At 39.1% G+C, this 72,089-nt stretch overlaps 1 pseudogene; it reads left to right on the plus strand.

Moving 5' to 3' along the window:
* Positions 1–18,758: 18,758 nt before the first annotated feature.
* On the plus strand, positions 18,759–30,721 carry LOC118930128 (dynein regulatory complex protein 9-like; annotated as a pseudogene).
* The last annotated feature ends 41,368 nt before the right edge of the window (positions 30,722–72,089 follow it).

Consider the following 72,089-nt stretch of genomic DNA (forward strand, 5'->3'; position numbering starts at 1 on the left):
CAGAGGTACACAGAACTCCCATGACAAGGGACCCAAGTAGGGCAACACCAAGACACATAATAATTAAATGGCAAAGATCAAAGGCAAGGACAGAGTATTAAAGGCAGCCAGAGAGAAAAAAGGTCACCTACAAAGGAAAACCCATCAGGCTATCATCAAACTTCTCAACAGAAACCTTACAGGCCAGAAGAGAATGGCATGATATATTTAATGCAATGAAACAGAAGGGCCTCGAACCAAGAATACTGTATCCAGCACGATTATCATTTAAATATGAAGGAGGGATTAAACAATTCCTAGACAAGCAAAAGTTGAGGGAATTTGCCTCCCACAAACCACCTTTACAGGGTATCTTAGAAGGACTGCTCTAGATGGGAGCACTTCTAAAAAGAGCACAGAACAAAACACCCAACATATGAAGAAGGGAGGAGGAGGAATAAAAAGGGAGAGAAATAAAGAATCATCAGACTGTGTTTATAATAGCTCAATAAGCGAGTTAAATTAGACAGCAAGGTAGTAAAGAAGTTAACCTTGAACCTTTGGTAACCACAAACGTAAAGCCTTCAATGGCAATAAGTACATATCTTTCAATAATCACCCTAAATGTAAATGGATTGAATGCACCAATCAAAAGACACAGAGTAATAGAATGGAAAAAAAAGCAAGACCCATCTATATGCTGCTTACAAGAGACTCACCTCAAACCCAAAGACATGCACAGATTAAAAGTCAAGGGGTGGAAAAATATTTCATGCAAACAACAGGGAGAAAAAAGCAGGTGTGGCAATACTAGAATCAGACAAAATAGACTTCAAAACAAAGAAAGTAACAAGAGATAAAGAAGAACATTACATAATGATAAACGGTTCAGTCCCACAAGAGGATATAACCATTATAAATATATATGCACCCAATACAGGAGCACCAACATATGTGAAACAAATACTAGCAGAACTAAAGGAGGAAATAGAAGGCAATGCATTCATTTTAGGAGATTCCAACACACCACTCACTCCAAAGGACAGATCGACCAGACAGAAAATAAGTAAGGACACAGAGGCACTGAACAACACACTAGAACAGATGGACCTAATAGACATCTGTAGAACTCTACATCCAAAAGCAACAGGATAAACATTCTTGTCAAGTGCACATGGAACATTCTCCAGAATAGACCACAAACAGGCCACAAAAAGAGCCTCAGTAAATATCAAAAGATTGAAATCCTACCAACCAACATTTCAGACCACAAAGGTACAAAACTAAAAAGAAATTGTACAAAGAAAGCAAAAAGGCTCACAAATACATGGAGGCTTAACAACATGCTCCTAAATAATCAATGGATCAATGACCAGAGTAATATGGAGATCCAGCAATATATGGAAACAAATGACAACAACCACACTAAGCCCCAACTACTGTGGCACGCAGAGAAAGCAGTCTTAAGAGGAAAGTATATAGCAATCCAGGCATACTTAAAGAAGGAAGAACAATCCCAAATGAATAGTATAATGTCACAATTATCGAAATTGGAAAAACAAGAACAAATGAGGACTAAGGTAACAGAAGGGGGGACATAATCAAGATCAGAGAAGAAATAAACACAATTCGGAAAAATAAAACAATAGAAAAAATCAATGAAACCAAGAGCTGGTTCTTCAAGAGAATAAACAAAATAGATAAGCCTCTAGCCAGATTTATTAAGAGAAAAAGAATCAACACATATGAACAGAATCAGAAACGAGAAAGGAAAAATCACGACAGATCCCCAAAAATACAAAGAATTATTAGAGAATACTATGAAAACCCATATGCTAACAAGCTGGAAAACCTAGGAGAAATAGACAACTTCTTAGAAAAATACAACCTTCCAAGACTGAGCCAGAAAGAAACAGAAAATATAAACAGATGAATTACCAGCAATGAAATTGAAGTGGTAATCAAAAAACTACCCAAGAACAAAACCCCCGGGCCAGATGGATTTACCTTGGAATTTTATCAGACATACAGAGAAGACATAAAACCCATTCTCCTTAAAGTTTTCCAAAACAAGAAGAGGAGGGAATATTCCCAAACTAAATCTATGAAGCCAACATTACCCTAGTACCAAAACCAGGCAAAGACCCTACCAATAAAGAAAATTACAGACCAATATCCCTGATAAACGTAAATGCAAAAATACTCAACAAAATATTAGCAAACCAAATTCAAAAATACATCAAAAGGATCATACACCACGACCAAGTGGGATTCATCCCAGGGATGTAAAGATGGTACAACATTCGAAAATCCATCAACATCATCCACCACATCAACAAAAAGAAGACAAAAACCACATGATCATCTCCACTGATACTGAAAAAGCATTTGACAAAATTCAACATCCATTCATGATAAAAACTCTCAACAAAGTGGGCATAGAGGGCAAGTACCTCAACATAATAAAGGCCATCTATGATAAACCCACAGCCAACATCATATGAACAGCGAGAGGCTGAAAGCTTTTCCTCTGAGATCGGGAACAAGACAGGGATGCCCACTCTCCCCACTGTTATTCAACATAGTACTGGAGGTCCTAGCCACGGCAATTAGACAAAACAAAGAAATACAAGGAATCCAGATTGGTAAAGAAGAAGTTAAATTGTCACTATTTGCAGATGACATTATATTGTACATAAAAAACCCCAAAGACTCCACTGCAAAACTACTAGAACTAATATCGGAATTCAGCAAAGTTGCAGGATACAAAATTAACACACAGAAATCTGTGGCTTCCCTATACACTAACAATGAACTAATAGAAAAAGAAATCAGGAAAACAATTCCATTCACAATAGCATCAAAAAGAATAAAGTACCTAGGAATACACCTAACCAAAGAAGTGAAAGACCTATACCCTTAAAACTACAAGACACTCTTAAGAGAAATTAAAGAGGTCACTAACAGATGGAAACTAATCCCATTCTCCAGGCTATGAAGAATTAATATTGTCAAAATGGCCATCCTGCCCAAAACAATATACAAATTCGATGCAATCCCTATCAAAGTACCAACAGCATTCTTCAATGAACTGGAACAAATAGTTCATAGATTCATATGGAAACACCAAAGACCCCAAATAGCCAAAGCAATCCTGAGAAGGAAGAATAAAGTGCGGGGTATCTCGCTCCCCAACTTCAAGCTCTACCACAAAGCCACAGTAATCAAGACAATTTTGTACTGGCACAAGAACAGAGCCACAGACCAATGGAGCAGAATAGAGACTCCAAACATTAACCCAAACATATGGTCAACTAATATTCGATAAAGGAACCATGGACATACAATGGGGAAATGACAGTCTCTTCAACAGATGGTGCTGGCAAAACTGGACAGCTACATGTAAGAGAATGAAACTGGGTCACTGTCTAACCCCATACACAAAAGTAAATTAGAAATGGATCAAAGACTTAAACGGAAGTCATGAAACCATAAAACTCTTAGAAATAAACATTGGCAAAAATCTCTTAGACATAAACGTGAGTGACCTCTTCTTGAACATATCTCCCTGGGCAAGGGAAACAAAGGCAAAAATGAACAAGTGGGACTATATCAAGCTGAAAAGCTTCTGTACAGCAAAGGACACCATCAATAGAACAAAAAGGTATCCTACAGTATGGGAGAATATACTCATAAATGACAGATCCAATAAAGGGTTGACATCCAAAATATATAAAGAGCTCACACACCTCAACAAACAAAAGACAAATAATCCAATTAAAAAATGGGCAGAGGAGCTGAATAGACAGTTCTCCAAAGAATTTCAGATGGCCAACAGACATATGAAAAGATGCTCCACATCACTTGTCATCAGAGAAATGCAAATTAAAACCACAATGAGATATCACCTCACACCAGTAAGGATGGCTACCATCAAAAGACAAACAACAACAAATGTTGGCGAGGTTGCGGAGAAAGGGGAACCCTCCTACACTGCTGGTGGGAATGTAAACTAGTTCAACCATTGTGGAAAGCAGTATGGAGGTCCCTCAAAATGCTCAAAATAGAAATACCATTTGACCCAGGAATTCCACTCCTAGAAATTTACCCTAAGAATGCAGCACTCCAGTTTGAAAATGACAGATGCACCCCTATGTTTATCACTGCACTATTTACAATAGCCAAGATATGGAAGCAACCTAAGTGTCCATCACTAGATGAATGGATAAAGAAGATGTGGTACATATGCACAATGGAATATTACTCAGCTATAAGAAACAAACTGATCCTACCATTTGCAACAACATGGATGGAGCTAGAGGGTATTATGCTCAGAGAAATAAGCCAGGCGGAGAAAGACAAGTACCAAATGATTTCACTCATATATGGAGTAAAAGAAAAAAGGAAAACTGAAGGAACAAAACAGCAGCAGAATCACAGAACCCAAGAATGGACTAACAGTTACTAAAGGGAAAGGGACTGGGGAGGATGGGTGGGAAGGGAGGGATAAGGGTGGGGAAAAAGAAGGGGGGCATTATGATAAGCATGTATAGTGTGTGGGGAGGCACACGGACGGCTGTGCAACAGAGAAGAGAAGTAGTGATTTTACAGCATCTTACTACACTGATGGACAGTGACTGTGAAGGGGTATGTGGGGGGGACTTGGTGAAGGGTGGAGCCTAGTAAACATAATGTCTTTCATGTAATTGTAGATTAATGATACCAAAATAAAATTTAAAAAAAAGAAAAAAAAAGTGTTCATACCTGGCTTTATTCTCCCAGCAGTATGTCAAGCACTAGAATCACGTCTGCATCCAGCAGTCTGCAGGTCCCTGATCCACCTTTGTCTCTGTCTCTGCCCAGAGCACTGGGCAGAGCTCTTTATATAGTGACTCAGTCAATAATAGCTTATATTGAAGAAATATGATAGGTCATAGAGTGTGAGGTAACTGTAGTAAACTGGGGGAAACTTAGCAAGGCCTTGAGATTCTTTTCAGGTCTCTTTGTTTTTGGAGAAAATAATGTTCTTTTTCTCTGGGTGTAGGGAAGACACCTCTCACATAAGGATTTTGTGACAAAATTATTTTTTCCACCCCCTTCAATACCTTTGGTTAATCCTATCCCACTGAGTATAGACAAGCTCTGTGGCTTGCTTTTAACCAACCCTATGTGGCAAAGGTGATGGGATGTAGGCAATCATGTTACCTCACACTCTATGACCTATCATATTTCTTTGCAACTGTCTACTCTTTATCAAACCTAGCATAAAAATACACAGCTCTGTTTCTTCAGGACTTCATTTCCTTATGAAGGCTCCATGTCATGCAAAACTTTTATTAAATAAACTTATATGCTTTTCTCTTATTAATCTGTCTTTATCAATTTAATTTTTAGACCCAAGGGATCCTAACAGCCAAGGAAAACTTTTTCCTCCCCTACACTGCCGTGAATTCTGTAGCCTCAAGGAAAATAATTCTGCCAACAACCTGAGAGAGCTTAGGAACTGGTCCTTCCCCAGTTGAGCCTCTGATGAGAACCCAGTCCTGATTGACACCTTGATTGCAGCTTTGTGAGACCCTAAACAGAGGACCCATCTAAGCTGTGCCCAGACTTATGACCCACAGACACTGTGAGATAATAAATGTGCATTGTTTGAGTTTGCTAAGTTTTTAGTATTTTGTTATATGGTAGAGGAAATTAACACAACAGAATTGTAATCTTGCTTTTAGGTCATAGAGAAAATGATCACTCTTTAAAATAAAATACTTCAAAATCATTTTTGGATAATTAGGTTCTATCTTCTGTGAAGGAATATTTTCAAAAGTATTGCATCATTGAGTCAAATAATTATTTTGTGTTAATATGTTTGTCACATAAGCCCTTGTGGCCTACACTAATCTGATGGAATGAGCCAACCACATAGGACCAGCATGTCTTCACTGAATGAACTAATTTATAAACAAACCCATGCTGGTCCTACTTCTGCTCCCCACTCAGTGAGCCAGGACAATGGGCCCATCTAAATAGCTTAAGTATAATTGCACTTACTGCGTACGGAACAGTTTATCTAGAGCTTTCACTAACCTCAACTCTCAGAGTCCTCATCTTAAATCAGTGAAAGAAGAATTTTCCTCCAGGTTTACAATGAGAAACCTGAAGCTGACAGAACTGATCAGCCAAAATCGTATGATTAATAAGTGGCAGAGGTGGGACTCAAGCCACCAAATGTCATCTGAAACATAATGCATTGCTCATTTCACTCTGCCAGAGTTACCTGGATTGGAAATTAACTGCTCTCTGCCTGTAGTATGCCTTGAGCCAATAGAACCTTTCAAAGTGGACTCTGAGCTGAGGCAGCTCCCTCCCTCCACATTCCTTCACAGGAAGCTTAAGCCAGCATTAAAATTCTCCTTTCAATTAGAAACAGCTACAAGCCATATGTGAACAAAAGGGAATGTCTCCTCCATATAGTGATTTAGTCAAAACCATTAGCTATGTTGCAAACACTGTGCTGGGTACTGGGAATAGAAAAATAAGTAAGAACCATTTTCCCCAAGCCTTCCCCCATACACCACTACTTTCACCACCAGGAGCTTTCAGTCTGGGAGACAGAGACTAATAATATTTCAGTTTGATGTGTTGAGTCCTAAGAGAGGGCCCTGAGTGCAAGGGTGCTATAAGAACACAGTGGACCAATGACTCTACCCGTGGTTTTCAGAAAAGTCTTATGACAGAAAAAGGAACCATAGTGGAGGTCTGCAAAGGCAAGGAAGGATTCAATTATTTGTTCCAGGCCACGGAAATCATTAAGCAAGTTATGGAAGCAGGAAGCAACTTGCAGTATATAGGAATGCACAGCAGGTGAGTGTTAATAATGAATGAAGTGGGGGGCACAAAGTAGTGCAGAATCAGCAAGAAAACTCAAAGCTTAAATTGCATGTGTGCCTGCCATATGCCAGGCTCCGTGGCAAGAATCTTACTTACAGACAATAATTCTAACAACTGAAGTAATTATCTCTGTTTTTTCAGGTGAGAAAACAGGCTCAGAAAGGTTGAGTAACCCACCCAAGTTCCTACAGCTAATAACTGGCAGCATTGGCATTTAAACCTATGTGATTCTGAACTCTTAACCAAATCCCACAGTGGTATTCTAGGTAGAAGACAGGTCTGAAGAACACTGTACTTCATCTTAGCCCATAGTAAGGGTCATAAACTTTTTTTTATAGAGGATCAGATCATAAATATATTAGGCTTTGTGAGCCATATGGTCTTTGTTGCAACTACTTAACTCTTCTGCTGCAGTGGGAAAGCAACCATAGATAATACATAAATGAATGATCATGGCTGTGTTCTAATAAAACTTTATTTACAAGAACAGGCTTTGGAATGGATTTGGCCCATGGTCCATAGTTTGCCAACTCCTGATGAATAGGAAACCATTAAAGGGTTTCAAGCAAGGAATGGACATGATCAGTTTTGGACAGTGCTGCTCTAAGAGTCTGGTTCATTCCAAAAACATCCTAGAAACCAGAAGCAGGCCATTCCAGTGTAGATGAAATGACTGCTTCTAGCAGATGTCAGCAACTGAGACTCTGTCTCCTCATACTTCCATTTCACATTCGATTTATCCCTTCACTTCACAAATATTTCCTGATGTCCCACCATGATCCAAGCACTGTGTAGGCTCTAGGGCTATAAGAACAAACAAAGAAGTTGCTTCTCTCATGATGCTATTGGGGAGGAAAACTTTTCTTCTATCCTTTCAGGTTCTTCTAGCTGGTCTGAGAATCAGATTGACATGAGACAGATTAACAGAAGAAAATCTAATTTAATCATGCATGAATGAGAAATCTATACAGATGTGAGGTTCTAAAGACAGTCTGGCAAGATGAGGTTCCTAAATTCCTTGCTGTCTACCACTCCTAGGTCATGTTATACCGTAGTTATCTATGGTGATAGCTCTCTTTCTGAATCAGGTCCTCTATCTAAATTCTTTTAGGCAGTTGGGGTGTCAAAGGTTCTTTCTGAGCCTTTTTGGTCATGTTTTCAACTTGACAATCTGCATGCTAAAGTGGCATATCTTGGAGTGGCCTGCCCTTGGCCCCAACAATGCTTACATTCTGGTGGGAGGAAGACATAAACACACATACATGCAAGCAAATAGATACAATATGTTAAGTCATTAGTTTTGTGTAGAAAAGCAAATCATAGATAGACAGCACTGAAGAGGCTAATTTTATAAGAAGTAGTTAGAAAAGTCACTCTGATAATGAGACACTTGAACAAAGACTTAGAATGAGAGAGTAAGTCATATAGATATATGCAGGGGAGAGCAAGTTTTAAACCCAGTAGCAGGACTACACCTGGACCACCTGAGAAACAGCAAGGGCATTTGTGGATAAAGTGAAGGTTCCTAAGGCCAGGATCCTCACCTGAACCTAAACTACTTGATGATGTAACTGGCCTGCTGCTAGGCTACTGCTTCCACGTCCATAGGCAATAAGCTATTATTGACTGAGTCACCATACAAGGAGCTCTGCCTAGTGCTCTGGGTGGAGGCAGAGACAAAGAGGGATTACAGACCTGCAGACTGTTGGATGCAGACATGATTCTAGTACTTGCCCTATTGCCAGGAGAATAAAGCTGGATAGTAAACCCTTTCACCCCAAGAACGTTCCATTGTCATTCCTCAGTCTGACTGAATCCACAGTGAACTTGCCCAGGGCTGAAACCTATTGGCAGGACAATTGGCAATAGTCGGCAGGATTCATTGTTAACATAATGTGCATGCTAAAGTGAACCTATGTGATTCTGAACTCTTAACCAAATCCCACAGTGGTATTCTAGGTAGAAGACAGGTCTGAAAAGAACAGCCTGCCCTCATGAGAGGAGTGTTTCATCAGACTGCACCTATGAATGGGGAGACATCCAAGTGTCCCTCAGTGGACATGTTGTCTAACATGGCTTGCCTCCTAGAGGACTGGGATCTACCCCAAATCTGGGAAGGGGTGGAGGCATCACCTGAAGCAGTAAAGTTGGCCCTCAGCAAAATAGGGAATTACTTAGAGAAACAGAGTGCCCATGAAGTGGTAGGAACAGTGGGGAGTTTTCTTCTCATAATATTTAGAAAAGCCATAAAGGAGAAAGACATCCACCTGCAGGAAGCACAAGAAGAGGCAGCATGAGATCATGAGCTGCAAGGTGCCACTGAGGAGGTAAAAAATTTTTTGATGACTGGAATGGCAACACTATGAGGTGCTGTGGAAATGGTAAAGTATGTTATGGTAACCTGAGAGGAAGCAGCATAAGAAGGAGCAGCAGCATGAGAAGCTGCGTGAGAGTGCAGGCTGCCAGGTGGCATGGGGCAGGTGAAGGATTGTAGTGGAGCCATTAGCACCAGAAATGGAGGAGTGGAGGTTTGACAAACAGGTGTGGGTAGAGATCCTGCCGGTGCCTGAGGCATCAGGCCCTCCTTGGTTGAAACCCCACCTGGTTGAAGGTTGGTGGAAATTCCAAAAGAAAATAAAAACTTGACAACTATGGGTTCCTCTGGGAGAGGTGCAGCCCCAAACCCAGGTCATGGAGCACTCTATGCTCTGCTCCTATCTTCAGGCTTAAGCAATGAAAGCACAAAAGTAAATATGGTCTACTACTCAAAGGAAGAATTTAAAGGTCCCTGTGAAGGTCATGAGGACCCAGATGTGAGTTGATTTGATAAACGCAGGAGCAGACAGAGAAAACAGTTACAGTATATCATGTGACAGGTCATTTGCCACTGGCATCCCCAGGAAATGATGAAGCAGATCAATTGTCCAGGTACATTGGCTAGAAGGAAAGACTGCCTCTGATGTAGCCCAATGGTTATAACAGCGTTCGTTGCCCATGGGGCAAAAGACATTGTGAGCTGTAGACCATTCGTGAGGCTTGTCATTGACCTTTGAAGAAGTTAGCAGAGCCCAGCAGGAGTGTGTCATATGCTCTAAAAGGGACTTACACTAACTTCCACAGCAACATGGGACAATAGCTAAGGGGATGATATCCCTTGTCAGGTGGCAAATAAGGCTATATTTGGCCTCTGCCCATGTCAGAAGGGTACCAGTATGGCATGACTTGTGTGGACACAGCTACTGGACTTCTGGTTGCTTTTCCTACATGTTGTGCAGATCAACAGATAACCAAAAGAAGCCTGGAGTGTCTATTTGCAGCCTATGGCTGACCACAGGCAATTGAGAGTGATCAAGGCACCAACTTTACTGGACATGCACTACAAGAATGGGTGCAACAGTTGGGAATCAAATGGAAGTTTCATGTGCCATACAATCCTACCGTGGCAGGCATGATAGAGAGGTACAATGGTTTGTTAAAATCTGGACTCAAGTCAGACACCAATAGTCTGTGGGGATGGTCAGTCCACATATGGGCAGTGCTATGGCATTTGAATGAGAAACCCCAAAAGGAGGCTCTGAGCCCTTAGACATGCTAATGCATATGGCTGCCTCCCCTATACAACTGCAAGTACAAACCAAGGAAGAATCACTGAAGCTGAGGTTTGGCCACCAGAATTATATCTTGCTGCCAGCACCAACTGCACTAAACCCTGGGAATTCCATTCAGTGGACGTGGCCTTGGACATTTCATCACATGGACCAATGAAGGCTGGCCCTCCTGGAACCTTGAGGACAAGGCCTGAAAGCTGGCCTCCTGTGTATTCCTGGAGTAACAGCAGAGTGAGCCCCAAAGATCACAGTAGTATATCCTGAAGGGCCAGAAGGTAGGAACTTCTTATTGGGAAGTTTTGTTTTATCATTATGGCCAGTGAGTGCACCTCCAGTAGCACTACATACAAACCCCTCAGTAACCCCCTCAGGGGGAGGGGTAAAGGTATGTTATACTAGACCTGGACAGGACCCCCTTCCTTCTTTCCTGCTACAGTCCTATAACAGGACCACTCTCTTGCATGCATCCTACCTGATGGACAAGATTTGCCAATGTTGGTGTCATTAAAGCATGTGTCTTATCTCCCTTAAGGTCTTTGTGGATTGGGCACACACCCTAGAAAAAAAAACAAAACTGCTACTTGCTGGGGTGCATGTAGCTCCCTATCAGTACCACTACTAAGTGTGAGTCATGAACTCATCTGAGTAGAACTAGTTTTGAATATAGTGGAAATAATGTCCTCAGGCTTGAGAATTATTAAAATTTTTGTTTTCCTGTAGCAAAATTTTGTTGTACCTTAATTTTTGTTATTACCTCTATGGTGGTATTGTCCTCTGTTGCTGTTGTGGAATCTGGTTAAAATGCTCCAGCTTTCTCACACAGGGACCATTGCAGAAGACTGATAGCATGTAGATTGTGAGGCGAGAATCCTGGAAGGGTGGAGTGTGGATGAAGTGAAGGTTCCTAAGGCCAGGATCTTCACCTGAACCTAAACTACTTGATGATGTAACTGACCTGCTGCTAGGCTACTGCTTCCACACCCATAGGCAATAAGCTATTATTGACTGAGTCACTATATAAAGAGCTTTGCCCAGTGCTCTGGGCAGAGGCAGAGATGAAGGAGGATTACAGACCTGCAGACTGCTGGATGCAGACGTAATTCTAGTGCTTGACCTATTGCCAGAACAAGCTGGGTAGTAAACCCTTTCACCCCAAAAATATTCCATTGTCATTCCTCAGTCTCATTGAATCCATAGTGAACTTGCCCGGGGCTGAAACCCATTGGCAAGACAGCATTGATGGGGCTAGAGCTGAGTGAAGTGAGTGGGGCATGATAGAAGACAAAGTTAGGTAGCCAAGTGCCAGATCAGAATAAGGACATCAAAAGAGGGATATTTAAAGAGTTTAGGACTACTTTAAGGTGTGAACTTTAGGTGGTGGTATAATTGGGACCAGGAAAAGTTTATAACATAATAGCTTAGTATTGGTAGGGTCTTGAAGCAAAGCTTGGTAACTACACTGTTCTCTGGTAAATTAATTGTTTTCTAGGAAAGCATACTCTTATCTCATGTGAATTGCAGGAATTTCCTGAAGCAGAGAGTGAAGAAGTTTATTGGTTTATAGACTTGTCTTTCCTGAGCAAGGTTTTCCTGGAACAAATAACTAAGGCATGTTGACATCTTAGTTCTTAGTCCCAATTGCTGTGTTCTCTTGATGTATGTGGACACAAGTCTCATGTGTTTAAAAACATATTGCATTATGATATGTGTAAATTACACTTCAAAGTGCAAGAAAGAGACCCCCAACACTAATATTACACAGAACACCTATGTTAGGTGTTTTTCATGTATCAAATCATCTGATTTAATCTGCACAAAAACCCTATGTCACAGGTACTGCTTTCCCAAATTATGAGAAAAGTGAGACCCAGAGAGTGAACATATCCACAGTTATATAACTAGAAAGTAACAGAGTCAGGATTAAAATCCAGGTCTTTTTCTTCTCCAAAATCCATATGCTGAATCACTGCAAAACATTGCTGTGAGAAATGCGCTCACTGGTCTGAACTTGGTCAAAGAGAACAGCAGGACTAGGTTTTAATGACAGTCTTGCAAGATGGGGTGTCTGGTAAGCAGGCATACTCAGGGCAGTTATAACAAGCAATTTATTCCTTAGCACATGAGTCCTTCCCCTGGTTCCTCATTGGATGAGTACTACTGGGTTTACATTCTTTTCTGGATGTTGCTTAAGCAAGTTACATCTATATTAGGCTTTTTTTACATTTGTCTTAATTTTATTGGCTGGTTTAAAACTTTTTCTGCATTTTTTCTGAAGTGACACGCAGCCCACTTGTGGATAAAGTGAAGGTTCCTGTGGCCAGGATTCTCACCTGGCCCTGGTCGGCTAGCTCACTGCACACGTGGGCAATATGTTGTTATTGACTCTATACATAGAGCTCTGCCCAGTGCTCTGGGTGACACAGAGGCACTGCTGCAGGAGAGCAGAGACTGGAGTGGTGGCAGTGCCGAGGACAGAGACTGAGGTGGCTATGGGGGCAGAGAGGCCCAGAGGCAGAGACCAGCTTGCTGCATGCAGACTCACTCTGAGTGGATGGGATTCTAGTGATTGACCTGCCACCGTGGGAATAAAGTTGGGCTCTTTCTCACTCTCCCACCCCCTCCCAGCCAGAGTGACTCCCTGGTACATGTTCTGACACGTTGGCTTCTTGTCAATATCCTTTTATTTAAACATTAATTCCTCTGGGAATAAATCACATTTTGTTTTATGCCATTTGTAACACTGCCTCCTAGAAAACAAAACAAAAAGCATGTGTTTCCACTTGTTAAATTAAACAAGGAGGCCATTAGCCTGAGATGGTCCTAATGCTGGGGTGGCCTTTGGCCTATGGTGAGCAAACTGAAACATAAGCCTGTAAATGCCTCAAGGTTACAAAATTGAAACCTAAGGACAACCAATCACAAACAGACACCTATGCTTTAAGCCATAGGCAGGAAATAATTTCCTTACTTAGCTTCTGCCTTTTCTCTGTAAAAGTCTCTCTCCAAGTTTCTGTCAGTAGAGTCCTCCTAACCACTTTTGGTTTTATGCTGCCTGCTTCAAAACAACTCTTGCTCAAATACACTCATAAAATGTTCAATGTTCCACAATTTATCTTTTAACAATATCTTTAAAGGAAACTAGACTGTGATTACATAAAACATCTCAGTTCTGGCTCTTGAAATACAAATTATTTATTAGAAATGGGAGAAGGTCTGAGAGGATACCAATAAAAACAGCTGGTCTTCCTCATAGAAAGAAACAAGTCATTGCTATTTGGAAACTGTAGGGGAGGAAACATACCTTTTCTCTCTACCCTTTTAAGTTCTTAACTGTAATACAAGATGGATTAACAAGAGAAAAGCATACACATTTATTTAATATGTTTTACATGATTCAGTAGCCCAAAGAAAGGAAGACCCAAAGAAATGTTTAAACTTGAGTGTTTTTTTTGCTAGGACTGATGAGGAATGGACCATCATGAAGAGATAGTAGGACAAAGGATATGATGTAAATGTAGTAAACAGGAAAACTTAGCAAGGACTGTTGTTTGGCTTACTCTCTGTGTCTCTCCATCCTTGGAGATAATGATACTCCTTTCCACTGGGCAACAAAGGGCACCTTTCACATAAGGGTTTCACAGCCTACTTCAGGGCAAGGTCAGAAAGTCCTTCCTACACCTGCCATTTCTCAAATTCCTTCAGCTTGAAATATTCAATATGCCAATGTGCCACGTGTGGGGCTAGTGTGTCTTGACTCCCATCCAAAGAAAATATAAGGGGATGTAAAGAAATCAAGAAAATAGTCTCTATTGTTTGTTTCTATAGATAATGGAGGGAAGGCTGGGGCCTAGCAGGCAAAGAAAACACAAGCTAGGTAGTTCTCTGTGGAGCTTAAGCAGAAGAGAGGACAATCAGAATGCAGTGTCAGATAACAGTAATAATAATTTTAAAAAATAATAGTAATATATAAAAAAGAATAATGCATAATAAAATAATACAACATCAATGATAATGCATCATTGCAGTGTGCTAAAAAGCTCATATACATTTCTCATTTAACCCTCACCACCCAGTGAGGTAGGAATTATTGTTAGCCCCACTTCTCAGATGAAGTTGAGGCACTGACCTTTTAGGTACCTCATCCTGGTCTAATAGCTACGAAAAAAAGACCTCAAATGGAGGCCTGCCTAAGCTCAGTGTTATGCCTTCCAGCCATTAGGCCACTTGTGTCTTGAGTCTAGACATGAGAGCTGAATAAACTCTTCAGAAATGGAGGCTCTTTCCAAGAACAGTCAACAAGTTCAAATATGCAGCTGCACATAGGCATTTTAACCTCCCAAAGCATCAACTGCCAGAGGGACCACAGGGGCAGTCAGCACCCTGCCTCACTAGTATAGTGGGACGGTGATTTCACCAGGGGCTTTTTAATCTATATCAACTAAAACAAAGAAGCTGGGATGAACCAGAAAACTTTATTTAGAAAAAGGGTCGCAAAAGGTGGCCTTCACATTCCCTGAGGGGGTTTGCTTGTGGGTGTCTGGAAATGGGGAAGAAGGAGACCAGGAAGGGAGCTGCGTGTGTCATGTGATGCAGCTCAGTGCTTAGGAAGACATCCTAAAGGGATGTATTTCCTCCTGCAGGGCCAAAGGGGATAAGAATAATAGCAAACATTAATTGAGGGCTTACTGCATGCCAGACCCCTTCAGGGCTCTAAGTATTAGTCTACATATGTTATCTGATCTGCTCTTCATAACAACTCCAAGAGGCACAAGTGGAGATATCAACCCTACTTTAGGCAGTCAGTGGAGAGATACAATGTAACTTAAAGAGAAACTAACCTGAGGACAATTGCTGCATTTATAGAAAATAAAATTAGGAAAATAAAGATAAATGTCTGTTGCCTGTAGATTTCTATAACTTTATATACATGCTGGGGAAAGGGATTTTGAAATCTACCCCAGTTGAATCTGTAGGGGAGAATATTTGCCACCCCAAAATGTGTCTCTGGATGTGGACTATTTTAGGCTGATTATTTTTAAGAAGCAGAAAACTCAAGAAGTTTTTCTTTTTTGCCTCCCCAACTGCCTAAAGAATTTAGCTATCACCATGGATAACTACAGTATAATGTGACTTAGGGGTGGTGAACAAGGAGGAACCTAGCAAGGCCTATTTCATCTAAGTCCTCTCTGCATCCCATCATTTCTTGATGGCCCAGCAAACGCTTGTTTACCAGCATTTATTCTTTCCATTCTTCTCGTGAATTGCCTTCCTTCTGTAGGAACCAAGGGCAGGCTGTCCCAAGATGTGCCACTTTTGACATGCAGGTTATTTCAAGCCAAAAACAATCAAGGCCCAAAAGACTAAGAAACTTTAATCTGTCTGATTTCATTTGACTTGATTTTTAGACCAGCCAGAAGAACCCTAAAGGGCAGAGGAAATGTTTTCCTCCCCAAAACAAATTCTACCTATTGTTTTTCAGTTATTTACTGAAATAACAGGCAACTATATCAAACCTTTCCCTGCTCAGTTGGATAGCATTTCTATCAGATAAATGGTTAAGGATTTTAAAGTAAAAAAACAAAGATGTGGGGGTGGGGGTAGGAGGAACTCTCAAAGTATCTTAATTGTTTCTGGATATTTTAATGTTCCTTAGAATATCCAAGCAAATACCAAATAAAATTCAAGCAGAGAGAGAGAAAGACAATATTCTTTTTATTATAACTAGAGAAATGATCACAGGTACATTGTGTATGTATAGAATGATCTCTTTATCTTATAGTGAAAAATTGAGCCAATGACATAGTTCTCCAATATGAAGTCAACCCTCACCCTCACCCAAAGGAAATGTAAAATGGAAGAAAATTCCATTTTAAATGAAATGAAGAAAAACCAAAACTAAAAGATTAGCAGCTGAAACAGGGGTAAATTGCCAAGATAGACCTAAAATTTTGCAAATATCATGGAGAGACTGGTGATAGTTATCAAGGATATACTATATGCCAAGAATTAGAGTTCTAAGTATTAACTAATTTAATCCCAACAATTATATGAGGTGGGTACTGTTATTATACCCATTTCTAAGCAATAAAACAGTGGCACAGAGAAGGTAATAACTCGACCAAGATCACATGGCTACTAATTAATCATAATTAGGGTATGACATCTGGAACTTGAGTAGCACATGAAGCTGTCCAAAAGTAAGAGGCACAATAATCCCCTGCTAAGCAGAGTAAACTATTAGGCAGAAAGATAAACATGAGCAACTGGGGAAGGAAAGATGAGGTTCAAGGGAAAAAATGCCCAGTTACGGGGTCCCACATGAAGAAGACAGAGGTTTTGCAGGGAGATAACATCCTTGCCTATCAGGACCAGGCCAAACTGGTCCCAGACAAATCACAATGTAGATAAAGCCAACAAAACTAAGAATCACCCAAAGCACACCTCATCATAATCTCATTAAAATAAAATTGCAGTTATGCTCCCCCCACGTCATGGGCTTTACAGTGTGCATTTTGGGAAAAGACATGTGCACCAAGAGGAATGTCAATCAAATGACCTTACCGTGTCAATCAAAGAGATGCCTCCCAGCTAGGACATGATAAATAGCCCCTCCCCTAAGATATAGGTGCCTTTGTCTACCTTGAGTCTGGCACACTCCTCCCTTGGAGTGTATTCAAATAAAACTTTCACTCTGCTTCACTATTGTGTCTCTGCCTTTCAATTCTTTGTTTCAGTGGGGGAAAAGAACAGAGGAGAACAAACTCGACCTGCAATATATATGGTGGCATGACTCGGATCGATACTCCCAGGAAGCTGCATGTGCCTCACCCCACGGCTGGAGGCACTACTTACTTATCCTCTGGGGATACTACCCCTCCTTCTCTGTCTATTGTAGACAAAAGTAGCTGCAACCTGTGGGCACAGGTTGAACACTTAAATGCCATTAGGTGCTAGCTGCAAGAAGACTCCCATCACAGGATAAGTTGGTGGTGGACTGGGGAAGATTGCATTAGGCACCCTGCTGACTGCAAGAAAACATCCATGCAACAGAGGCACACTGTAAAAATCACCCACTTCCAACCCCGTGGCAAACCCCCAAGCAGTATTTAGTATGTCCATTGTCCATGCAAGAGAATTCCATTTCTGTGATCTTGAATTTCTCTTACTCACCACATTTCTCTCTTTTTTGATTTCTGTGTTATCCATAGATTGGCTAATCAGAACCTTACCATTGCTGTCAAACATTCTGGCACAGGACAGCTATTTAGAAGTCAGTAGGATAGTCACTGATCTTAAGACTCCCTTGACAGGTTTCCCTCTGACCTGTCCAGGGCAATCCCCTGGAGACCTTCATCTCATGATCCACTGGGCCATGAGACATCCACCAGATCCCACCAGATATAGTACCTGCTTGGGCTTGCCTTGCAGGGAACCCTTCGCTAGGAGGCAGGTCATGATTGGGTCCTTGGGAATGTTGCACAGAGCAACCTGAGATTTCTCCTTTTACCCTCTTCTTCACCAACAGCTCCCTACAAGAGCTAAGAGCCTTCTGACTCACCCTGGTTCTATGACCAGTTGTCCCTTTGCACTCAGAGTTCTTTCCCCATTGGTCAAGTAAGCTCTGTTTTCCTTTTAAAGGGGAATGGAGATGTTTACTCTTGATGGGATTTGCAGGTCTGACTTAACCCCGACTTCCCATTGTGAACTCACCTCTCCTGCCTACATACGCATCTACAGGAGCAACACAGCCTATGGCCAAAATGATAGATTTCTGACCCAGTCAGCACCAGACATTAGGAGAAATCTCCAAAAGGTAGTTCAGGACTCAGAGGCCATGACAGATGACCCTTACCACAGCAACCTTGTTTTTGTTTTTTTTTTTAACAACCAAAAGCAGGTCATGGAGGCCAGGGTTCAGGAGAAGGAAAGGAAGAAAGAGGCAAGGCACCAGGAGGAAGAAAGGCAAAGAGAAGCTGGGCATGCCCAGATGATAGCAGCCTTACAGGGTTGAGGCAGCCCATTGGTACCCCCAAACCCACCTAAGGATGGCTCCACAAGGTGCTATATCTGCCACTAGGTGGGCCATTGGGCCAAAGAATGTCACTGCCTGCCCAAAATGTGGAAAGGCAGGACACTGGGCTGCCCTCTGGCCTTGAAATCATAAGGGATCAGGGGTCTGAGACAACACTAGACCTGCAGCTGCTCAACCAGGACTGATGCAGCCCCCTCCAGGTGACCCCACCACAAGAGATCACCATCACTGGACTGGTGCAAAGGGTATCAATGGATGAAGCAAGTAGGACAATAACTTTCCTTTTGGATACTGGGGCCACCTACTCTGTTCTGACTTATGGTCCAAACCCCTCACCACAAGAGCTTGCGCTGTCTTGGGACTTAGTGGTAAGCCTACTTCTCTGCCATTTACTCTCTCGTTGTGCTGTCTGTGGGAAGAGCATACCTTTTCCCACAGCTTCCTGGCAATGCCTGAATGTCCCAGCCCTTTGTTAGGCTGGGATAGTCTACAAAACCTGTGACCTTGAGTCTCTGTGAGAGAATGGCCTTCCCATCAGACTCCCCTACAAATATTATATTAAATTTGTGTTGACTGATAAGGATAACCCAGCACAGAGCCCAGAGACTTGGGAAAATGCTATCAACCCTAACATCTACGACCAAGGCATCCCCGGGACAGCCATTACAGCCTCCCTGTGAGAACTGAACTAAAGGATCCTACTAAGTTCCCACCTACCAGACTGGTTTTTGTAAAGGAGAGCCCACCGCCCACACATTTGTCAGTCTGCTCCTAAATCAGTCTCCATTCCTTCTTGTTCACACAAATAGGCCACCAGAACCCAGCCCAAAGCACCCTTTTCCAGACCCTTGGACCAACCTAATCAAGCCATACCCACCACCCAACTGCTTTTCCCCTCATAGCATCCAGTTTAGCTGCCCAGACTACTCAACTTGGTGGACAGAAATTTCCAAATGAACAGAGAAGCACCAGCACCATAACTGTCCTGTTCATTACCTCTTTCACCTCCTACCTATCGCCCTCTTTGGGACTATACTGGGTCTGTAGACACAGAGCCTATTTTAAGCTCCCTCCTGGGTGGATGGGACACTGCTCTTTGGGTTTTAGAGTAACAGAAATGTCCTTGGCTATTGCCAATATGTCCTTCCCTTATCCAGTGTAGTATCACCAAAGTTGACCAAACATGTGGGACCCCCTTCCCCCACTAAGAGTGGGTCTTGCAACTCTCCTGAGAACTGCGGGGGCAGCCACTGCAGGTACCACCCTAGGGATTCAATCCCAATTATCCCAGGAAATAGCTAAGAATTTCTGGCAAACAGTTGCTGCCTTGACAGGACTTCAGAGCCAATCAGATTCACTTGCTGGGGTGGTTCTTCAAAACCAAAGAGCATTAGACCTCCTCGCTATGAGCAAGGGAAGAACCTGCCCATATCTAAGGGAGGAATGCTTCTTCTACATCATTCAGGCGAAGTACAGGAGGACATACACAGGATCCTAGACTCCACAGATAAGATTGAAACTTTGGGCACAGCAGCCTCAAGCTAGAAATCATGGCTAACATCCTCCTTGTATTCTTGGAATTTCTTCCAGTTTTACTAGTCATAGACTTTGCCACTGGACCCCCCTTTCTTAATCTCTTTATTTGATTTCTCTTTTCCTGGCTTCAGACTCTATAACTACAAATGATGATTCAAGATGGCTACAAACCAGTTCAGATATCCTTAGCCTCCATTGGTATGGGACCCCTGGATGGACCAGAACCTTCATCTGGACATGGTCTCCCAGATCCTGGACCCCACAGGACTTACCAACCAGTCATAAACTCCAAACCCTGACTGACAGAGAGTAAGCATTGGGACCCAGTCCATGTACACCACTCCTCCATCAGCAGGAAGTGGCCAGAGTGGTAACTGTCCCAATGCTGAAAGAGTTGGGACCCAACTGAGGGAGGAATGTTAGGTAGAAGGACAGATATGAACAGCCAGGGAAGGGGAAGATAAGGTTCAAGGAAAAAATTGCCCAGTTAGAGGGTCCCACTTGAAGACAATAAAAGCTTTGCAGGGAGATAACTTTCTTGCCTATCAGGACCAGGCCAAACTGGTCCCAACCAGATTACAATGCAGGCAAAATCAAACAAAACTAAGAACCACCCAAACCATACCTCATCATAATCACATTAAAATAAAATTGTGGTTTTGCTCCCCTCCCCTCCTCCCTCTGTGGGCTTTTCTGTGTAAATTCTGGGAAAGGACATGTGCACCAAGAGGAATGGGTGTATAACTAGAACTATCAATCAAATGACCTCCCCCTGTCAATCAAAGAGGAGTCTCCCAGCTAGGACATGATAAATAGACCCTCCCCTAAAAGATCAGTGTCTTTGTCTATTTTGACTCTGGCCTGCTCCTTCCCTGGAGTGTACTCAAATAAATTTTCATTCTGGTTCACTATTGTGTCTCTGCCTTTCAATTCCTTATTTCAATAGGGAAAAGAACACAGGAGAATAAACTCAACAGGCAAAAAAGTTACTTATAGCTACTCTCCCTCTCTGACACAGAGTGGCAGGGGAGGCAGCCCTTAACAAAGCATCTTTCAGAAAGAAACAGGTAGTCTGTGTGGCAGCAAGTTGTGGGGAGGCAGCATAGAGGTGGACAAGTTTTCCTTCTTACCCTTCTAGGTTCTTTGGCTGCTCTAATAATTAAACTGACATAAGACAGATTAATTGGAGGGCATCAAACAGAAATTTAATATTATATCTACCTGCTATATACATGGAAGACACCGAGAAAAACTGAGTAACTTCCTGAAATGGCTGAAACCATCATGTTAAGTACCATCTCCAGCTACAGACAACAGATTTTGAGGGTGGAGAGCCTGTTATGGGAGGTGACCAAGAAAAGCAGAGTAATCAGAGTAAGGTTGTTATGAAGACTTAAGTTATTACCTTCTCCACTGAGAAGAGTTTCTAGAAATTGACAGTCATCCCCCCTCTTCCTGGTACAGCAGGGAGACACCCTTACAAATAGAGAGCTTCTTATACATGTTGTAAGTCCAGGGAAAGGAAATCCCAGGGCAAAATACTTCTAAAAACCAAAATCAGTCAAAGGGAGAAATAAAGTTTAAAACTCGTTTATTGCTTACAAACAGCAGTCCAGGGCCGTCTCTCTCCTCTGCTCCTGAAGAAGCAAGCAAGCAAGCAAGCCCCTCCCCTTAAACTCTCAGGTTCAGATAACCCCTCCATTGCCCAGGTAATTACCCATTGATATGGAGATGACCTTTCCACCCCTGAGGAGTGATGCAAATGCACTAAAGCCATACTTCTTTCCACCTCTGAAGGCCTACTGATATGCAGATGTACTAAAGCTAGGTGAGATATTCTGCAAATATTACAATTTTACCCACACATGCAAATGTCTCTTACAAAAAAAGACCTTCTTCTCAGACTTCAGAACTTCACCTGTGTTTCTCTTTCTTGAAATAAACAGCTTACAATAATCAATACACCAAAGAGGCCATGGGTAAAATTTCAGTATTTCCAGAATCTCTTGCCTGGCTTTAATACATCTCCATATCAATAGGTGTTTCCAAGGGGAAAGAAGTATCAATCTCCAAATCAACAGGTAAACAAGGGCCAGCAGGGCTTATCTGGACCAGAGAGGTTGGGTGGAGCTCTCTCTTCTTCCGCATCCAGGTCTGGAGAGAGGCAGGATGACTACTTGTAAGCAATAAATGGCTTTCTTCCACTTTATTTATCCCTTTGAAGGATTTCGGTTTCAAAAGTATTTTGCTCTGGGATTTTCCCCCCAGAGTTATGGAGGCATATTTTAGGCTGTTGTATTTTGCTCTTCTTCAGGAGAAAATCAACTTGTAACAGTCCAGAAGAAGAGCAAATGCCAAGTCATTGCTTAAGAAGCCTGTGGCACAGGGGGCTTTACTGCACGACTGTCAGGATAATCTTGTCAGCCTGAGGTTTTATATTTAAATCCGAGCAGGCTGAAGTCTCAAGTGCCCTTCACACACAATTCTTCAGCAAACAAATGGTCTATGACACATGTCTCCCAGCATATTGTGAAGATAGTTCTTATATTGTTGGGCCCAAGATCTATTATTCACAGCACATGGCCTTGGTTGGTCATTGAAAAATAAGGCAGGGAGGTAGTGCAGGGAGTCCTTCTTCACTCCTTTAGCCAAAATAGACTCCAAAGACATAAGATGTGTAAATGTAACAAAATGAAACTTGTAAACCCCAAGAAAAAATCATGATAAATTTTAAACAATAAATTTAGGGTGTTTGATCAAAAAAGTTTGGAGAACACTACGTCAGTTTAAAAAAAGCAAGAAAAGAGCATATAATCCTTGTTAATGTATCTCTGTTAGTTAAGAGAGAGAGACATGAGCAGTGGGGAAGGGGAAGATAAGGTTCAACAAAAGAACTGCCCAAGCCACACCTCAATAATTTCATTAAATAAAATTTACATTGATGCTTTGTCCCCTGCCCCCACCCATGGGCTTTTGCCTGTGTGCAATCTGGGAAAGGACATGCACACTGAGAGGATTGGCTACAAGAGGCATCTCCTAGCCAGAATGTAATAAAAAGGCCTCCCACCTAAATGATCAGGGCCTTTGTCTACCTAGACTCTGACCCAATCCTTGGAGTGTATTCAAATTAAACGTTTGCTCTGCTTTGCTATTGTGTCTGCCTTTCAATTCTGTTTTGGTGGGGACAAGAATCAAGAACAAATGTGATCTGCAATATCTCTATCTTTGTATATATTATACATTATATATATATAATTTATATTTTACATAATATATATAATTTATATTTTATATATGTAATAGACATATTTTATAATTACATATTTATAATACATATATAAAATATCATTTGTATATAAAACACGGATTTATATCTACAACTGTAAAAGCAACAGTTCACTGTATCATAACATTACATATTTCTATAAATCTTTTTAGACATAAATTTAATCCTTGCAACCACTCCATGAGGTACATGATCAGAAATCAGCCCTATGTTTAGAGAGTCAATGTGTAATAATAATGGTAAACAATGAAATCAGTGGTTCACTTCATCTTATATATGAAATCTGTGAGTGTTTATATATGTGTGTAGGGGCTACCAGTAGACCACCCCAAGATATGCCATTTTGGCAGGCAGATTATTTCAAGCTAAAAACAATCAAGGCCCAAAAGACTCAGAAACTTTGATTCCCCACCCCTCAACTGCATAAAAATAATTTAGATAGAGATGCTGCTCGACTCAGACCCCTCCCCACTTCTCCTTAGTTCAAAATTACACATATACCTCATTGTCCATGATTGTCTTTGGAATTTCATGTCTATGGATTCTTCAACGTACATAACTAAACTTTGCTTTTTTACCCCTATTAATTTGTCTCATGTTAATTTGATTCTTAGACCAGCTTGAAGAACCTTGATAGGTAGAGGAAAAGCCTTCCTTCCTGTAGAGAAAATGAAAATCTTATGACCAGGATCTCACCTGGCTTTAATATTGCCCATTGTATACATAAAAGATCCTGTTTGCATAACTATGGGCGTCAGGATGTTTATTGGCTTACCCAGCCCCCTAGAGTGAAACTGTCAGTCACAGAAGTACTGGCTCAGGGCAGGGATGGAGAGGAAATACACAAGCACCTGGACATAATTGGTCTGACATCTGCCTGTCACCATAGAGACCCGCCCACAGAGTTCTAGGGGCGGGGAAGAAGAAAGGAGAGACAGCAGCAGGAGCAGAGAAGCAGCGAGCTTAGGGGGTGGAGAGAGGAAGCAGAAGAGAGAAGCTGCACAGTCCCAGTGCTAGGAAGGAAGAGAGGCCCATGCTGGGAGCAGGAGGGAGAAGCGCTGGAGCCAGAAGAGATCGAGCTGTTTATGCATAGCTTGCTGGGTGACCACTGTTAGCATAACTTGGTGTGAGCCCTTTATAACTCCCAACTTTTTGTTGTCTTTAATCAATCTGACTGAATTCATTGTGAATTTGCACGATTTGGGGATCCCCCTCCTCCTGGAGCAACACTCCCCAACACTGTAATCTGAAAAACAGTCTCTCCTTGACCGGACTCTAATCAGGCTCCTCTGAACTCTTACCAACTAGTCGCTGATTACTGGGCTTCCATGTTCACCTCTGCATTGTTCAGTTTTAGCATGAATCCTTCTAAGTAAGTTTAGCTAGAAACCCCAGCTATTGATATCTGATCACTCTCAATATCGAATTAGATTCTTCATTCTTCACCATCCCCTAGGTCATGTCTGATCACCGTGGCCCGCCCTCAGCAAGAACCCTGTTAGATCACTTAAGCCAGAATACCCCCTTACCTTTGATGTTTCCCTTTAATACTTTTCTATCCACTGATCCTCAGATAAATTCCCCCTTTTCCTTTATGTATTCATAGTTGAGCACAATCACTCTTCCCACTATAAAACCCTACTGCAGTGGTCCCTACACCTGTAGTGATGGTCCTGAATAGTCTGTCTTACCATTCTCTAACAAGGGTCACAAATAATGTTTTCCTTTCTTTTTTATCATTTTTTAGTTGGAATATAGTTTATATTCAATATTATATGGGTTTCAGATGAACAACTTAGTGATTCATCAATTATATATATTATTAAATGGGTAACTTTTTCTTTAACAAATCTTAGTGTGAAGTAAACCACTACTTACAACTGTAGGCATAAATCCATGTTTTGAATAGTCTTCTTGGTAATTTTTAATATTTGGGCCCAACTTCTTTTCAGATCTGATGAGACTCTAAGTTTTTTTAAACCCCACAATACAGCTGACAAAGAGCTGAAATGAAGAGAGCATCAGAGGGCCAAGAACAGGAGAGCAACTCATTTGCTTGCGCGACACTGGTCAGCTTGTGCTACCCATGCAGTGGACATTGCTGTTGCTGGCCTGGCCTCGGTCACTGGGAAGATGCGTCACTGAGTTACTCTCTTCAATTTCAAAGTCCTGGGGTGGATGCATGACCCCATGATGGAATCTGGGTAACAGATCTACCCCTGGCTGCCCTGGGGCAGACAAAGAACAATTTCAGCTTCCCTAATGTGAGTCAAGGTTCTGCATGAAATGGGAGGTTCCCAATGAAGGGAACAGAATATGCCACCCTGAAATATGCCTCTTTGGTATAAGAATTATCTTGAACTAGCTATTTTTAAGGAACAGCAGACACAGAAGAAGCTCTGAAAAGTTTCTTTTGTAAGGAACATTTACATTTATAAGGGAACTCTCCATTTGTAAGGGTGTCTCCCTCTCTGTACCAGGAAGAAGAAGATGACTAATCCCCAGAAACTTATCGATGAAAAAGGCAATAGCTTAAATCTGCATAATAATCATACCCTGGTTTACTGTGCTTTTCCTGATAATCTCCCATAATGGGCCTTCCCCTAACATCTTTCTTTTGTCTTTACCTGAGGTGATGCTCGGGCCATTGTGGGGAGTTACTTGGTTTTCCTGGGCCTCTCCTGTGTATACAGGAGGCAGACATGTTAGTAAATTTCTGTTTTTCTCCTCTTATTCTGTCTTTTATTACAGGGAATCTTAGCCAAGAACCGAGAAGGGCAGAGGGAAAATTATTTTTCCTCCCCTGCACCAAAAATAGGAGGAGCTTGGATACTGGACAACCGTGACAATGAAAACTGTCCACTACAGCATGTCTTTGAAAATCATAGTGGCTGAGAGCGTGGGCACCAGAGTCACAAATGGCAATCAAATACCAGATCCAACATTTTCCACCCCTGTCGCTTGATTTCTCTTCTTCTTTATTTTTAATTTGAGATATAATTGACATAAATTATATGAGTTTTAAGTGTACAACATAAATGGTTCAGTGTTTGTATATGCTGTGAATTGATCATCACCATGTAACTTCTCTTGTTATGCAGGCAGGGGAGTTCCACCAGCGAATGAAGCCCTAATGCTCCAAAGCAGTCACTGGATACAATGCCTTATTTCTCTCCTCTGTACCTAGGATGGTGTTAGCTATGTGCCCTCCTTTGGAGAACTGAGACAACAGTCACTCAAAGCTCTTCTTTCCAGGGCTTAATTCCCTCACCGAACCCCTTATGACAGTTGCTGCAGGCTAAGTAAACCATTTACCTTTTCTATACCTGTTTTTTTTTTCATTTTCACTTCTAAAGTGTGGGTAGAAATTATACCTTGTTCATATTTTTTAAATAGAACTTAACGAGCTAAGACATGTAAAACATTTAAAACGGCACAAGGCACAATAATAGATGTCACTGGTATCAATATCACATCTGTATTTGTGTTTTCCACTTCCGGTAATACAGGTGCTCAGTAAATAGTTTAGGAATGAACAGGTATATGCATACATAAAGATGAACATTGGTAGTATGCAGAATAAATTAGGACAGACTGGCGGCACAAAGACTGTTTGGAACCTGCTGGAATAATAACAAAAAGATAAGTAAAGAGGTTTTGAAACAAGGGGACAGTAGTGAAAATGGAGATGATCGCAGGTTTCTGAAAGACTGCAGAGGTGGTTCCACAGGACTTGGAATTGACAGGGTGCAGGGAACGGAGATAAGTCAGAGTTGGGAGCTTGGGTAACTGAATGAACAAATAGTGAAGCCATTCATAGGGAAAAAACTCCAGGGAGGGAAGATGAGCTGTTTTAGGGACATTTGGGAAAATAATCTTGTGAGGAGGAATCTGAAAGAGTGTATATTTATTCAAAAAGATCTCTTGTTAAATCCAAGGAATCCTCCAAACAGTACTGCATCCAAAGCATTTCAAGAAGAATGCCATGTTTGGTGGCTTCGTTTGCAGGGTTGCAAGTCACAGAAACCATGGTAACTACCTTAAGGAGGAGCAGCAGTGGGATGCAGGAATTTATTGCTGTAATATGGGGAAAAACTGTTGATTTAATTGTGAAGAATTCAGCAGAGCCTCAGAAAGCAATCATAGTTGGAAAGAAAAGCCATCGGGCACCCAGGAAGGACTGAATCAGGATCTCCTTTCTTAGGATGGCTTTCTTACCCTCTCCCTGAAACCAGCCTTTTTGCTACTCAGGCTGCATGACGGGAGGTGGCCATGTCACCTATAGCAGATGTCAATGTTCCACTCAGACCTCCTTTTTGACCTTTTTGTGGCTATTTTAGTTGTGGAATACTTTCCCTTCCAACAGTCAGTACCTGCAACTCTGTTCAGAGGACTGCAAAACAGGTCCTGGAGTCTGGTTTGCTGAGAACTTACATTTCCCCACCCTAAGGACCACTGACAATAGCTGAAGGCATTTGAATGTCCTGCTTCCTTGCCTCTAATCAGGAAAACTGCAAGGCATAACTTATATGCCAAAGTTCTGCTGAGGGACAAGAATGAGTTTCCCTATACTCTGTGGGACTTCTGCTTCCTCCCTTTTCCTGTCTCGTTTCCATCAGTCCCTTACTGAGTTTCTCCTGTGAGCACTTACTTAATGATTTGTATTCTCATCTCAGGGTCTGCTGCAGGGCAACCCAACTATTACAGATAAAATTGCATCCCCCAAAAAGATATGTTGGAAATAAGGTCACTGCAGATATAATTAGTTAAGATGAGGTCATTATGGTGGACTCTAATCCAATATGACTGGTGTCCTTATAAACAGGAGAAATTTGGACGTAGACAGACATGCACAGAGGGAAGATACACAGGGAGAAGATGGCCATGTAACTGGAGTGATGCATCTACAAGCCAAGGAAGGCCAAGGATTGCCGGCAAACACCAGAAGCTAGAAGAGGCAAGAAAGGATTTTCCCCTAGGGTTCTCCAAAAGAGAACAAGCCCTTGATTTCAGACTCCTGGCCTCCAGGATGTACGGAACCTCCATTCGCTTTAAGCTACACAGTTTTTGGTACTTTGTTATGGCAGCCCTAAGCAACAAACTAATAAAAACACTGCTCCCCAATTTTTATAGCTCTTCTCTTCAAGAAATTAGCAGAGACTGACACTAGATTTTCTTAGCTCCTATTCCAAATTCTCAGGGTATAGATTGTGATTGGATTACCCATGTCCTTCACCTATATTTAGGGGATAGAATAATATTATATAAACATCAACGTTATTAGTTAGGGAGGAAACAGTTCTGATTGAAAAGGGGAGCATTGTTTGTGCCATAGAACGGAGAGAGTTCCCCAAAGTGGCCACTGCAAAATTTCTCAGAATGGAATTTTCTAGTCCTTTGTATGGTCCTAATGCCAAACTGGCATGTATCCAAGAACTGATGAAAGAGTTTTGTTACTTCTTCAGATTTAGACAATCCTCCAAATGTATAGGGTTTCAAAAACATGAGATTTGAAAAAGCCTTGAAGTTGATTTAGTGTTACCATTTTGATTTCTTGATTTGGCTTCTCAATGGCAACAATGCATGCTACAGAATCACATTACTTCAGAATGAACAACAAATTCTGCTGTGCACTGAAACATGAAGTCAATTTATGTCAAATGTTGTTTCACAGAGTTTGAAACATAATAAACAGAAATATTACTAGTATATCTATGAATTTATTAGCAAAACAGTATTTTATCTCTTAAGCCAACTCTAAAAGGGAGAACAAAAGATACAAAGTCAGAGGAAGTTTGTTTTTCTTTCTCATGACTCATATTGAAAGCAGAACATTTTGCACACTAGTGCAGAGGATGAGTTTCATTTCCACTATCTCAGCAGCAGCTAATTTGAACCTGATTCAAAGTCAATGGTTTTCAAGCAGTTACTAGTATGCATGTATTTATTAACAGACAGGGACCAAGTCACATTTTTCTCCTACTTCCTCTACTAATCTAGTTATGAAATGCGATTTTCAGCAACATATGTGCATATGTGCAATGAGATGAGATGCAATTTGCTTATTTCAATATCCATTCAACTTTTCTCTTTAAGTAACATTTATTTTCTCTTTCAGGGCAGAGGAATTTCAGAGAAAGAAACCTGGCTCCTTGAAGGTTTGCTGGCTAAACTCGGCTATCACCATTAGTTGCCCAGAAGTAGCCCCCACTATGAGAATTCTGATGTAAGTATTTTATAAAAGATGGGTTCCTAGGAAAGCCTGGCAAAAGAGGAAGGAACAAGGCAGGGGTGGGGAAGACAGCATGCATGGATGTGACTTTAGGCTACGTTGTGATCATCCTGAACCTGAGTAAGTTACACCTCAGAGTTTGTGCTGTTTCCAGTCCAACAGCTAGGCTTCCTTACTCCTGCACCAGCCATTGGATGTGGGTCATCCAGTATTCTGGTCAGAATGTTTGTTTCCCCCAAAACACGTATGTTGAAGACTAATCTCCAAGGCGATGGCATTAGGAGGCGTGGACTTTGGGAGATGGTGAGGCCATGAAGCTAGAGCCCTCGTGAACTGAATTAGTGCCCTAATAAATGAGACCCTGCAGAGCTCCCTTGCCCCTTTCTGCCATGTGAAGATATAAGAAGTCTGCAACCCAGATGAGGGTCACAACTTAATCATGCTGGTACTGTGATCTTGCACTTCCAGCCTCCAGATCAATGAGAAATAATTTTTGTGATTTATAAGCTACCCAGTCTGTAGTATTTTTGTATTTTGTTATATATATTACACAGGGATTAAAGTACAGTTGGAATGAATATATGGCTCACCTCAAGGATCACATGCAAGAGATGAAAGCAAAAATCAGCATGGAGAATTGTTATATGAAGAGAAATGATGAGCTGTAGATTTCTGAGACCCAGAGAAAAATGTAACAAAAAAGAGAAGTCTTGCTGCATGAGATTGAGAAAGTAAGGTTGAAAACTGAAGAAGAGAACCAGATTTGTATGGAGATTCAAATGTTCCTTAGAAAGGAGCCTCAGAAACTTGAGGAGAACTAGAGTTCTGGGAGGAGAAATTTGACAAGGACACAGAAATGAAATAGAATGAAATAAATTCTTGCAAAGCTGCAAAGGCCAGTGACTTATTCTACCTTCATGACCTCACAAAGACACCAGGGGAATATGAACAGGTCATCACTGAAGACTATAGAAAAGGAGACCAGGAAGAAGATACAACAGAATGACTTGGAATTAAACACCATCATCTAGCTCCAGGTCTGGTGGTGAGATACTGTGGTACAGAATGAAATTGGTGGTTTCAAAATGCCTAACGATAAGGACAACAGCAAGGATTCAAACAGTAAAAGGAAAGACAGGTGGAGGGGCAAGAAAAAGTGACCAAGGTACCTTTTGTCTTTTCCTCTGGTATTCAGGAGATGGGAAGGAGGACTTGAACAGAGTGAGAAACATCTTTTACCATCGCAGACAATTCACCTAGGGGTCATATCTTACTTGGACATTCCCAGGTGAGACCTGGGTAATTCATTTGGCCTGTTATATCAGTTTTCAAGTCCTAAATTAGGATTACGTAATTGAGTTAGGGTTTCCTCATGTTTTGAAATCATTTGGCTGGGCATAAATATTTCAAGGAACCTTGTAAAGATTCTTCTCCGTCTTGGGGCGGAAGATGTAAGAACTTGTTCATTATGCTTCAGAAGATTGGAGACTGACGAGAATTAGGCTTGGGGTGGATTAATGATTGTGTATTGAGCATTGACTCCCCTATACAGAATTCTATTGTTGTTAACAAACATTTGATCAATAAATATGAGAGATGCCCTCTAAAAAAAAAAAGAAGAAGAGCAAAATAGAAATTTTAGAACTTAGAACTATAAAAATTCAGTGGATAGGATCAAGAGCAGAGTGGAAGGTAAGGAGAGAGGAATTACTTAACTTGAAGAAAGAACAATAGAAATTACACAATCTAAACAACAGAGAGAAAACACAGTGAAAATATTGAATAGATTCTCAGAGACCTATTGGAAGATAAAAATAAGATCTAACATTTATGCCACTGAAGTCCCAAAAAGAGAGGAGAAATAGGGGCTGAAAAACTGCTTAATGAAATAATGCTTGAAAACATGACAAAGTATAAACCTACAGATTCAAGAAGCTGAGTGGAGGGAGCCAAGATGGCGGCGTGAGTAGAGCACCGGAAATCTCCTCCCAAAACCACATATATCTATGAAAATATAACAAAGACAACCCTTCCTAGAATAAAGACCAGAGGACACAGGACAATATCCAGACCACATCCGCACCTGAGAGAACCCAGCGCCTTGCGAAGGGGGTAAGATACAAGCCCCGGCCCGGTGGGAGTCGAGTGCCCATCCCCCCAACTCCCGGTGGGAGAAGAATAGGCAGAGCGGGAGGGAGATGGAGCACAGGACTGCCGAACACCCAGCCCCAGCCATCCGGGCCAGAGTGCTGGGCCCTGGATACTAGGAAAACAGGGCAGCAATAACAGTGAGCGGGCACATGAGGCCGGGCCCCGGAGGACATAAGAAAAGCAAGCGACCATTTTTTTTTTTTTTTTGCTGTTTTGTTTTGGTGAGCGATTTTTGGAAGTCTTAAAAGGATAGGGACCCCAATACTAGGGAAACAGGGCAGAAAGACCGGTGAGCAGAGGCCTGAGGCTGGCACCGGAGAATAAAGAAAAACAAGCGAACACATTTTTTTTTTTGTGGCCGTTGTATTGTTTTGGTGGGTGCTTTTTGGAAGTCTTAAAGGGGCAGGGCGGGACACTTAATCCAGAGGAAGGGAATCCGGGGATCTCTGGGCACCCTAACCCCTGGGCTGCAGGGAGCAGGGAGGCCCCTTACGGAGATAAATAGCCTCCAGGCCGCTCCCCTTCCAATGCCACTCCACCACTTTGGAGCAGAGGCCCGAACCAGGCCACGCCCACAGCAACAGCGGAGATAAACTCCATAGCAGCCGAGCAGGAAGCAGAAGCCCTGTCGGCGCGCAGCTGTGCAGCACAAGCCACTAGAGGTAGCTGTTCTCCCAGGAGAGGAGGGCCACAAACCAACAAGAAGGGAAGTTCTTCCAGGCGTCACTCGTCCCAGCTCTGCAAACCATTCCTATCACCATGAAAAGGCAAAGCTACAGGCAGACAAAGATCACAGAGACAACACCAGAGAAGGAGACAGACCTAACCAGTCTTCCTGAAAAAGAATTCAAAATAAGAATCATAAACATGCTGACAGAGATGCAGAGAAATACGCAAGAGAAATGGGATGAAGTCTGGACGGAGATCACAGATGCCAGAAAGGAGATCGCAGAAATGAAACAAACTCTGGAAGGGTTTATAAGCAGAATGGATAGGATGCAAGAGACCATTGATGGAATTGAAACCAGAGAACAGGAAAGCATAGAAGCTGACATATAGAGAGAAAAAAGGATCTCCAGGAATGAAACAATGTTAAGAGAACTGTGTGACCAATCCAAAAGGAACAATATCCGTATTATAGGGGTCCCAGAAGAAGAGAGAGGAAAAGAGATGGAAAGTATCTTAGAAGAAATAATTGCTGAAAACTTCCCCAAACAGGGGGAGGAAATAATCGAAAAGACCACGGAAATACACAGAACCCCCAACAGAAAGGATCCAAGGAGGACAACACCAAGACACATAATAATTAAAATGGCAAAGATCAAGGACAAGGAAAGAGTTTTAAAGGCAGCTAGAGAGAAAAAGGTCACCTATAAAGGAAAACCCATCAGGCTAACATCAGACGTCTCGACAGAAACCCTACAGGCCAGAAGAGAATGGCATGATATATTTAATACAATGAAACAGAAGGGCCTTGAACCAAGGATACTGTATCCAGCATGACTATCATTCAAATATGAAGGATGGATTAAACAATTCCCAGACAAACAAATGCTGAGGGAATTTGCTTCCCACAAACCACCTCTACAGAACATCTTACAGGGACTGGTCTAGATGGGAGCACTCCTAGAAAGAGCACAGCACAAAACACCCAACATATGAAGAATCGAGGAGGAGGAACAAGAAGGGAGAGAAGAAAAGAATCTCCAGACAGTGTATATAAGAGCTCAATAAGCGAGCTAAGTTAGGCAGTAAGATACTAAAGAGGCTCACCTTGAACCTTTGGTAACCACGAATTTAAAGCCTGCAATGGCAATAAGTACATATCTTTCAATAGTCACCCTAAATATTAATGGACTGAATGCACCAATCAAAAGACACAGAGTAACAGAATGGATAAAAAAGCAAGACCCATCTATATGCTGCGTACAAGAAACTCACCTCAAACCCAAAGACATGTACAGACTAAAAGTCAAGGGATGGAAAAACATATTCCAAGCAAACAACAGCGAGAAGAAAGCAGGGGTTGCAGTACTAATATGAGACAAAATAGACTTCAAAACAAAGAAAGTAACAAGAGATAAAGAAGGACACTACAGAATGATAAAGGGCTCAGTTCAACAAGAGGATATAACCATTCTAAATATATATACACCCAACACAGGAGCACCAGCATATGTGAAACAAATACTAACAGAACTAAAGGGGGAAATAGACTGCAATGCATTCATTCTAGGACACTTCAACACACCACTCACCCCAAAGGATAGATCCACTGGGCAGAAATTAAGTAAGGACACGGAAGCACTGAACAACACAGTAGAGCAGATGGACCTAATAGACATCTATATAAGTCTACATCCAAAGGCAACAGGATATACATTCTTCTCAAGTGCACATGGAACATTCTCCAGAATAGACCACATACTAGGCCACAAAAAGAAACTCAGAAAATTCCAAAAGATTGAAATCCTACCAACCAACTTTTCAGACCACAAAGGCATAAAACTAGAAATAAACTGTACAAACAAAGCAAAGAGGCTCACAAACACATGGAGGCTTAACAACATGCTCCTAAATAATCAACGGATCAATGACCAAATCAAAATGGAGATCCAGCAATATATGGAAACAAATGACAACAACAACACTAAGCCCCAACTTCTGTGGGACACAGCAAAAGCAGTCTTAAGAGGAAAGTATATAGCAATCCAAGCATATTTAAAAAAGGAAGAGCAATCCCAAATGAACGGTCTAATGTCACAATTATCGAAATTGGATAAAGAAGAACAAATGAGGCCTAAGGTCAGCAGAAGGAGGGACATAATAAAGATCAGAGAAGAAATAAATAAAATTGAGAAGAATAAAACAATAGCAAAAATCAATGAAATCAAGAGCTGGTTCTTCGAGAAAATAAACATAATAGATAAGCCTCTAGCCAGACTTATTAAGAAGAAAAGAGTCAACAAAAATCAACAGTATCAGAAACGAGAAAGGACAAATCACGACGGACCACACAGAAATACAAAGAATTATTAGAGAATACTATGAAAACCTATATGCTAACAAGCTGGGAAACCTAGGAGAAATGGACAACTTCCTAGAAAAATACAACCTTCCACGATCGACCCAGAAAGAAACAGAAAATGTAAACAGACCAATTACCAGCAACGAAATTGAAGCAGTAATCAAAAACCTACCAAAGAACAACACCCCCGGGCCAGATGGATTTACCTCGGAATTTTATCAGACATACAGGGAAGACATAATACCCATTATCCTTAGAGTTTTCCAAAAAATACAGGAGGAGGGGATACTCCCAACCTCATTCTACAAAGCTAATATAACCCTAATACCAAAACCAGGCAAAGACCCCAAAAAAAAAGAAAACTACGGACAATTATCCCTGATGAACGTAGATGCAAAAACACTGAACAAACTATTAACAAACCGATTTCAAAAATACATCAAAAGGATCATACACCACGACCAAGTGGGATTCATCCCAGGGATGCAAGGATGGTACAACATTCAAAAGTCCATCAACATCATCCACCACATCAACAAAAAGAAAGACAAAAACCACATGATCATCTCCATAGATGCTGAAAAAGCATTTGACAAAGTTCAACATCCATTCATGATAAAAACTCTTAGCAAAATGGGAATAGAGGGCAAGTACCTCAACATAATAAAGGCCATCTATGATAAACCCACAGACAACATTATATTGAACAGCGAGAACCTGAAAGCATTTCCTCTGAGATCAGGAACTAGACAGGGATGCCCACTCTCTCCACTGTTATTTAACATAGTACTGGAGGTCCTAGCCACGGCAATCAGACAAAACAAAGAAATACAAGGAATCCAGATTGGTAAAGAAGAAGTTAAACTGTCACTATTTGCAGATGACATGATACTGTACATAAAAAACCCTAAAGACTCCACCCCAAAACTACTAGAACTGATATCGGAATACAGCAAAGTTACAGGATGCAAAATCAACACACAGAAATCTGTGGCTTTCCTATACACTAACAATGAACCAACAGAAAGAGAAATCAGGAAAACAACTCCATTCACAATTGCATCAAAAAAAATAAAATACCTAGGAATAAACCTAAGCAAGGAAGTGAAAGGCTTATACTCTGAAAACTACAAGTCACTCTTAAGAGAAATTAAAGGGGACATGAACAGATGGAAACTCATCCAATGCTCGTGGCTAGGAAGAATTAATATTGTCAAAATGGCCATCCTGCCCAAAGCAATATACAGATTTGATGCAATCCCTATGAAACTACCAGCAACATTCTTCATTCTTCAATGAACTGGAACAAATAATTCAAAAATTCATACGGAAACACCAAAGACCCCAAATAGCCAAAGCAATCCCGAGAAGGAAGAATAAAGTAGGGGGGATCTCACTCCCCAACTTCAAGCTCTACTATAAAGCCATAGTAATAAAGACAATTTGGTACTGCCACAAGAGCAGAGCCACAGACCTATGGATCAGACTAGAGAATCCAGACATTAACCCAGACATATATGGTCAATTAATATTTGATAAAGGAGCCATGGACATAGAATGGCGAAATGACAGTCTCTTCAACAGATGGTGCTGGCAAAACTGGACAGCTACATGTAGGAGAATGAAACTGGACCATTGTCTAACCCCATATACAAAAGTAAACTCAAAATAGATCAAAGACCTGAATGTAAGTCATGAAACCATTAAACTCTTGGAAGAAAACATAGGCAAAAACCTCTTAGACATAAACAGGAGTGACCTCTTCTTGAACATATCTCCCCAGGCAAGGAAAACAACAGCAAAAATGAGTAAGTGGGAATATATTAAGCTGAAAAGCTTCTGTACAGCAAAAGACACCATCAATAGAACAAAAAGGAACCCTACAGTATGGGAGAATATATTTGAAAATGACACATCCGATAAAGGCTTGATGTCCAGAATATATAAGGAGCTCACACGCCTCAACAAACAAAAAACAAATAACCCAATTAAAAAATGGGCAGAGGAACTGAACAGACAGTTTTCCAAAAAAAGAAATACAGAAGGCCAACAGACACATGAAAAGATGCTCCACATCGCTAATTATCAGAGAAATGCAAATTAAAACTACAATGAGGTATCACCTCACACCAGTAAGGATGGCTGCCATTCAAAAGACAAACAACAACAAATGTTGGCGAGGCTGTGGAGAAAGGGGAACCCTCCTACACTGCTGGTGGGAATGTAAGTTAGTTCAACCATTGTGGAAAGCAGTATGGAGGTACATCAAAATGCTCAAAACAGATCTACCATTTGACCCAGGAATTGCACTCCTAGGAATTTACCCTAAGAATGCAGCAATCAAGTATGAGAAAGATCAGTGCACCCCTATGTTTATCACAGCACTATTTACAATAGCCAAGAATTGGAAGCAACTTAAATGTCCATCGATAGTTGAATGGATAAAGAAGATGTGGTACATATACACAATGGAATACTACTCAGCCATAAGAAAAGGGCAAATCCTACCATTTGCAGCAACATGGATGGAGCTGGAGGGTAGTATGCTCAGTGAAACAAGCCAAGCAGAGAAAGAGAAATACCAAATGATTTCACTTATCTGTGGAATATAAGAACAAAGGAAAAACTGAAGGAACAAAACAGGACCAGAATTACAGAACTCAAGAATGGACTAACAGGTACCAAAGGGAAAGGGACTGGGGAGGATGGGTGGGTAGGGAGGGATAACGGGGGGGAGAAGTAGGGGGTTATTAAGATTAGCATGCATGGGGGGTAGGAGAAAAGGGAGGGCTGTACAACACAGGGAAGGCAAGTAGTGATTCTACAACATTTTGCTATGCTGATGGACAGTGACTGTAAAGGGGTTTGTAGGGGGGACCTGGTATAGGGGAGAGCCGAGTAAACATAATATTCATCATGTAAGTGTAGATTAGTGATACCAAAAAAAAGAAAAAAAGGGCAGTTCCTGTGTGGTAACCTCCAATGAGTTCTACACAAGAGTATAAAGGGCATATAAAAGTGTAGGCAAAGGGTCTGTTTGTGTTTATACAGAGGATCAAAGCCTTATTGGGCTACCCCAAAAATCAACTAAGATATGATATGATAAAGAACTTCCAACATCAGCACTCTCTGGAAGACTCATGCCAGAAGATGATCATCAAAAAACCCCAACAAAGATCCACGCACTGCTACAGCTGTAGATGCACTCATCCCACCAGTTCCTGGACTTGCCATGGGAATGAGGAAGGAGATATCTAAGCTGGCCTGTGCATACAGTAAAACAACAAATTTGACTGGATCTATACTGTTGGAACTCAATCAAGAATTAGGAGAAGTGCAAATTGTAGTGCTCCAAAATCTTACAACTACAGACTATTTACTGTTAAAAGAACATAAGGGATGTGAACATTCCCCAGGAATGGGTTGTTTTAATTTGTCTGATTTCTCTCAGACTGTTCAAGTTCAGTTGGACAATATCCACCATATCATAGATAAGTTTTCACAATTGCCTAAGGTGCCTAACTGGTTTTCTTGGTTTCACTGGAGATGGCTGGTAATTACAGGATTGCTTTGGTTATGTAACTATGCTCCTATTATGTTAATGTGTGTGCGCAATTTAATTAGTAGTTTAAAACCTATACATGCTGAAGCTACTCTACAAGAAGATATGTCAAATAAATAATCAATCTTCCCATGTTTTCTTCCGCCTGCTACTTCTACAGCTTTTCTTCTTCCTTCCTAATTACAACCCTTAAATAGAATTCTTGCCTCATATCAAATTTACCGAGTATCATAATTCTTCGAAGTGGTAAAGATACCTCAAGACAAATGCTGGGCATAGAAGCCACAGTGCATAAATATGCAAAGAAGTAAAAACCTAACCTTTTCAAACAATAAGGCTTCTCTCTCACTTACCAACTTTACATTTCCCTGTATGGCCCCGGAAGATGACTGGTTAGCCAGAGACGGGTAAGATTCCTCAAGGGAGGAACAACCTAAGACAGGCACAGTCGCAGGGGGGTCATCAGGTGACAAATTGGGGATCAACAGAGGTGAGGCTTAGAACCTCACCTCCCCTGTTCTGAGAGAAATCTTCTGCATACGTGGATGTTTTATTGCCCTTGTCTAGCTTGGATTAACACATAGTCTACGGGCACACACCTGATCATCTACATATGCTCTCTTACAACACTAAACTATGTTTTCTACCTTTATCTTGTATCTACCTACCACTTCAGCATTTTATTAAAAATAATAATAATAAAGAGAGAAATGTGTTATCCACATATAAATCAAGTATAAATATCAAATGAGTATTCATATTTGAACTGACTGTTTATAGTTCATAATGCATGAGCAAAACCGAAGGTTTCTGTGATGGCTGCCCTTGTATTCTTCACCATGTAAGAACTTATTCACTATGTAAGAATATGTTCTCCATGTAAGAACTTGTTTGTTATGCCTCAGAAGATTGGAGACTGACAAAAATTAGGCTTGGGGTAAATTAATGATTGTGCATTGAGCATTGACTCCCCTATACAGAATTTTATTGTTGTTAACAACCATTTAATCAATAAATATGAGAGATGCCCTCACACACACACAAAAAAAAGTACAGACTTCCAATGGTAAAATAATAAGTAACCGGGATGTAATGAATATAGTCAAGATATTGTAACAGCTTGGTATGGTGATAGCTGGTACCTAGAATTGTCATGTATATAAATGTTGAATCACTATGTTGTACACCTGAAACTAATGTAATGTAATACTGTGTGTCAACTACCCTTCAATAAAAAAAATAAATAAATAAAAAATAAAAAATAAAAGATTTTTCTCACTCATTCTCACCAGAAAAAAAGAGTCCACAGGCTTAGCGACAGTGATGCATTAAAACCTCAATTACTCCTACAGTGTGTTTGGATTCTGATTTCATTTGGAATAGTTTACCTATAGTGAAAAAACTCTTATAAGCAAAATCAAGTGTTTGGTAGGAATTACAAGGTGGTGTTTGTAAAGTGTCTTAGCATGATGCATACACAGTAAAGTTTCAATAAAGGTTTGGTTCCAAAATAAAAAAGGAAATCCATAGAGTCTAAAGAATAATTATATATCAATCACTTGTGTAAAAATAATAGGACATATGAACTCTATTATTTTTACTACCTGTGTTAAAAACAATAAAATAATGTCTGCACCTAAGAACCTCACTGCAGGCCCCTGCTTATCACATTCATCTCCCTTGCCCCTACAAGTTACCACGGACCTGACATATGTAACACTGAGTTCTTTTGTCTTCATTAGTTTGCCATTATATTTGTGACAGTTAGGTTTGTGATCATTGTTTTCCTCTCATTCTCATTTCTGAATAGTATTTTCTGGATACAAAAGAAGTTATATATATATATATTATCTCTTAGAGAGATACTCTTCTTTCATCTGTTAATGTGGGGGATTACATACATGTACTTTCTAATGTTTTACCATCCTTGCACTCCTGGCATACTGCTCATATAGCATGATGTAACATCTTTTTCAAACACTGCTGGACTGGACGTAATATTCTGTCTAGCATATTTGCATCTATACTTGTGAATGAGATTTATCTTTAATTATTCCTTGTTGTATTGTTTTTAAATGGCTTTGAATATTGTAGGGGAGGAAAAACTATCTTTCCCTCTCCCCTTCTAGGTTCTCAGCTGGGAACCCTATAACAAAAGACAGAATAACAAGAGAAAAACAAACAGTTTATTAACATGTCTGCCTCATGGATACATGGGAGAGACCCATGAAACAATGAGTAACTGTCAAAGATATGGCTTAAAACTCAGGTTTAAATACCAATTTCAACTATAGACAAAATAAAGATGTGAGGATTGAGGGGAGGTCAGTTTACAGAGGTGACCAGGAAAAGATCAATAACCAAGGGTAAGACTTATGTGGATTCAAGTCATTGTTTTCTCCATTGATAGGATTTTCTTGTGACTGAGTCACCCCTCTCTGCCTGGTACAGAAAGGGGGACACCCTTACAAATGGAGAGTTCCCTTATAAATGTATGTGTCCTTTATGAAAGGGTAATTCTACTCAGTTTGCAGATCTCCTCTTGTGTCTATTTCTCAAAATAATCAGCTCAAATTAATCCTTATGGGAAAGGAGCATCTTTTGGGGTGGCATATTCTGCCACCCTTCAATACCAATGTTATAACTAGCCTCATAAAATAATTTAGAGCTTATTTTCTTATTTGTTTGATTGGAAAGTGTGTAATATGAAAATTATTCCTTTGTTGACTATTTTCTGTAATTCTCCATCAAAGACACCTGGACCTGGATATTCAAATTTTTTATCACTAATACTACTTCGTTGGTTTTTGGAGATTTCAGGTTTCTAGCTTTCCTCGAATAAGTTTTGGAAAGACTGGTAGTAATTAGGACTGTTGACAAATAGTCCAGTGTTCTTTCTTCCCATCACTTGATAGGATTGCTTTGTTCCTGTGTCTGAAATTACATGTGGTCCGGGACCATGCCTGGACCTGTGAAATGTGAACCAAAGTGATGTGTCCTTAAGTCTGCAGCATTTAATAAGAAGGGCAAGACTGATGTTTTTGCCCCTTGCTAAGCACCTGGCAAAACGGAGCCTTGGTCAGCCTAAGTGTCTCAGTGAATATGATGAAGGTCAAAGGATAATTTCCACTGCATAATCATGTGTTATGAATGAAAAATAAACTTTTGTCCTGTTAAGCCTCTGAGACTGTAGAGCTGTTTGTAACTTCAACTAACATCATAACCTAGCCCAACCTGACAGACCTGATGTTATGTTTTCCTAAGAATATGTATACTTTATCCAAATTCACTAACTTTGGTTGTAAAACTATTCATGAGATCCACTTACTTTTCAGTGCTCATATGTGAGATAGGAATACTTTTTCATTCCTGATGTTATTTGTGTCTTTTCCCATTTTCCTCATTTTTTTTCTTTCTCCTATGAAATGTCTCAAATTTACTGGTCTTTTCAAGGAACGAACTTATTTTTTGATCATTTTTATTTCATATTTATATTTATGTCATTTAATTTCTGCTCTTATCACTTCATTCTTTCATTATTTATGGTTATTTTGCTCCTCTTTTACTATCCTCAGATTATCATTTAGATCTTTAATTTTCTGTCATTTAGATCTTTAATTTAATCTCTTCTTTTCTATTTTAAGGTTACAAATATTTCTAAGTACTGTTTTATGTTCATCACAGAAGTTTTTATATAACAGGGTTTCATCATAATTTAATTCAAAATACTTTCTTAATTCCGTAATAATTTCTTATTTATTTAGATGTGTCTCTAACAAATTGTGTTTGCATTATTTTTATGCTGTTTTATAATCCTTTATTTGGAGCTTTTAACTGGATATTCTCATTTTGTGCTGTCCATTCATTCCGTTGTTTTGGCTTTCTTTACACTTAGTCATTTTTATTTACTCACTTTTTTTATCTCAATTAGTTTATGTCACTCATTATTTCTCTTCTTTATTGGTTATTCAAATTTTAAAAACAAATACTTAACATAAACTATGAAGCTAATCAATAATATATCTTCCTCCTGAGTGACACACATTAATTCCATTTATACTCCTCTCCTGATTTACATACTATTATTTCCTTATCTTTTCATTCTTCCTTTTTTAAAATCCAATTGACCTTACCATTATTGTTTTATATACTCAATGTTTACTCATATTTACCCACATTATTTGCTCTTGATTGCTTCTTGTATTTCAGAACCACTGTCTAGAAAAATTTTCACTCACCCTGAAGAACACCTTTCAGAATTTCCTTTAGAAAGACTCTATTAGTGGCAAATTCTGTTAGTCTGAAGAAAGACCCAGAGGGAATTATGCTAACTGAAATAAGTCAGAAAGAGAAAGACAAATACCATACGACTTCATTTATTGTGGAATCTAAAAAATAAAAATAAGCAAACATAGAAACAAAACATGAATAGACTCAATTAAAGATGGTGGCGTGAGAGGTGAGACAGAGGCTTCCTCCTAAAACTGCAAATAATACAAAAATAAAATTAAAACAACTAATCCTGAAAGAGCAACATGAAAGAGGACTGTGCAAGACTACATACACCTGGAGAAAAGAGCAGACATCATGGAACAGAGTCACATACCAAAGCTGTGGCCCAGTGGGACCCAAACCCTTCAACCACCCCAGCTCACCTGCAGAGGAAGAGAAATGGAGTGGGGAGGGAGTGGAGGCCTGGGACTGCTGAATACCTAACAACAGAGATCTGCTCTGGGAGCACAAACCTACATTTCATGGTGCTTGCATGGTACTCTCATGATTACGGGGTTGGAAAGCTAAGACAGGCAGAATTCCTGGAGAGACTAAAATTCCAGCTGCTTGTGGAAAGCAGGGATCCATATCTGGATGCTCTGGGACAAAAGAAAAGTGGGCAGTCTGAGAGACTTCTTAACAAGGAAGCCCTTAGCAAGAGGGCTGCTAAAGGGGCAAGGATTGCACAGAGCTTACTGCTCAGGAGAAAGGAGAGGTAGACAAAATTGGCCAGGTGTACTCTGCCCAGAAAGTTGGGAGCTTTCACGATCTTCAGGTGCTCCAGCTCCCTGGCTGGCTACACAGCTCCAAGGACCCCCTCCGTGATATGCAGCCTACTGCACCTTTCTCCCAGCCAGCCCTACTTGGCTCACAAACCAGCAAAACCTACCATGGCGTTAGGCCAGCCAGAGGGAAGATATGTCTATAATGACTATAAACGCAAAGCACAGAGGCTTATACCTGTGTGCTCGGCCCACTGATTCAGGCAGTGGAGACAGGCATAGGATCTGGGAAGCAGGAAACAGATTGTTCCTCCCTCCATGCACCAATACTACTCCCCTGAGACCCCCAACATTGCTTCAGAGGCTGGACAGCTCCAGAGAATAGAGTTTCTGGACACTAGAAGGCACCACATAAAAATATGAAATGCCAAAGGAACCTGGTTCAAAGTAAAATTATTAATATAACTCCTGAGAAAGATTGAAACGACATGGACCTCATGAAACTTCCTGAAACGGAGTTCAAAAAAAAAATCATTAACATGCTCACAGAGGTACAGAAACATATTCAAGAACTCAGGAATGAATTCCGGTCAGAGACCCAATTGTTGAAGAACACAATGGAGGGTATTAAAATCAGATTAGATACGGTGGAGGAGATGATAAATGAAATAGAAACTAGAGAAGAGGAATGCAAAGAAGCAGAAGCACAGAGAGAAAAAAGTATCTCTAAGAATGAAAGACTATTGAGAGAAATGTGTGACAAATTAAAACAAAACATTACTCGCATTATAGGGGTACCAGAAAAAGAAGAGAGAGAAAAAGGGATAGAAAGTGTCTTTGAGGAGGTAGTTGCTGAAAACTTCCCCAATCTGGGGAAGGAGATAGCCTCTCAGGCCATGGAGATGCACAGATCTCCCAACACAAGGGATTCAAGGAAGACAACACCAAGACATATACTAATTAAAATGGCAAAGACCAAGGATAAGGACAGACTTTTAAAAGCAACCAGAGACAGAAATAAGATCACATACGAAGGAAAGCCAATCAGGCTATCATCAGACTTATCAGCAAAAACCTTACAGGCCAGAAGGGAGTGGCATGATGTATTTAATGCCATGAAGCAGAAGGGCCTGGAACCAAGATTACTTTATCCGGCAAGATTATCATTTAAATTTGAAGGAGGAATTAAACACTTTCCAGATAAGCAAAAGCTGAGAGAATTTACCACCCACAAACCATCTCTATAGTGTATTTTGGAGGGACTGCTATAGATGGAGGCATTCCTAAGGTTTAATAGCTGTCACCAGAGGCAATAAAACCACAGTAAAGAAAGTAGAACAGTTAATTACTAAGCAAATGCAAAATTAAATCAACTATCCCCAAAGTCAGTCAAGGGATAGACAAAGAGTACAGAATATGATACCTAATATATAAAGAATGGAGGAGGAAAAAAAGGAGGAGAAAAAAAGAACAGAACCTTTAGATTGTGTTTGTAATAGCATATTAAGTGAGTTAAGTTAGACTCTTAGATAGTAAGGAAGTTAACCTTGAACGTTTGGTAACCACGAATCTAAAGCGTGTAATGGCAATAACTACATACCTATCGATAATCACCCTAAATGAAAATGGACTGAATGCACCAATCAAAAGACATAGAGTCACTGAATGGATAAAGAAACAAGAACCATCTATATGCTGCCTACAAGAGATTCACTTTAAACCCAAAGACATACACAGACTAAAAGTGAAGGGATGGAAAAAGATATTTCATGCAACTAATAGGGAGAAAAATGCAGGAGTTGCAGTACATGTATCAGAAAAAATAGACTTCAAAACAAATGAAGTCACAAGAGACAAAGAAGGACATTAAATAATGATAAAAGGGTCAATACAACAAGAAGATATAACCATCATAAATATCTATGTGCCCAAAACAGGAGCACCTACATACGTGAAACAAATACTAACAGAATTAAAAAGGGAAATAGAATGCAATGCATTCATTCTAGGAACTTCAACACTCCACTCACTCTGAAGGACAGATCAACCAGAGAGAAAATAAGTAAGGACACAGAGGCACTGAACAACACACTAGAACAGATGGACCTAACAGACATCTACAGAACGCTACACCCCAAAACAGCAGGATACACATTCTTCTCAAGTGCACATGGAACACTTTCAAGAATAGACTACATAGTAGACCACAAAAAGAGCCTCAGTAAATTAAAAAAGATTGAAATTGTACCAACCAGTTTCTCAGACCACAAAGGTATGAACTACTAATAAATTACACAAAGAAAATGAAAAATCCCACAGACACATGAAGACTTCACAACATACTACTGAATAACCAAAGGATCAATGACCAAATAAAAACAGAGATCAAGCAATATATGGAGACAAATGACAACAATAATTCAACACTGAAAAATCTGTGGGACACAGCAAAAGCCATGCAAAGAGGAAAGTATATTGCAATACAGGCCTACCTCAGGAAAGTATAAAAATCGCATATGAGCAATCTAAACTCACAATTAACGAAACTAGAAAAAAATGAACAAATGTGGCCCTAAGTCAGAAGAAGGAAGGACATAATAAAGATTAGATCAAAAATAAATAAAATCAATATGAATGAAACAATAGAAAAAAATTAGTGAAAGCAAGTTCTTTGAGAAAATAAACAAAATAGATAAACCCCTAGCCAGACTTACCAAGAAAAAAAGAGTCTACTCATATAAACAGAATCAGAAATGAGAAAGGAAAAATCACTATGGACACCACAGAAATACAAAGAATTATTAGCGAATACTATGAAAAATTATCTGCTAACAAACGGGATAACCTAGAAGAAATGGACAACTTTCTAGAAAAACACAACCTTCCAAGGCTGACCCAAAAGAAACTGAAAATCTGAACAGACCAATTATGAGCTACAACATTCAACTGGTAATCAAAAACCTACCTAAGAACAAAATCCCTGGACCAGATGGCTTCACCACTGAATTTTAACAAACATTTAGTGAAGACCTAATACCCATCCTCCTTAAAGTTTTCCAAAGAGTAGGAGAGGGAATATGGCCAAACTCATTCTATGAGGCCAGTATCACTCTAATAACAAAACGAGGCAAAGACACCACAAAAAAAGAAAATTACAGACCAATATCCCTGATGAACGTAGATGCAAAAATACTCAAAAAAATATTAGCAAACCGAATTCAAAAATACATCAAAAAGATCATCCATCATGATCAAGTAGGATTTATTCCAGGGATGCAAGGATGGTACAACATTCGAAAATCCATCAACATTATCCACCACATCAAGGAAAAGAAGGACAAAAACCACATGATCATCTTCATAGATGCAGAAAAAGCTTTTGACAAAATTCAACATCCATTCATGATAAAAACTCTCAACAAAAGGGGTACAGAGGGCAAGTACTTCAACATAATAAAGGCCATATATGACTAACCCACAGTCAACATCATACTTAACAGTGAGAAGCTGAAAGCTTTTCCTTTAAGATTGGGAACAAGACAAGGATGCCCACGCTCCCCACTTTTATTCAATATAGTTCTGGAGGTCCTAGGCACGGCAATCAGACAACACAAAGAAATAAAAGGCATCCATACTGGCAAGGAAGAAGTTAACCTGTCCCTGTTTGCAGATGACATGATATTTTACATAAAAACCCCTAAAGAATCCACTCCAAAACTACTAAATCTACGATCTGAATCCAGCAAAGTTGCAGGATACAAAATTAATACAGAGAAATCTGTGGCATTCCTATACACTAACAATGAACTAACAAAGAGAGAAATGAGGAAAACAATTCCATTCACAATTGCATCAAAAAGAATAAAATACCTAGAAATAAACCTAACCAAGGAAGTGAAAGACCTATACTCTGAAAACTACAAGACACTCATGAGAGAAATTAAAGAAAATACCAATAAATGGAAACACATCCCATGCTCATGGATAGGAAGAATTAATATTGTCAAAATGGCCATCCTGCCTCAAGCAATCTACAGATTCAATGCAATCCCTATCAAAATACAAATGGCATTCTTCAACAAACTAGAGAAAATAGTTCTAAAATTCATATGGAAACACAAAAGACCCCCAATAACCAAAGCAATCCTGAGAAGGAAGAATAAAGATGAGGGAATTATGCTCCACAACTTGAAGCTCTACTACACAGCCACAGTAATCAAGACAATTTGGTACTGGCACAAGAACAGACCCACAGACCAATGCAACAGACTAGAGAGCCCTGATATAAACCCAACCATATATGGTCAATTTATATATGATAAAGGAGCCATGGACATACAATGGGGGAATGACAGCGTCTTCAAGAGCTGGTTTCGGCAAAACTGTACAGCTACATGCAAGAGAATGAAACTGGATTGTTGTTTAACCCCATACACAAAAGTAAACTCTAAATGGATCAAAGACCTGAATGTTAGTCATGAAACCATAAAACTCTTAGAAGACAACAGAGGAAAGAACCTCCTGAATATAAACATGAGCAACTTCTTCCTGAACACATCTCCTCGAGCAAGGGAAACAAAAGCAAAAATGAACTCATGGGACTACATCAAACTAAAAAGTTTCTGTACAGCAAAGGACACCATCAACAGAACAAAAAGGCATCCTACAGTATGGGGGGACTATTTGTAAATGACATATCCGACAAGGGGTTAACATCGAAAATATATAAAGAACTCACGCGCCTCAACACCCAAAAAGCAAATAACCCTATTAAAAAATGGGCAGAGGATATGAAGAGACAGTTCTCTAAAGAAGAAATTCAGATGGCCAACAGACACATGAAAAGATGCTCCACATCACTAATCATCAGGGAAATGCAAATTAAAACCACAATGAGGTATCACCTCACACCAGTAAGGATGGCCAGCATGGAAAAGACTAAGAACAACAAATGCTGGTGAGGTTGTGGAGAAAGGGGAACCCTCCTACACTGCTGGTGGCAATGTTAGCTAGTTCAACCATTGTGAAAAGCAATATGGAGCTCCCTCAAAAAACTAAAAATAGAAATACCATTTGACCTGGGAATCCCACTCCTTGGAACTTACCCAAAGAATACAACATCTCAGATTCAAAAAGACATATGCACCCCTATGTTTATCACAGCACTTTTTACAATAGCCAAGATATGGAAGCAACCTAAGTGTTCGTCAGTAGATGAATAGATAAAGAAGATGTGGTACATATACAAAATGGAATACTATTCAGCCATAAGAAAGAAACAAATCCTACCTTTTGCAACAACATGGATGGAGCTGGAGGACATTATGCTCAGTGAAATAAGCCAGGCATGGAAAGACAAACGCCAAATGATTTCCCTAATTTGTGGAGTATAACAATGAAGCAAAACTGAAGGAACAAAATAGCAGCAGACTCAGAGACTCCAAGAAGAAACTAGTGGTTACCAAAGGGGAGGCGTGTGTGAGGGTGAATGGGGAGGGAGGGAGAAGGGGATTGAGAGGTATTATGTTTAGTATACATGGTGTAGGGGTTCATGTGGAAAACAGTGTAGCACAGAGAAGGCAAATAGTGAATCTGTGGCATGTTACTACACTGATGGACAGTGACTGCATTGAGGTATGGGTGGGTACTTGATAATACGGGTAAATGTACTAACCACATTGTTTTTTCATGTGAAACCTTCATAAGAGTGTATATCAATAATACCTTAATAAAAAGTTTTAAAAAACACAGGAATAGACTCATAATCATGGAGAACAAACTGGTGGTTGCCACAGAGAAGAGGGATAGGAGGGTAGGCAAAAAAGGTGAAGGAAGTAAAGAGGGTATTAAAAAAAAAAGAAATTTATCTACATTTCCCACCCTCTTGAAATATATTTTCACTTGGTATATAATATTTTCATTTGGTATAGGCTGGCAATCATTTTATCTCATTACATTGGAAATATAATTTCCCCATCTCTGGCTTGTGGAAGTCTGCTTTTAAGAAGTCACTAATAGATTAATTACCATTCTTTCGAAGGTATGCTATCACCTTCCTACTAACTCCTCTTTTCATCCTGGATGCTTTTAAGATTTTTGTCTTTGTCACAGATTCACAATGTTCTAAATGTGTATTTCTTTTATACATAGTATCTGTCATTCACTGGTCTTCCTTCTGCTGTGTGTTATTGAATTTAAGTCATTCTGGAAAATTAATAGCCTTTAGCTCTTCAAATATAAACTGTGCTTTTTTTCATGATGTCTCCTCTACCTCTTGAAACTTGACTAGAAATTGTTCTTAGTTGATCTTTTACAGCACTAATCTTTTTTTCTTCTGCATTTTTTTCTCTTTATGCTTCACTCTGAAATACGTCTTTTGATTTATTTACCATTCCACTAATTCTATCTTCATCTATGTTGAATTAGCTAATAAATACATCCATTTAGTTTTAAATTTCAATTATTATATTTTCATTAACTATGCTTGGCCATTTTGTATAGGTTTCTGTACACTGCAAGTCATTTCAAGCTTGTCATTTATTAAACATGTCCTGTATAGTATTTTTAAATTTGCTTCTGATAATTCTAATGTCTGAAGTCCTGGGTGGGGTGGCATTACTTTCTGGGGTCCAACTTTTTTCTACTGATTCTTACTTATTGTGACTTGTTTGTTTTTGTGCTTGGCTATTATGTATTCATTTACTGCAATCAGCTCACTTTTTGGAAATTTATTTACATGAGTTCTTTGATAATAGATACGATTCATAGGGAAAGGGTTTACATCTACTTCTACTTAATACTTGGGGACATTATCAGTCCTCAACCACTTTGATCTAAATTCTCGGCTTGAAGCTATTTTGACCATCTAGATGATATAGGTTTCAAATCATGAAAAGCCTGAATTGTGGTTACAACTTTTCAGGGATGTTTGACACACTTTTTCATTCAATGCCAGGTCTCTGGGGCTGGAGACTTGGCCAGATTTACTTATCATTTAGCCTTATTAAACATGTGATGGTATAACTTTTTGAGACCACTAGTGTATATAATAGAGGTCTCTTATCATACTTTTATGCTGGGGAAGATCCTGAGATGTATTTCCTCACCCCAGGTCCTACCAGGATATAGTTTGACTGATTTCGCTAATGCCCTCAGGGCAATGGCAACTTCAGTGCTCTCCTTCCCCTCTGGTTTTCAGTTGCACTGAGATCTGGCTTGACAATTTCCTACTCACCTGTTCTTTAATACTTCTAAGGATTTTAAATTCTATTTAGATTTTTAAATTTTTTCAGTAAGAAAGTGATTCTGAATTTCTGACCTGCTATATTACCTGATCCCCAGTTTTTATTCAGGATGCCAAAGGGATGCCAAGAAGAATCCTAACCAATAGGACTTCCTAAGGTTCCCCTGCTTACCACAATTACTTCATACTCTTTAACCTATCCTATTCCTCCACGGCTATCCATTCTTCATCAAACCTAGCGTAAAAATACTCAGGTCTAACTGTTTCTTTGGGTCTTCATTTCCTTATGAAGGTTCTCTTGCCATGTAAAAGTTATATTAAATACATTTGTATGCTGTCCTGTTAGAATCTATCTTTGTCAGTTCAATTTTAAGACCCAGCTAGGGACCCTAAGAGGCTTGAGGAAAACTTTTTCCTCCCCACAGGTCATAAGTACTTTAAGGGCAGGGACTGGGTCTATTTTGTTACTTGACTCCCCATTGCAGTTACCAAAGAGTAGTACTCAACAGATACTTGTTGAATGAGCAAATTAATGAAATTGGTAAAGAATTCCACTATACATTTACTGCTACCTCTACGTGCTACCATTAAGTTTTTTTTTTCCTTCTGCAGAGGTAAAACTAAAAAAAAAAAACTTGTCTAAAAAATTCTACTGTCTTCTAATAGAATCTAAGAGTTATTTGGGGGCTAGAGGATGAGGCTAAGTAGTTAAAACACCTCAGGAGAGAAAAGCAACAGAGAAGGGGCATTGTAGGTGTTCTTTGAAATTCTGATTAGCCTGCGAACTCCTGCAAGGAAGATTTGGCTGCTGAAAGCAGGGTTCCAGATATCATCCTCCCTTTGAATAGGAAAATGTATGTGTAAAGCATACATTAAGGAGGAGAAGCATAATCTTAGGAAATGTGATATTTCAGTGTTCCTTCTGTGATGAGCCACACAGACATACAATATCTCCACTTTTGTGCAAAATGCATTCCTTCAGGAAATTAACAGCATTTGGCTTCTCTGTGGATATGTACAAGAATTAATTTGCCTTCCAGGGGGCCCACACTCACAGGAGGGATGATCTCTGTACAAGAAAAAAATCAAAGTAAAGTGGTTTAAAGAAGGGAGAGATTTTCTGCCTTGGGGTGAGTGCATGGAAGCAGTGGGGAGGTCAGTTTGATATCTTGGTTCTTGGTATGGTATGATTTTCAATTGACACCTGGATATGTGTGTATTATAAGATTCTGGATCTTCTTAAACTCTTCTGTCATAGCAGGCCTTTTCTGACACTGCTCAGGTGAGTGAAGTAAAGTGTCATCTCGTTACTGCCAGGTTCTCTGCACAACCTCTGTTCACATACCTTCAGAGAAGGGCTCCTTTTACTGCTAGGCAGAGGTAGAAATTCAGGCTTCTCACTTTGGCTTCTCTGATACCACCATGGCTAGTAGGGGGAGGGGCACCTAAGTACCGCTTACCACATAGCCTCCACTGACACCGTGAGGGATTTGCCTTGCTACCACTAAGTAGCGGTAAAAGTCATGATTCTCTACTAGGCCTCCTCTGACACTATGCCAGTGGCAGGGTAGGAGATGCCTAGTTACTTCCAGGTGGGGGTAGAGGTGCAAGCTTATCACTAGGCCTCCAATGACAGGACAGGGGTGGTGGCCTCATTAGCACTGAATGGTTATAAAAGTTCTAATTCTCCACTAGGCTATGACACCATATCAAGAAGGAGGGGAAGGATGCTTTGTTACTACCAGAAGGACATAGATATCTAGGCTTTCCATATGGTTTCCACTGACATCATGTGGTGGAGGGAGGCTTTGGGGAAACTCATTATTACCCTGTGGAGATAAATGTACTGGCTCCTCACTTGGCCTTTTCTGATATTCTCCCAGCAGGAGAGTTGGCAACTGCTGTTTCATATATTTGGTCCATTTTTTGGCTGTTTCTGACAAGAGGGTGAATCAGGCCCCTACTCCCATTTGGCTGGAAGCAGCAGTCACTCGTAATTATTTTCAGGTCAGTTTAAACAGTATGCCAATCACTATAGGATTAAAAATATTATCAGGCAGGTCCAAGTTTGATAGGTATGTAATCATCAATTTTAAACTACAGTTTGAACAATAAGAGCCTGTTAAAATGAAATATAGAGATAGAAGGAAAAAAGGAAGAAAAGAATTTCATTATACACCCATTAGATATAGATTATTAAAAATAGTATCACAATATTCCAAGAAAATAATCACTATTAGATTTTTGACAAACATTCTACTCAATTCTACATAATTAAACTTTGTCACTGATGCTGGTCAACAGTTCAGTTTCATAAAGTCATCTACTTCTGGAAAAAGAATAGTCCTGGGAATTTTGCACCATAAGTTCCCATAGGCTGAGTCTCCCAGATGTCAGACTAGAGTGGTGAAATTGGAATGTATCCATGAGTTCATTCCCTCAAGACTAACTTTATTAAAATAGTTGAGAGTCTCTGATAAGGACCTTTCTACCAAATCCTAGGTCATCTTTGATATTTCTTTCAAAAATGTCTGCAACTTAGGGCCTTGGTTTCAGAATATGAACTGAGAGCAGAAATCCCCAATTGATGAGAAACCTTTCATTAATTCCAAGAACTCTATCAGAGTGAAGAAAAGTAACATTTCATCCCAACTTAGTTGATTATGATAAAGGTAAAAATATGTTATGATCATCAGAGGAACTGCTGAATCCAGAGCACCTTAGTATTTCTCCTATAAAATATATGTCATGATCACAAACATCTGATAAGAGATTTTAAATCTGGGAAGAAGACTTTTTGAGAAATGAATCTGGTGATAATATGTCACCCCTTACATAGGAATAGAAGTGGAGATCTACACAAAGCAAAATGATTAACCACTATTAAAAATATCTTGGTATTACAGCACTTATCTTGCACAGAATTATCCTATGGGAGGTTGAGCTTCTTTGATTTCACAGTTCTCTCCAATTTTGTAACCTAGTCAAGGCCCACTCTTACCATTCTGTTGAGCCAATTAAGAAGATAATGAGCACACCAAGCAAACCTAATTATTTCTAACACCCCTTCTCACTCATGAGTGCCACTTTCTGGGTTATAAGGAGAAGTCATTTGGTGCTGTCTAGCAGCTGTCTTGGGAGCAATGAATATGGTTAGGATGCAAAAAACACCTTTTCAGTTGTATTATTCTGAATTTGAGGTCTGAACTTGTAGGAAAGCAACAGCATAATAGTTTTCAGATGAATTGTATGAGGACAAGAAAGGTCCAGGCAGTAGCAGTACTGTATAACAACTATAACAGAAACATTCCATAATGAACGTTAGGAATTTAGTCCTCTATGTCCGTTTTCTCAGTTGTCTACAGTTATGGAATTCTCAAAAGCATAAAGTACCATAAAAATTAACAGACTCTTTTGAGAATGCAGTCAGGTTGGATGAAGCAAAAATCACCTGCCATCTGGGCAGAATATGCTGAAAGCAAATAATAACTTTTTATTGCCTCATATTCAGAACAGACAGTATTCTAATGAAATTTTATTTAGTCTTTTGAGTTACCAGTATTTCCTCTCACTTAAACATAAAATTTCTTAATAAAATAACCTGTTTTATTTAATATATATAAACATACAATCATGCTAAAAAGGAAAGATTCTAACCTTATTGGAAATTTTTAATTTTAGCTTTCAACCTTTATAAACATAAGAAAGTACTTTTTCTAAATTGATAAATATGTTCACATATAGTTAAAGATATATAAATTAAAATTATTATTTGGTGACTAATTACTTTTGCTCTTTTTATTTCTATTCACTTTGATTTCTTCAAAAATATTCCAGGTAACCTAAGATTATTAGTTAATTATACCAATGAAATATTTATAGGAAGACTCATATTATAATTGCAAAGTCCTTAAAAAGTTGTAAATTGATTAAATAACAATGTGATCATTGTTGATATTAAAAAATAGCTTCTTAGAAAAATATAACAATGACATTTTACTCACATAGTGCAAGTGGAGTGATTCTGGGGTTTGCATATTGTGAAACACTGGCTGGAGTTCACAAGAAGAAAAAAGATATTAGTTTATTACAATTCAATTTAGTTGAGCATCTCTGTTTAAATTTACAAATTCCTAAAATTTTTGTGTCAGTAATGATCACCTTTCTGACTCACAGACAAGTATAAGAAGTCCCAGTTCCTTAGATAATTTTCTAAGAAAATAAAAGCAAGTATTGTACATACTTTATTTATGTCATATTCTATACTGTGATAGAATCAGAAAGAATACATCTCTTTTAAAAATTAATTATTTTAAATAAAGACATTATTTTTGAGAGCAATTTAAGGTTCACAGCAAAACTGAGGGGAAAATACTGAGATTTTTCCACATGTCCTCTGTCCCCACACATGCATAGCCTACTCTACTACCAACACCCTCCACCAAAGTAGTACCTTTGTTATAGCTGATGAACCTACACTGACACATCATAACTACCCTAAGTCCACAGCTGGCATTACAGTTCACTCTTGGTGTTGTATCTATGAGTTTGGATAAATGTATAATGACATGTTTCTATCATTGTGGTATCATACAGAATATTTTCACTGCCCTAAAAATCCTCTGTGCTTCACCTGTTCATCCCCACCCAACCCTGACAACCTAATCCTTTTATACTCTCCATAGTTTTGCTTCTTCCAGATGTCATACAGTTAGAAACATACAGTATGCAGCCTTGATTGATTGGCTTCTTTCACTTAGCAATATGCATTTAAGTGACCTCCATGTCTTTTCATGACTTGCTAGCTCATTTCTTTTTAGCACCAGATAATATTCCATTGTCTGAATGTACCACAGATTATTTATCCATTCACCTACTGAAGGGCACTTTGGTTGTTTCCAAGTCTTGAGAATTATGAAGAAAGTTGCTATGAACATCCATGCACAGGTTTCAGTGTAAGCATAAGTTTTCAACTCCTTTACATAAATACCAAGGAGCACGATTGCTGGATCATATGGTAAAAGTATATTTAGTTTTGTAGAAAACATCCAAGCTGCCTTCCAAAGTGACTGTACTATTTTGCATTCCCACCAGCAATGAATGAGAGTTCCTGTTGCTGAACTGACATTTGGTGTTCTCAGTGTTATAAATTTTGGCCATTCTAGTCAGTGTGTAATGGTTTCTCAATGTTGCTTTAACTGGCATTTCTCTGAGGACATATTATGTGTTATATGCTTTCATGTGCTCATTTGTCATCTGTGTATCTTCTTTGGTGAGGTTTCTGTTAAGATCTTCGACCCATTTTTTAATCAGGTTGTTTCTATTTGTTAAGATTTAGGGATTCTTTGCATATATATATATTTTTAAATTTCTATTCAATTCATATAAATTTATTTAAATTTAGTTTATAAAAACTAAAATTTTATTCAATTTATTTAAACCAATTGTCTCCCAAACCCAACACACCCTACCTCTTGCAACCATCTATCTGTACCTATGACAATTTTTTTTAGATTGCATATATAAGAAAGATCTACGATATTTGTCCTTCTCTGTCTGACTTATTTCACTTAGCATAATATCTTCTAGGTTCACCCATGCTGTTACAAATGGTAGATTTCATTCTTTTTATGGCTGAATAATATTCCAATATATATATATATATACCACAATTTCTTTATCTATCCATAAATTGATGGACAGTTAGTCTGTTTCCATTAATTGTCTATTGTAAATAATTCTTCTATAAACAAGGGGGTGCATATTTCTTTTCAAATTAGTGTTTTCATTTTCTTCAGTTAAATACACAGGAGTGAAATTGCTGAATCATATGTTAGTTCTATTTTTAATTTTTTTGAGGAATCTTCATTCTGTTTTCCATAGTGGTTGCACGAGTTTACATTTCCACCAACAGTGCACAAGTTTTCCCTTTTTTCCACATGCTCACCAAAACTTGTTATTTATTGTCTTTTTGATAATAGCCATTCTAACAAGTGTGAGGTGATATCTCATTGTGGCTTTGATTTGCACTTTCCTAATGATTAATCATATTGTTTTCATAGCAGTCCTTTATCAGACATGCTTCTTGCAAATATGTTCTACCAGTCTGTGGCTTGTCTTTTCATTCTCTTGACATTGTCTTTCACAAAGCAAAAGTTTTTAATTTTAATGAAATTTACCATATTAATTATTTCATAGATCATGCCTTTGGTATTCTTTCTAAAAAGTCATTGTCATACCAAGGTCATCTAGAATGTTTATGTTATCTTCTAGGAACTTCACAGTTTTGTCTTTTATGTTTAGGTCAGCAATCCATTTTGAGTTAATTTTTGTGAAAGGTGTTAAGTCTGTCTCTAGTTTCATTTTTTTTCATCTGTATGTCCAGTTGTTCCAGCACCACCTATATAAAACATATTTTTATGCTATTGCATTGCCTTTGCTTATTTGTCACAGATCAGTGGATTATATTTATGTGGGCCTATTTCTTAGCTCTCTTTTCTATCCCATTAATCTATTTTTGTTTTGTCAATACCACACTGTCTAGATTCCTATAGCTTTAAAGGAAGTCTTAAAGTTAGGTAGTGTCAGTTCTCCAACTTTGTTTTCCTTCAATATTGCGTTGGCTATTCTGGGTCTTTTACCTCTCCACATAAACTTTAGAATTAGTTTTTCAGTGTTTACAAAACAACTTGCTGGAATTTTGATTGAGATTGCATTCAATCTATACATCAATTATGGATGTATTGACATTTTCAAAATATTGAGTCTTTCAATCCACAAACAAGGAATGTCTTTTCATTTATTTAGTTCTTTTATTTAATTCCCCAGATTTATGTAGTTTTCTTTACATATGCCTTGTATATATTTTGTCAGATTTATACTGAAGTATTTCATTTTTAGGATTCCAGTGTAAATGGTACTTACCGTGTTTTTTATTTCCAACTTCACATGTTCATTGCTGGTATATAGAAAAGTGATTGACTTTTGATATTAACCTTGTCTCCTGCAACCTTGCTAAAATCATTTATTAGGTCCAGATATTTCACTGTCAATTCTTTTGGATTTTCTGCATAGATGATCATATCATCTACAAAGATGGTCTTATTTCTTCCTTCCCAATCTTTATATTTTTACTTCCTTGTCTTATCTTATTGCATTAGCTAAAACCTCCAGTATCATTTGGAAAAAGATTAGTGAGAGGGAACATCCTTGCTTTGTACTTGATCTTACTGGGAAAACTTCAAGCTTCTCACCCTTAAGTATGATGTTAGTTGCAGGGTTTTTTTTTTGAATGTTCTTTATCAAGTTTAACATGATAGTTTAAAAGACAATTTTTTAAACAAATTTAACAAAATAGTTTAATTTGTTAATGACTTAACATAAGTTAGGCTAATAAACAAACTTTTATAATTCTCTTGTATTTGTTACAAAATATTAAAATTATTCATTTGCTTAAAAGTCTTCATTTAGAATATTTTCTTAAAATAGGCCTGATATCAGTGTTCATTCATTTGTTTCTTATCCTCGCAACCTACAAGGTCAGTAATTATCTAAAATTTAATTGTTCCCTTTGAGCACACTTTGTCTTTTTTATTTCTCCTTTTTTGTGAAAGAGTTCTTGAGTCCATTTATTCTAAATGTACATAAACTAAGTCCCTAGACTAATTAAATATGTGTTCCATTAAATATCATAAATTTAACAGTCTTGTTAATTTCCCTCTAGATTAACCAATTTAATTGCACAAAATTACATAACTAAGGAGGTGGACCTCTTTATGCCTTACTCAGCTCCCCTCTTATTGAAGGAATTGCCCCATATGAGGGAGGGATGTAAACAGGAAGCCTTCAGCTGCCAGGGATATTTCCACTGTAAGCAGGCACAAAATTACCCTCACTACCCTGATCCACATGGAGATATAAATATGCAGCCATCTTGACCCAATGGGAAATCACTGTAAAGGGCTATTTTAACACCAGAATGCCCCATAGGGTTATCCAAGATCTCTGTAAGGGTCTACATGATAGTTTGAACTTCTCCTTCTGTACATGCATGTTTGATTTTCCTACCTCCCAAAGGTGTTGATCCCTTCATAACTGTCCTGCCTACTAAACTCTATCTTTGGTTCTACTTCCAAGAGAACCCAACCAGTGACAGTAAGTAAATAGTTGGAATTTGATAATATTACTTACATCTCCAGAAATACTTCCATCTGCTAGTCTAGCCCTCAGTCTCAACACCCAGCACAAAAACTGTCTTTTCTTTTTAACATCACAGAATAAGATAGCATACTTTTTAAATATATATTAGCTGAACAGATTTTCTGTTCTTTCTTCATTTTGAGATAGATCTGTTTGCACTAGGTATTCTCATGGTACATACAAATGACCGATTCCTGAAACAAGTACTTTTAATTTTTCAAAAGTATTTTAAGCAAACAGGTAGCTCTATATCTAGAATCTCTCTGGTCACAAACACAAAGAATTACAAATGACCATTTGCAGAAACAAACCAATATATGAAAAACTGCCAGGCAAATTATAAAATTTTAGTAAATAAAAAATGCAACTAACACACCAGTGAAACACAGAATAACTTCCTGCAACCAAAAGAAATAAATGAGTACTTTCCCAACTTATCATTGCTAGAGGTCATCCCTTAGTAAGAGAATTTAATACACTGACCAAAAGCTTATGGTATCACAGACTACTCACCTTTCCTCTAATCGTATGACATCCTTCTGATGTCACATGAACTTTCCAGGCACTTCCAGGAGGGGTGGATGTCAAGACATTCACTGTAATTGCCCAAACCATGAAGACATCCAGTACTCTGGCTCCAAACTTCCTCTGCAAGTTTTCAGTGTTACTCTTGATAAGCTATTGCTTGATTCAGGGTTGTCCTTGCTTCACTCTGATAGGTTCTCATGAGTTGGGCCATATCGGTAATATCCCCAAATTCTTAAGGAAACCATTATAAGACAAGTTCACTATGCCAAAGTTTTATTTTAAGTTTGATATAAGAAACTAGGCCTGTAAATCAGCAAAGTGAAATATTTTACTGTTAGTAGACAAACAGGAAAAAAGACTGATTAGGAATTGTTAGATTGGATACACGAAGAAAAAAAATGTTTGGTTAAAGATAGTTCCACAGCTGCCTGATAGGAGCAGGGTAGGTAACTAAATAACATCAACAACTTAAAAAAATGTATATATTATTAGAAAGTCCCCAAACATATTACAAGAAATAATAATTACTTTGCTGAAGGAGGTGGGGAATTATACCAGAGCAGGTTTGAAGGGTTTTTTCCTTACTCATGTCTTATCCAAATTCTCCTATCCAAATGAACAACACACTACATCAGATGGACTTAACAGATATATATAGAACATTCCACCCCATAGCACAAGGATACACATTTTTCTCAAGTGCACATTGAACATTCTCCAGAGAAGATCACATATTAGGATAAAAAAAGAAACAATAAATTTAAAAAGACTGAAATTTTATCAATCATCCTTTCAGATCACAATGTTTCAGAAATAAATTACACAAAGAAAACAAGAAAACCACAAACACATGAAGGCTAAACAACATGCTTCTAAATAAACAATGGATCAATGAACAAGTAAAATAAAAAATCAAGCAATACATGGAGACAAATGTAAATAAAAATACAACAGTCCAAAACATGGGGGATTTCGCAAAAGTGGTATTAAGAGGGAAGTACATAGCAATACAGGCCTACCTTAAGAAACAAGAAAAATTTCAAATAAACAGTCTAAACTCACGATTGAATAAACTAGAAAAAGAAGAAAAAATGAAACCTAAAGTTAGTAGAAGGAAGGACATAATAAAGATCAGAGCAAAAATAAATAAGATAAAAATAAAACAATAGAAAAAAATCAATGAAACTGAGAGCTGGTTCTTTGAGAAAATAAAAGAAAATAGACAAACCCTTAGCCAGATGTATCAAGAAAAAGAAGAGAGAGTATAGAAATAAGCAAAATCAGAAATGAAAAGGGAATACTCACAACTTAACACCACAGAAATACAAAGAATGATTAAAGAATTCCATGAAAAATTATATGACAATACATTGGACAATGTAAAAGAAATGGACAAATTCCTAGAGAAATAAAACCTTACAAAACTGACCTAGTAAGAACAGAAAATCTTAACAGACCAATTACCAGCAACACAACTGAACTGGTAATCAAAAAACCCCAAAATACAAAAGTCCAGGACCAGATGGCTTTACAGCTGAATTCTATCAAACATTTAAAGAGCTAAGACCCATCTTTCTTAAGTTATTCCAAAAAATAGAAGAGGAGAGAATACTTCCAAACTCATTGCATGAGGCCAGCAACACACTAATACCAAACCAAAAAAAGATGCTACAAAAATAGAAAATTATAGACAAACATTCCTGATGAACATACATGTAAAAATCCTGGAGAAAATATAGCAAACCAAATTCAAGAATACACAAAAAGTATCATCCATCATGACCAAATGGGATTGATTCCAGGGATGCAAGGTTGGTACAATATTCGTAATTATCAATCAATGTGATATACTACACTAAAAAACAGACAGATAAAAACTATATGATCATCTCAATAGATGCTGAAAAAGTATTTGACAAAATTCAGTCCACTAATGATAAAAACTCTCAACAAAAAAGTACTCGTTGGGAGGAGCCAAGATGGTGGCATGAGTAGGGCAGTGGAAATCTCCTCCCAAAAACATATATACTTTTGAAATTACAACAAATACAACTATTCCTAAAAGAGAGACCAGAAGATAGAGGACAACAGCCAGACTACATCTTCACTTGAGAGAACTCAGCGCCTCATGAAGGGGGTAAGATACAAGCGGTGGCCCGGCGAGACATGAGTGACAACCCTACACCAGCTCCCCAGCAGGAAGAGAGGAGTCAGAGCAGGGAGGAAGAGAGAGCCCAGGACTGCTAAATACCCAGCCCTAGCAATCTGCACTAGGAGTGCAGACACACAGTGTGTGGTGTGCTGGATACTAGGGAAACAGAACAGTAAAACCCGTGAGCAGGTCTCCACAGCTGGGGCCCCTGGGACAATAGAAAAGTGAGTGCTTTTTGAAAGTCTTAAACGGACAGGGGCCTCACAGCTGGACGGAAGCATCCTGGTGCACTCAGCACAGCACCTGGGAATCCCGGGGAATGCCGGGTGTCCTAACCTCTGGGTGCAAGGGCAGCTCTGAGGCTCCTCACAGCAATAAACAGGCTCCTGCCCAATACCCCTCCAGCACGGCCACGCCAAAGCGGAGCAGTGGCCTGAGGCCGGCCGCGCCCACAGCAACTGTGTGAAGCTTACTCCACAGCAGCCGGGCAAGAATGAGAGACACTGTCTGCAAGCCAGCTTCCCAGCACAAGGCGCTAGGGGTCACTGTTCTCCCAGGAAAGGAACATGAGGGGCAAGCAGGAAGAGATTTTGTTCTCCCAGCTGACACATGCACCATCTGCCCATCGCCACAAAAAGGCCGAAGAATTTCATTCAAACCAGAATCACACAGACATCCTCCCATGAGAGGGAACCTGCAGAGATAGATCTACCCAATCTTCTTGAAAAAGAATGAAAAATAAAGATTATAACCATGCTGACGGACTTGCAGAGAAATATGCAAGAGCTAAGGAGGGAGAATATAAAAATAAAACAATCTCTGGAAGGATTTAAAACCAAAGTGGATGAGACGCAAGAGGACACTGATGGAATAGAAATCAGAGGACAGGAAAGCAGAGAAGCTGACGCAGAGAGAGATAAAAGGATCTCCAGGAATGAAAGAATATTGAGAGAACTGTGCGACCAAATGAAACGGAACAATATCCTCATTATAGGGGTACCAGAAGAAGAAGAGAGAAGAAAAAGGGATAGAAAGTGTCTTGGAAGAAATAACTGATGAAAACTTCCCCAAACTGGGGAAGGAAAGAGCCTCTCAGACCACAGAAGCACACAGAACTCCCAACACAGGGGACCCAAGGAGGACAACACCAAGACACATAATAATTAAAATGGCAAAATTCAAAGACATGGACAGAGCATTAAAGGCAGCCAGAGAGGAAAAAAGGTCACCTACGAAGGGAAACCCACCAGATTATCATCAGACTTCTCAACAGAAACCTTACAGGCCAGAAGAGAATGCCATGATATATTTAATGCAATGAAACAGAAGGGCCTTCAACCAAGGATACTGAATCCAGCATGATTATCATTTAAATGTGAAGGAGGGATTAAACAATTCCCAGACAAGCAAAAGGTGAGGGAATTTGCCTCAGACAAACCACCTCTACAGGGTATTTTAGAGAGACTGCTCTACATGGAAGCACTCCTAAGGCTAAATAGATGTCACCAAGGAAAATAAAATCACAGCAAAGAAAGCGTAACAATCCAATACTAACTAAAGGTAAAATATAAAATTAACTACCCATAAAAACAGTCAAAGGAAACACAAAAGAGCACGCACAAAAAAAGACCTAACATACAAAGAATGGAGGAGGAGGAATAAGAAGAGAAAGAAATAAAGAATCATCAGACAGTGTTTATAATAGCTCAATAAGTGAGTTAAGTTAGACAGTAAGATAGTAAAGAAGCTAACCTTGAACCTTCAGTAACCACGAACCTAAAGCCGGCAAAAGCAATAAGTACATATCTTTCAACAATCACCCTAAATGTAAACGGAATGAATGCAAAAATCAAAAGACACAGAGTAACAGAATGGATAAAAAAGCAAGACCCATCCATATGCTTCTTACAAGAGACTCACCTCAAACCCAAAGACATGCACAGACTAAAAGTCAAGGGATGTAAAAAGATATTTCATGCAAACAACAGGGAGAAGAAAGCAGGTGTTGCAGTACTAATATCAAACAAAATAGACGTCAAAACAAAGAAAGTAACAAGAGATAAAGAAGGACATTACATAATGATAAAGGGCTCACGCCAACAAGAGGATATAACCATTATAAACATATATGCACCCAATAGAGTAGCACCAACATATGTGAAACAAATACTAACAGACTTAAAGGAGGAAATAGAATGCAGTGCATTTATTTTAGGAGAGTTCAACACACCACTCACTCCAAAGGACAGATCCACCAGACAGAAAATAAGACACAGAGACACTGAACAACACACTAGAACAGATGGACCTAATAGACATCTATAGAACTCTACACCCAAAAGAAGCAGGATACACATTCTTCTCAAGTGGACATGGAACATTCGCCAGAATACACAAAATGCAAGGCCACAAAAAGAGCCTCAGTAAATTTAAAAGATTGAAATTCTACCAACCAACTTCTCAGACCACAGAGGTTTAAAACTAGAAATAAATTGTACAAAGAAAGCAAAAAAGCTCACAAACAGATGGAGGCTTAACAACATGCTCCTAAATAATCAATGGTTCAATGACCAAATCAAAATAGAGATCAAGCAATATATGGAAACAAATGACAACAACAACACAAAGCCCCAACTTCTGTGGGACGCAGTGAGAGCAGTCTTAAGAGGAAAGTATATAGCAATGCAGGCATATTTAAAGAAGGAAGAACAATCCCAAATGAATAGTCTAAAGACACAATTATCGAAATTGGAAAAAGAAGAACAAATGAGGCCTAAAGTCAGCAGAAGTAGGGACATAATAAAGATGAGAAAAGAAATTTAAAAAATTGAGAAGAATAAAGCAATAGAAAAAAGCAATGAAACCAAGAGCTGGTTCTTTGAGAAAATAAACAAAATAGATAAACCCCTAACCAGACTTATAAAAAGAAAAAGAGAATCTAAACACATCAACAGAATCAGAAATGAGAAAGGAAAAATCATGATGGACCCCACAGAAATACAAAGAATTATTAGATAATACTTCAAAAAACTATATGCTAACAAGCTGGAAAACCTAGAAGAAATGGAAAACTTCCTACAAAAAATACAACCTTACAAGACTGACCAAGGAAGAAAGAAAATCTAAACAGACCAATTACCAGCAACGACATTGAATTGGTAACCAAGAAACTACCCAAGAGCAAAATTCCTGGGCAGATGGATTTACCCTGGAGTTTTATCAGACATACAAGAGAAGACATAATACCCATTCTCCTTAAAGTTTTCCCAAAAATAGAAGAGGGAATACATCCAGAATCATTCTATGAAACCAGCTTCACCGTAATACCAAAACCAGGTAAAGACCCCACCAGAAATGAAAATTACAGACCAATATCCCTGATGAACATAGATGCAAAAATACTCAACAAAATATTAGCAAACCGAATTTAAAAATACATCAAGAGGATGATACACCATGATCAAGTGGGATTCATCTTAGGGATGCAAGGATGGTACAACATTTGAAAATCTATCAACATCATCCACCACATCAACAAAAAGAAGGACAAAAACCACATGATCACCTCCATAGGTGCTGAAAAAGCATTTGACAAAATTCAACATCCATTCATGATAAAACTCTCAACAAAATGGGCATAGAGGGCAAGTACCTCAACATAATAAAGGCCATATATGATAAACTGACAGCTAACATCATACTGAACAGCAAGAGGCTGAAATCTTTTCCTCTGAGATCGGGAACAAGACAGGGATGCCCACTCTCCCCACTGTTATTCAACATAGTACTGGAGGTCCTAGCCATGGCAATAAGACAAAACAAAGAAATACAAGGAATCCAGATTGGTAAAGAAGAAGTCAAACTGTCACTATTTGCAGATGACATGATATCATACCTAAAGACTCCACTCCAAAACTCCTAGAACTGATATCGGAATACAGCAAAGTTGCAGGATACAAAATTAATACACAGAAATGTGTGGTTTCCCATACACTAACAATGAACTTACAGAAAGAGAAACTAGGAAAACAATTCCATTCACTATTGTATCAAAGAGAAATAAAATACCAAGGAATAAACCTTACCAAGGAAATGAAAGACCTATTCCCTGAAAAATACAAGACATTCTTAAGAGAAATTAACGAGGACACTAACAAATGGAAACTCATCCCATGCTCTTGGCTAGGAAGAATTAATATTGTCACAATGGCCGTCCTGCCCAAAGCACTCTACAGATTTAATGCAATCCCTATCAAATTACCAGCAGCATTCTTCAATGAACTGGAACAAATAGCTCTAAAATTAATATGGAACCACCCAAGACCCCGAATAGCCAAAGCAAACCTGAAAAGAAAGAATAAAATGGGGAGGATCTCGCATCCCAAATTCAACCTCTACTACAAAGCCACAGTAACCAAGACAATTTGGTACTGGCACAAGAACAGACCCACAGACCAGTGGAACAGACTAGAGACTCCAGACATTAACCCAAACATATATGGTCAATTAATATATGATAAAGGAGCCATTGACCTACGATGGGGAAATGACAGCCTCTTCAACAGATGGTGTTGGCAAAACTGGACAGCTACATGTAAGAGAATGAAACTGGATCACTGTCTAACCCCATACACAAAAGTAAATTCAAAATGGATCGAAGACCTGAATGTAAGCCATGAAACCATAAAACTCTTAGAAAAAAACATAGGCAAAAATCTCCTGGACATAAACATGAGCGACTTCTTCATGAACATGTCTTCCCAGCAAGGGAAACAAAAGCAAAAATGAACAAGTGGGACTATATCAAGCTGAAAAGCTTCTGTACAGCAAAGGACACCATCAATAGAACAAAAAGGAATCCTACAGTATGGGAGAATATATTCATAAATGACAGATCCGATAAAGGGTTGACATCCAAAATATATAAAGAGCTCACACACCTCAACAAACAAAAGACAAATAATCCAATTAAAAAATGGGCAGAGGAGCTGAATAGACAGTTCTGCAAAGAATTTCAGATGGCCAACAGACATATGAAAAGATGCTCCACATCACTTGTCATCAGAGAAATGCAAATTAAAACCACAATGAGATATCACCTCACACCAATAAGGATCGCCACCATCCAAAAGACAAACAAGGACAAGTGTTCACTAGGTTGTGGAGAAAGGGGAACCCTCCTTCACTGCGGGTGGGAATGTAAATTAGTTCAACCATTGTGGAAAGTAGTATAGAAGTTCCTCAAAAAGCTCAAAATAGGAATTCCACTTGACCTAGGAATCCCACTTCTAGGAATTTACCCTAAGAATGCAGCAGCCCAATTTGAAAAAGACAGACGCACCCCTATGTTTATCTCAGCACATATTTACAATAGCCAAAAATGGAAGCAACCTAAGTGTCCATCGGTAGATGAATGGCTAAAGATGTGGAACACATACACAATGGAATATTATTCAGTCATAAGAGGAAAACAAACCCTACCATTTGCAACAACATGGATGGAGCTAGAGGGTATTATGCTCAGTGAAATAAGCCAGGTGGAGAAAGACATGTACCAAATGAATTCACTCATCTGTGGAGTATAAGAACAAAGGAAAAACTGAAGGAACATAACAGCAGCAGACTGATAGAACCCAAGAATGAACTAACAGTTACCAAAGGGAAAGGGACTGGGGAGGATGCTTGGGAAGGGAGGAAGAAGGCGGGTGAAGAAGAAAGGGGGCCTTACGATTAGCATGTATAATGTGGGGGGAGGGCAGTGCAACACAGAGAAGACAAATAGTGATTTCACAGCATCTCACTACGCTGAAGGACAGTGACTAATGGGTTATGTTGGGGGGACTTGGTGAAGGGGGGAGTCTAGTAAACATAATATTTCTCATGTAATTGTAGATTTATGATACCAAAATTTAAAAAAACTCTCAACAAAATGGGTATAGAAGGAAAAGTACATTATCCTAATAAGCCCATAAATGACAAACTGACAGCTAACATCATACTCAATGGTGAAAAGCTGAAAATTTTTCCTCTAAGATCAGGAATAAGATAGGGATGTCCACTCTCATGACTTTTATTCAACATAGTACTGGAGGTCCTAGCCACAGCAATCAGACAAGAGAAAGAGATAAAGGCATCCAAACTAGCAGGGAAGAAGTAAAACTGTCTCTGCAGATATGATACTATGCATTGAAAACCCTAAAGATTCAATCAAAAAACTATTAGAACTAATTACTGGATTCAGCAAAGTTGCAGGACACAAAATTAACATGCAGAAATCTATTGCATTCCTATATAGTAAGAATGAACTAGCAGAAAGAGAAATCAAGAAACCAATTCCATTTGTAATTGCATCAAAATGAACAAAATACCTAGGACTACACCTACCCAAGGAAGTGAAAGAACTGCACTCTGAAAACTACAAGACACTCATGAGAGAAATTAATGAAGATACTAATAAATGGAAATCTATCCCATGCTCATGGATAGGAAGAATTAATATTGTCAAAATGGCCAACCTGCCTAAACAATCTACAGAATGAATGCAATCACTATCAAAATACAAACAGCATTCTTCAAGAAACTAGAGCAAATAGTTCTAAAATTCATATGGAACCACAAAAGACCCCAAATAGCCAAAGCAATCCTGAGAAGGAAGAATAAAGCTGGGGGGATTATGCTCCCCAACTTCAAGCTCTACTACAAAACTGCAGTAATCAAGACAATTTGGTACTGGCACAAGAACAGACCCATAAACCAATGGAACAGACTAGAGAGCCCAAATCTAAACCTAAGCATATGTGGTCAATTAATATATGATAAAGGAGCCATGGATATACAGTGGGAAAATGACAGCCTCTTCAATAACTGGTGTTGGCAAAATTGGACAGCTACATGGAATAGAATGAAACTGGATTATTGTCTAACTCCATACACAAAAGTAAACTCAAAATGGATCAAAGACCTGAATGTAAGTCATGAAACCATAAAACTCTTAGAAGACAACTTAGGCAAAAATCTCTTGAATATAAACATGAGCATCTTTTTACCTGAACTCATCTCCTTGAGCAAGGGAAATAAAATCAAAAATGAACAAATGGGACTACATCAAACTAAAAAGCTTCTGTACAGCAAAGGACACCAAAAGTAGAACAAAAAGACATCCTACAATATGGGAGAATATGTTCATAAATTACATATCTGATAAGGGGTTGACATCCAAAACACATAAAGAGCACAAGTGCCTCAACACCCAAAAAGCAAAGAACCTGATTATAAAATGGGCGGAGGATATGAATAGACAATTCTCCAAAGAAGAAATCGGATGGCCAACAGGCACACAAAAAGATGCGCTACATCACTAATCATCAGAGAAATACAAATTAAAACCACAGTGATATATCACCTTGCAGCTGTTATGATGGCCAACAACCAAAAAACAAGGAACAAGAAATGCTGGTGAGGATGCGGAGAAAGGGGAACCCTCCTACGCTGTTGGTGGGAATGTAAGTTAGTTCAACCATGTAGAAAGCAGTATGGAGGTTCCTCAAATAACTAAAAGTAGAAATACCATTTGACCCAGGAATTCCACTCCTGGAAATTTCAAAGAAAACAAGATCCCAGATTCAAAAAGACATACGCACCCCTATGTCTATCCCAGCAGATGAATGGATAAAGAAGAGGTGGTACATATACACAATGGAATATTATTCAGCCTTAAGAAGAAAACAAATCCTACTCTTTGCAACAACATGGATGGAGCTAGAGGGTATTATGCTCAGTGAAACAAGCCTGACAGAGAAAGACAAGTACCAAATAAGTTCACTCGTTTGTGGTGTATAACAACAAAGCAAAACTGAAGGAACAAAACAGCAGCAGACTCACAGACTCCAAGAAGGGACTAGTGGTTACCAAAGGGAAGGTGTTGGGGAGGGTAGGCGGGGAGGTAGGGAGAAGTGGATTAAGGGGCTTTATAATTATCACACATAATATAGGTAGGTCATGGGAAGGCAGTATAGCATGGGGAAGATAAGTAATGAATCTATAGCATCTTACTATGCTGATGGACAGTGACTGCAATGGGGTGTGTCAGGGGAACTTGATAATATGGGTGAATGTTGTAAGCACAATGTTGCTCATGTGAAACCTTCATAAGATTGTATATCAATGATATCTTAAGAAAAAAAGGGGGTGGATGTGGTAGATATAAACAATGGAACACTATTCAGCCATAAAAAGAAAGAAATCCTGCCATTTTCAACAATATGGATGGACCTCGATGGTAATATACTCAGTGAAATATGCCAGATGGGTAAAGACAAATACCGTATGATTTCACTTATTTGTGGAATCTAAAGACAAATAAAACAAAATGAACAAAATAGCAGTAGACTCATAGACACAGAGAAGTGACTGGTGGTTAACATGGGGGAGGGGAGGGATGGGTAGGTGGGTAGAGGGATAAAGGGACACAAAAAATTTCAATCAATGTAAGTTGGTCACAGATATGGTAGTACAGCATGGAGAATATAATCAATTATTCTGCAACATCTTTCTATTTTGACAGATAGTAACTACACTAGTTGGGGTGAGGATTAAATAATGTGGGTAACTGGTGAGCCACTGTGTTGTTTACTTGAAACTAATGTCAGACTGTATATCAATCATACTTGAATAAAAAAAACCATAAATATAAGTAGAAATAAAACAAATTCTATCCATCAAGATCCAACTCAATACTTCCTTTGGAGGTGAAAATGACATTCCAGGGTACTCATGGGCAGTAAGTGCAGAGAGACGTGGTTGAGAGGATGGATACGTAAAGATGTAGAATGAGGTGGTATGGCAGTGCAGAAATTAGGATGAGAGCTGCCTAAGTCAGGGGGGCATTGCTTACTAGGGACACATGAGAACAGGATTCCAAAAATAAAAGTTACATGGAGTCTCCACATTTTCTCAAGTAAGAGAATTGATGTTCTCTTCTTCCCCATTCATATTCACTTGGTTACTGACTGTGCAGGAGCCATTTGTTCACGTACCTTCCAGGCCAGGGAAAGGTAGGGAGGCTATGACCTGGGTGTTTCCTGGTGTCTTATGTTTTTGTACCAGAAAGGGTAGCTGTTTGGATAACTGCAGGTCTCTGGTACATTTGTGATATCCGATGTACCAAAACTCCACTTTAGTAGTGAGTAGTGGAGCTCTTTTATCCATTGCAGTTCAAAGGGCACACTTTTTGCATGATCTCTCCCTCCTAAGGGAGCAGTTATGACAGAATACTTTTAAAGATTCCAACTGATTATAGAAGAAAATATTAATGACACTGGAAAAAAAATCCAGACTAAGGAACACACTACCAAATTTTATCCAGCTTCTAGCTCTCTAATTGTACTGTTTATAGAACAATACAGTAACCACTTACCATGTACAGCTACTTGAACTTAAATTTTCACTAAATTAAAAAAAAATGTTATTGCTCAGCCATTTCTATCTCAAGAGCTCAAAAGATACCTGTGGCTAATGTCTGCCATATTAGCACAGATGTATAGAATATTTCCATCATGCAGCAATTTTTATTGACGGTGTTGCTATAAACAATAAAGCATCTCAAAAAAATTCAGACTATGTGCCTACCAGTAAATGTCATATATATATATGAAAACAGATACAGACTGTGTATTTATATGTACACACACAAAGTCTATATAACAATATATTTTAATTAAAAACAAATGGTCCACTCCTAATAATAATATACTGCTTTAATACATTTCTTTAAAGTTGCATATGTATCTATATGCCCTCATATTTTTATATGCCACTTTGTATTCTGCTGGTTTTATTTAACATTATATGAAATATCTTGTTTATGTTTCTACATAATCTTAATTATCACTTTAATGCCTACATAATATTCCATCATTTTGTTGTACCATGATTTATTAAATCATTTCCCTAGTGTAAGACATTCCATTAGTGCTTCTTTCTTTCTTTGCCCTGATTAAGGTTACAAGACCTTTTCTGTGTATAAATGTTTCTGCTGTTCTCTTGTGCTTTATAACTAACTCCTCTATTCAAATATGCTTTAGGTGAGACATCCTATTGAGATCTCTATAGTGCCCAGAATATAAAGCTGTCTCTGACTAATTCAATCCAACAACATTCAAAACAAATAGTTTATGGAAGACAGGATATTTAATAGTTATTTAGAATGTGTGCCTTTGGCAGATGACCTTGATATAATTGTACAATTTTCATTATGCTGTATCCTGTATGAAATTATCCCAATTTTCATCTACTGCCTTGTATCCTGTAATGCTTTTGGCTCCAGAGACAGTCTCTAGAAGAATAGGAGTCATGTGAACCCACAGAAATGACTGTCTGACCCCATTTTAATTTCACCTGCAGGCTCAATCGACACTCCCAACCAGAGTTATATTCCTGACAAGTGGGGAGACTGCAATCTCATGGCTCAACAGAGTCTATTCTATGCATATGCTACTCCCTGATTTCCCTCCACTTACACCTAGAACCAAGATCCAGGATTCCACAGACATCTTTATGGCTTCTTACCCAGGCCCTGAGTCTACCTTAAAAATGTAACAAAAATTGGAGCCTCTACTACTTTGCCATTTTCTTTTCAATTTGTGGTCTCAGGACTAGTACCTGACTGTCTTT

This window comes from Manis pentadactyla, chromosome X, assembly GCF_030020395.1.
Source record: "Manis pentadactyla isolate mManPen7 chromosome X, mManPen7.hap1, whole genome shotgun sequence".
Lineage (NCBI taxonomy): Eukaryota > Metazoa > Chordata > Mammalia > Pholidota > Manidae > Manis > Manis pentadactyla.